The sequence below is a fragment of the Aegilops tauschii genome, chromosome 6 (genome assembly GCF_002575655.3).
Source record: "Aegilops tauschii subsp. strangulata cultivar AL8/78 chromosome 6, Aet v6.0, whole genome shotgun sequence".
Taxonomy (NCBI): Eukaryota; Viridiplantae; Streptophyta; class Magnoliopsida; order Poales; family Poaceae; genus Aegilops; species Aegilops tauschii.
This window is the reverse complement of record NC_053040.3, coordinates 112,137,350-112,209,438: the sequence shown is the minus strand read 5'-3', so window position 1 is coordinate 112,209,438 and position 72,089 is coordinate 112,137,350. Positions and strand designations below refer to the sequence as shown.

General features: G+C 43.7%; 1 protein-coding gene, 1 long non-coding RNA gene and 1 pseudogene across 6 annotated transcripts; 2 read left to right on the top strand and 1 right to left on the bottom strand.

The window, feature by feature from the left end:
* Nucleotides 1–7,610: 7,610 nt before the first annotated feature.
* Nucleotides 7,611–7,815, top strand: LOC120967718 (small nucleolar RNA U3; annotated as a pseudogene).
* Nucleotides 7,816–40,138: 32,323 nt separating this feature from the next.
* Nucleotides 40,139–44,436, bottom strand: LOC109767181 (uncharacterized). Its single transcript, XM_020325949.4, has 6 exons — nt 44,076–44,436; nt 43,397–43,529; nt 43,158–43,261; nt 42,417–42,561; nt 42,191–42,331; nt 40,139–42,102 (listed from the first exon to the last, which is right to left on the bottom strand). The coding sequence occupies exons 1-6, from the start codon at nt 44,114–44,116 to the stop codon at nt 40,519–40,521; spliced, it is 2,148 nt and encodes a 715-aa protein (XP_020181538.1). The 5' UTR covers nt 44,117–44,436; the 3' UTR covers nt 40,139–40,518.
* A 2,984-nt stretch (nt 44,437–47,420) lies between these two features.
* LOC109767182 (uncharacterized) lies at nt 47,421–60,562 on the top strand. 5 transcript variants are annotated; one of them, XR_005759596.3, is made up of 7 exons: nt 47,500–47,856; nt 47,925–48,466; nt 48,564–48,607; nt 48,900–49,126; nt 58,230–58,412; nt 59,260–59,748; nt 60,245–60,562. It is a non-coding gene; the product is annotated as an uncharacterized lncRNA (long non-coding RNA). The 5 variants fall into 5 exon arrangements; XR_006665152.2 differs by lacking the exon at nt 60,245–60,562 and having other exon boundaries at nt 47,421–47,856; nt 48,569–48,607; nt 59,260–59,874; XR_002233815.4 differs by lacking the exon at nt 60,245–60,562 and having other exon boundaries at nt 47,422–47,856; nt 59,260–59,874.
* The last annotated feature ends 11,527 nt before the right edge of the window (nt 60,563–72,089 follow it).

Sequence of the window (72,089 nt, the reverse complement as noted above, 5' to 3'; positions counted from 1 at the left end):
ACTTTATAGTGAAAGAGGTTGAAGACTCTGTAAGTGCGAATCCTTTCCGTAACCAAGCATAAATCCTTCATGTGCTTTTGGTGCAAATTTTGAAGTGTGATGTGGATCCTTGATCCAGCACCTAGCACCAAATACTCTGAAGTAACTGACATTTGGCTTCTTACCAATTAGGAGTTCATAGGATGTCTTCTTCAGAAGCTTGTGAAGATAAACACGGTTGATGACATGGCATGCAGTATCAATGGCTTCGGGCCAGAACTTTCTTGGAGTCTTGTATTCATCAAGCATCATCCGAGCCATCTCAATGAGTGTTCTGTTCTTGCGCTCCACGATGCCATTCTGCTGAGGTGTGTACGGAGCTGAGAACTCATGAGTGATGCCCAATGTGTCCCGGTAAAGGTCGAGGCCGATGTTCTTGAATTCTGTGCCGTTGTCACTTCTGATATGCTTGATCTTGACGCCATAGTTCATCATGGCATGGTTGGCGAAGCGTCTGAAGACATCCTGCACTTCAGTCTTGCAGAGGATTATATGCACCCATGTATATCTTGAATAATCATCAACTATGACGAAGCCATAGAGGCAAGCAGTGGTAGTAAGAGTAGAGTAGTGAGTAGGGCCAAATAAGTCCATGTGTAGCAGCTCGAAGGGTTGAGATGTCGTCATGATTGTCTTCGAGGGATGCTTGGCCCTCGTCATCTTTCCAGCTTCGCAGGCACCACACAGATGATCTTTCTTGAACTTGACGCCCTCGATGCCTACGACGTGTTTCTTCTTTGCGAGAGTGTACAGGTTCCTCATGCCAGCATGCCCTAGCCTTCGATGCCAGAGCCAGCACTCTGAAGCTTTTGCTAGAAGACATATGGCTAGCTGTGGTCCTGCTGAGAAATCTACCATGTACAAATCGTCTTTCCGATACCCTTCAAAGACTAGAGACTTGTCAGATTCCATTAGAACAAGGCAACGATACTTTCCAAATATCACAATCATGTTCAAGTCACAAAGCATTGAGACATACATTAAGTTGAAACCAAGGGATTCAACAAGCGTCACTTTATCCATGTGCTGATCCTTTGAGATTGCAACTCTACCTAGACCCAATACCTTGCTTTTACCAGTGTCAGCAAATGTGATGTGGCTCTTGTCAGATGGATGTAAGGTTGAGTCCATGAGAAGACTTCTATCACCAGTCATGTGATTAGTGCATCCACTATCCATAATCCATTCTGAAGCATGTGGCGTCATACCCTATAGTACAGTTAGGGGAATAGACTTCACCAAGAGTATTGTGAAGCATAAACATTTGACGCACAAGAGGATTATCAAAGCTCAGTTCAAGGTTAGGACTGATAGGATGATTGGCAAGCGATTCAGGAACAAAATACATAGTAAGACCATTTGGGCATTTTATCTTGTGCCCCACAAGATGTTTTAGGTCCCCAGCAATAGCATCAGACGCCTTTGATTTCTGGCTGGAGACCTTTTCCTGCAAAAGAGAGTTAAATTTTCTTAACCACCCACATTTTCAGGGGTGGTTTCAAGCAATGAGTCTAAGTGCAGCATCTGAGAACTTTGGCTTTGGAGCCCAAGCGAATAGCCTTGCAGGAGGAGAATAATACTCATATGAATAAGCAGAAAAGTTCTTAGTTTTATGAACATAGCGGTTTGAAGAAACACGCTCATATTCATACGTCTGAGTATGATTTCCTTGCAAAACATTGGTGTTAGGGTGACTCAGGTGAGTCCTCTGTCTGTATGAAGCCTTTGGTCTGGAGTTTGTCTTCTTCCCTTGTGGTGTCATGATGACATTCACGGGAAGATTCTCAAGACAACTTTTGGGTACCCAGATCTTCTTCATAGGCGGTCCATTCCTGCAGTTAGTACCAATATACCTGGAAAACACTTCACCAGTCTGATTCTTAAACAGTTTATAGTTTGCATCAAAGGATTCATCAATGACAATTGGGTTAGCACAAGTGAAGCCAGACAAGGTGGATGGGTCCACTAAAGGTCCCTTTGTAGCAACCCATGTGGTTTTGGGGTACTGCTCAGGCTTATAGTAAGAGCCATCAACATTCATTTTCCTCTCGAACCCAATACCCTCTTTCCTAGGGTTTCGGTTCAGAATCTGCTTTTTGAGGACATCACATAGTGTCTGATGCCCTTTGAGACTTTTGTACATCCCTGTCTCAAGCAATGTCTTCAACCTAGCATTTTCATCAGCAATAGTAGTGGCATCCTCAGCACAGGGGTTATTTACCACATCAGCAGTTGAAGATATTGCAACAGTAGCAGCAGTAGAACATTCGGCAACAGAAGTAGTGTTATCATGCTCAAGGCATTTTAGACATGGTGGTTCAAATCCTTCCTGAGCGGGACTGATCTGTTGAGCGCGAAGTGACTCATTTTCTTTTTGAAGATCTTCATGAACTGCTCTCAATTTCTCTAGTTCTTGCTTCCTTTGAAGATAATCATAGGAGAGCTTTTCATGAGTTGTTGAGAGCGATTCATGACGACTTTCAATTTCCTCGTACTTAACATGAAGATTTTTTATGTCTTCAATTAAGGACTGAAATCGGGTCATTTCCGCGTCCAACAGATCATCGCTTTTGTCGAACAGTTTTTGAATATGTTCCATAGCCTTCTGTTGTTCAGTTGCAATTTTAGCAAGTGTTTTGTAGCTGGGTTTGGATTCACAATCAGAGTCATCTTCACTTGATGTTTGAAAGTAAGCATCTCATGAGTTTACCTTGGCACCACGTGCCATGAAGCTGTAGGTGGGAGCAGAGTCATCCTTGTCATTAGCATCAGCGTTGGTGACGGAGCCATTGTCTTCAGTGCTGAAGATGGACTTGGCAACGTAGGCTGTGGCTAGAGCCAGACTTTCAACGCCAGAGTCGGACTCCTCCTCAGACTCCACCTCCGCCTCCTCAGAAGCAGGCTCCTCGTCTGAATCCATCTCCTTGCCAACAAAAGCACGAGCCTTAACAGATGAGCTCTTCTTATGTGATGAAGACTTGGAGGAAGACTTGGAAGAAGACTCTGAGGATTTCTTCTTCTTCTTGTCATCAGAATCATATTCCTTGCTCTTCTTCTTCTTGTTGTTCTCATTGTCCCATGTGGACACTCAGAGATGTAGTGACCAGGTTTCTTGCACTTGTGGCATGTTCTCTTTGTGGTCATGAGTGGAAGCTTCATCATTTCTCGAGCTGGATCTTGAAGACTTTCTGAAGCCTTTCTTCTTGGTGAATTTCTGGAACTTCTTCACAAGCATAGCAAGCTCCTTTCCAATGTCTTTAGGATCCCCAGAACTGCAGTCAGATTCTTCTTCGGATGAGGAAACAACCTTTGCCTTCAAAGCGCGAGTTCGGCCATAGTTGGGACCATAGATATCTCTTTTCTCAGATAGCTGAAACTCATATGTGTTGAGCCTCTCAAGTATGTCAGACGGATCGAGTGTCTTGAAGTCAGGGCGTTCTTGAATCATCAGGGCTAGGGTGTCAAACGAGCTGTCAAGTGATCTCAGGAGTGTCTTGATGATTTCATGCTTGGTGATCTCAGTGGCGCCAAGAGCATGGAGCTCATTTGTGATATCAGTCAGGCGATCAAACGTGAGCTGTACATTCTCATTGTCATTTCTCTTGAAGCGGTTGAAGAGGTTGCGAAGGACACTGATCCTTTGATCTCTCTGGGTTGAGACGCCTTCGTTGACCTTGGAGAGCCAGTCCTAGACTAGCTTCGACGATTCCAGAGCACTCACACGGCCATACTGTCCTTTCGTCAGATGACCACAGATGATGTTCTTGGCAGTAGAATCCAGTTGAACAAACTTCTTGACATCAGCAGGGGTGACACCTTCACCAGTCTTGGGAACGCCGTTCTTGACGACATACCATAGATCGACATCAATGGCTTCAAGATGCATGCGCATTTTATTCTTCCAGTAGGGGTAATCAGTGCCATCGAAGACAGGGCACGCAGCGGAGACTTTGATTATCCCTGCAGTCGACATAGCTAAAACTCCAGGTGGTTAAACCGAATCACATAGAACAAGGGAGTACCTTGCTCTGATACCAATTGAAAGTGCTAGTTATCGATTAGAGGGGGGTGAATAGGCGATTTTTATGAAAGTTCTCAAAACATGGGAGTTTCGAAGAAAAACGATAGAAATGAACCTATTGACATGTAGCGGAAGGTAGACTACACTAGACAAGCCATAGTCAAGCAAGTAATGAAGCTAAAGCACGAAGACGATTAGCAACTAGGTAGTATGGATCAAGATGGAAGAGAGTATGAAGCCAAATAGAATAGTCGTCACACAGTGAAGTCAAACAGATAATTCAAGCAGGCAATGACTTCACGAAAACAGACTGTAAGTAAAGAGAGAGAGAAGATAGAACCAGTTGCTTGGTGAGGACAGTGATTTGTTGGACCAGTTCCAGTTGCTGTGACAACTGTACGTCTGGTTAGGGAGGCTGAGATTTAACTCAGAAGACCGCGTCTTCACCTTATTCCCCTTGAGCTAAGGACACCTAGTCCCCGCCCAATCACTCTGGTAAGTCTTCAAGGTAGACTTCCAAACCTTGACAGACTTCGTTCACCGGCAATCCACAATGACTCTTGGATGCTCAGAACGCGACGCCTAACCGGTTGGAGGATTCACAGTCCTCAAGTGTAACAAGTCTTCAGGTCACGCAGACAGAAAGACTTCAGTGACGCCAAACACTCTTTGGGCTCTGGGTGTTTTGGGCTTTGTCCTCGCAAGGATCTCTCTCAAATGCTTTGGAGGTGGGTTGCTCTCAAAATGACAAAAGCCGTGCACAAACTCTGAGCAGCCACCAATTTATGGTGTAGGGGGTGGGCTATTTATAGCCACTCGACAACCCGACCTAATTTGTCCGAAATGACCCTGGGTCACTAAGGAACTGACACGTGTTCCAATGGTCAGATTTTAAACACACGCAGCAGCTTGACTTGGGCTACAAGTAAAGCTGACTTATCCGACTCTAGATAAGATTTGCTCTCATTGTCTTTGCTCGAAGACATAGGATTTGGTTGATCATCACTTCAGTCACTCTGACTTTGTTCACTTGGACCCCACTTCATAGTACGGTGGTTCTTATGACTCAACAAAGAAGAAAAGGAAACTGCGAAACAGCTATGTCTTCGCACTCCATAGTCTTCACGTGAATGTCTTCTTGAGTCATAATCTTCGTTGTGAATATCTTCACATACCACCATTGTCTCCAATGTCTTCACACATTTTTAGGGGTCATCTCCGGTAGGTAAACCGAATCAATGAGGGACTACTACCTGTGTTATCTTGCAATTCTCACAAACACATTAGTCCCTCAACCAGGTTTGTCGTCAATACTCCAAAACCAACTAGGGGTGGCACTAGATGCACTTACAGATGATATTTGGATGTTTTTGCTGAATTTGAGGATTTCATAGCGGTTATATTGTAGTGCCGAGGCCCGAGGCTCACCTATAGCAATTGCGGCACTATCATGAAGATTTAGCAGACAATTTACAATCATGCTTGTAGTACATGATTTGCATAAAAATAACACTCAGCAATTTAAAATGGTCGGTAGTAAAAATGCTTGCCAAAATAGCAAAATGAAGTGTTTAACTAGAAATACTGGTTGATTATATACATAGAAAAATTCAAACTATGGAAACAAAGATGATTGGTAAATTGGAAAATCACCATGATAACCTGAAAAATTACAGTAATCCGGTTCTCAAGTAGATGTGAATCACAATAAAAGTTCGGAATATTACAGTAATCCAATTCTCAAACAGATGGGAACCACTCCTCAAATTTGGATAAGTACCGTATCCTAATTCTCAATTGAAAGACCTTTGAGGTTCAAGACCCTAGCCGAGGTTTGGACCTCAAAAAGATGAGGGGGTTACCTTCCCTTAATATTTTCTCCACCAATCCAGGGAAAAAATAGGCGTGCCGCCATGCGATGATGAGCCATGGGTTCCTATAGGACGAGGACGAGGCCATGAGGATTCGTTGGAGAGGAAGGCGAGAAAGCGGAAGGCAATATGCGCAGATACACACAAAGCGGATCAATCGATCAGATTTTCTTTGGGTCGATCGATCAGATGGGCTGCATATGGGCCATCAGATGGGTTGCGCGAGCGCTCAGTCGCTGGCTTCTCCCGGTGTCCAACAACAAAATTTACCGGTGTCACACGCCTACATGGGCTGTAAATATAACGTAAGCGGAACAATTACCCGGTGTCCTGTGACACCGGTAGCTCCTACGTAGGTCCGCCCCTGAATAGCTGGTGAACGTTGAATAGCTGGTGAACGTTCACTGGAAGGGATTGACATTTGCTACCGTTTTAGATGGCAAGTTTAGTTGTATGGATGACAGTTTCTTCATAAATGCATGTCAACTTATGGTGTAGGCCTCGACAACTAGCACGGGACGTAGCACCATTAACGGGCCACTATGCACCCAATATGGTCTCCACTCCACCACTAAGCAGCAACTCTCTTTAGTGGAGGGGGATTCAGCAGAATGCCATTCTACAATAGTGTCACATCTTTGAGTCGCCTTCATTGACCTTTTTTTTTAATTCGTTGTCAATTTTTTTGAAAATCATCATTTGCAAATAAAGAATGCACATCGCACAAATGTTTTTTTTTGCGGGGTACATCGCGCAAATGATTACTAGGTTATATAATGTGTTACATTTTATTTTTACTTCATGTAAAGTATTTCAAAGTAGCATCTTGAAGATTGTTAATGTAGACATTAGGACTTACATTCTAGATCCATGTGTGGTTGAAACACAATATTTTGATGACAAACGAATTTATTTACCTTTTAAGTAAGACGAAATAGTGATCTAGGTTATCTGGTCATTCCTTTCCGAACTAATGAGGCATCTTAAGTTCACCTTGACACTTTTGCAAACAAGGCTAGTTTTAGGCAACGTTAGATATAAAAATTCAAGTGATGTGTTATTTATCTTTGTATTCACCATACGTTGCACCGATATGTTGATTATTTTGGTAAAAAGGCAATTTTTTGGAACATCATTAAAATTCTCTCATCTAACTTCCGAAGGGCAGATCGGGGTGTTAACATCTGAAATATTTTCCAGATTGAACAACCTGCTCTGTTGAAAAGTCTGGTAAAATGCAATCATCATGTTCTAATTTCAGTCTAAGTTTCTTTTTTGTATGTGCGGTAGAAGTTAGCATTTCGTTCCCCACCAAAAAAAAGAATTTCAGGGATCATGAGACATTTGCTTCTTCTTTTAGATAATGAGACCATTTGATGTTCGAGGACATGGGACAAAACTCCAAGAAAGATCATCATTTAGTCTGTAGGTAACGCTATAAATATAGGTAAGTGGTAAGACATGAAAGAGTAATGCCTAAATAGTTGCGCTCCTGTCCGGCCCAGAGGTGGCCCGGCCCAGTACAAATGCAGCTAAACCAGAGCAAAAAGGCTAGCGAGAGGCGCCACCGGCCACCCAGGCAGCCAGCGCTTAGCAAACAGAACATAGTAGATAGTACCACCTCGGAAGCTTATAGACGGATGCACCAGCTTAAATAGCGCGAAGCAATACACCACAACACGACCTTACTTGACCAGGATCTGCTCTATAGGCTCGTACCGCTGCATCCTTAACTAATAAGGAGGCAAGCACTGAAGCCTGATTGATGAAGTTTGCCCTGTGGGCCAGAGCGTGATTGACGGCTCAGATCATGCTTGCGATAAAATGCTGTAGAGGATCGTTCCTGGTAGCTTCTGGCTTACCAGGGTGGCACACAGGCAGCTAAATCTTTCTTTTTTCCTTTTTTACTAAATTGATCGATCGGAGTTATTTGGCAATGCTTTCTGCGTATTTCAGTAGCTACCAGGTCAATTGCTGTAGTATCCTCTAAGTAGCTAGACAGAGGAAAACCATATGATTAAAGATTCCAACAGAAGATGTAATTTAGCTCATGTAAATTTCTGGCTTAGTGTCGTCAAAAACTCAATTCATACACGAAAAGGAGACCCCAAACACTGGACCAAAATCAACTATCTAAAGTAGTTTTTCGTGGGCCATTTTTCTTCAGAGGCTTTCTAAGTACAGACAATAAGTTTTGGAAAACGAGCAGATCACTTTTTGCCGCTCTTCTTGAGACCGGCGCCTCCGAGCGGGCCCTTCTGCGCAGCCTTGGCCTTGAGCTCCTTGACGGCCTTCTCGTCCTCTTTCTTCTTCTTCAAGTTCTCCAGATCCGTCTGCAGAACAGAGAAAACCCAGGTTCAGATTCCATCAATTTGTCCATGGGTACGAAACAAACTATAGATTGCAGGAAAGTGATTGGCGATCGATTTGCTGGACAACAACTAAAGTGATCGGCGATCATCATCTAGTTAACCTTTGATTTTTGAAAGAAAATAAATAAATAGACAGGGGTGCTGCAACTGCAAACGCTTGTAGATGAGCGGTACATACCTCGTCGTACTCTTTCTTCTGGGCCTTGGGCTTCTTGAGAGGCTTGGGCGGCATTGTTGATGTCTTGGCGGCGACGACTGAAAGACGAAGTTGATCGAAAAGCTCTCGTCGATGTCGACGAAGATGATCTTACGGCGGCAGGCGATGGAACTAGCGGAAAGTGTGTTGGCGTTGCAGGGTTGGGGGCGTAGGACGTGTATATATACTGGTTGCCCTAAGGAGGCGCGAGTCGTGTCGGACACGTACGCGGCACGGTAGGGTACCAAACATGTTTCCTCTCGGTGTCGGAGAGAGAGATAGAGGAGAGGTTTGTTTAGGCTAGGCCGTCGTGGGCTGTTCGATTGGTAACTTACAGGGCCCGTGTTTGCTTTTTTTTTTAGGCTGGCCATGTTTGCTTATCTGTGGGCTCAGCCTTCGGCTAGCTGTACTGGGCCAACTGCTCGATCTGCTTGCAGGGCCCATGTTTGCTTCTCTTCGGCCTATATAAAACCTGTCTCTCATAATCCCCCTCAGCTTGTGAGTGAACTTCTTCTAAAAAAAGAACTTGTGAGTGAACTCACAGTTTAGAATATGGCGACTTGGGATCGAGAGAAGGTGCAACATGTTTCTATTAGTTTTGATGGTGAGGTGATTTTGTCGATTCCGCTGTGTACAAGACAATTGTCTGATTTTTGGTCATGGAACTATGACAAGGGAGTTTTTTTTCTATTAGCTCGGCTTATCGCAAGTTGGTTGCAACCAAACACGGGCTTGAGCCCTAGCTGGAAGGAAATGCTGATTCCTCAAATTCAGAGAGGGACCAGGAAATATGGACAAGAATGTGTCGTTTCAGGTACCTTCATGTTTCTTTTGGAGGTTGGTGCGACATTCTCTGCCGACAACAAGCCTTCTTCAGCACAGGAACATGTCACAAACAAATGCACGTGGTCATTTGTGGAGTTTATCACTTTTGGAGACACTCCCTCCTAGAGTGCAACATGGCTAGGTGTGTGTGGGCACTAGCGGATCCTGATCTGGTTGAAGCCATGATCACCACTGGAAAATCGGATGTGAGGAGATGGAAAGCTTAGCAAATGATCATTTTGTGCTTCTTTTGGTAATGCTTTGGTCCAAATGGCATGCTCGCCAGAAGGCCTTACATGAGCACGAATTCATAGTCCAGGAGCTACGCATGCACTTGTGAGGCACTACATCTTTGATCTAGTGGCACTCCCTCATGCACCAAATCAAAGGTCCCAAGTAATGCTCCCGCCGGTACTTTATGCACGTTATATCCTCCTCCTGTTGGTTTTGCTAAGGTTCGAGTTGATGGAGCCGTCGCGAGAGCTTCCAACAACAATTTTGTTAGCGATGTTTGCATAAGTTCTAATGGTGTATACCTCGGTTCTTCAGCGATCTCCTTCACCGGTATAACAGACCCAGCCTCTCTGGAAGCCTTGGCATGTCGTGAAGCCCTGGCTTTGACTAATGAGTTGATGTTAAGTCAGATTGTCATCGCTTATGATTGCAAAGATGTAACTGATGATATTAGCAATGGCACAAGAGGTATCTACGGGAATGTTGTTCGTGAAATCGAAGTGACTGCCTCTAATTTTCAGGCGTGTTCCTTCACCTTCGAAGGAAGAAAATCAAAATGTCGAGGCGCATGCGCTCGCTAAGCATACTCCAAGCCTTTCTGAAGGGAGCCATTTGTGGCTTACCCAGCCTACGGACCTCAATTATATCCCTATAAACTTCGCTAATCAATAAAGTGGAGTATCTTAAGCCTTAAAAAATTGCTTGATTTGCAATCGTTCAAAAGTCCAGTAGACCACCACCCACCACCACCACCACCAAAAAGGAAAGTCAAGTAGAGACCTCGTTCAAGGAGGCCATTCAAAGATGTACCTACAAAGAAATCGAAAGAGGTAGATGTATCCAACTACTATCGCTCTCTCCTAAAAAACCTTTTTATATAGTAGGAAATAGTGGACGTGAATTCCTCTTTTCAAATCCATGTTTGTATCATTTTAGCAGACACCCTTAAGCTATCAAATCAAGGAAAACAGGTCGAACAGTCACAATATTGTGAAAGAGAAACCTTCCACATCCAAGGAAGCTTGTCATAAAGTGCTTCGTCAAAGCTTTTTATTCGTTCTTTCGGAAAAAAGATAAAGACCGAATCTTCACGCGCATGCACTTTTACATGTGTCCATCGTCTGTGATGCATATGATAAATATGTGATTTATGTGAGTGTTTTTTGCTCTAGATCTAGAATGTTACGGTTTGGAAGCACGCACGTGTATGCTGAATGAAATATGCCCTAGAGGCACTAATAAAGTTGTTATTTATATTTCCTTATATCATGATAAATTTTTATTATTCATGCTAGAATTGTATTAACCGAAAACTTAGTACATGTGTGAATACATAGACAAACACGGTGTCACTAGTATGCCTCTACTTGACTAGCTCGTTGAATCAAAGATGGTTAAGTTTTCCTAGCCATAGACATGAGTTGACATTTGATTAACGGGATCACATCATTAGAGAATGATGTGATTGACTTGACCCGTTCCATTAGCTTAGCACTTGATCGTTTAGTATATTGCTATTGCTTTCTTCATGACTTATACATGTTCCTATGACTATGAGATTATGCAACTCCCGAATACCGGAGGAACACTTTGTGTGCTACCAAACGTCACAACGTAACTGGGTGATTATAACGGTGCTCTACAGGTGTCTCCGATGGTACTTGTTGAGTTGGCATAGATCGAGATTAGGATTTGTCACTCCGATTGTCAGAGAGGTATCTCTGGGCCCTCTCGATAATGCAAATCACTATAAGCCTTGCAAGAAATGTGACTAATGATTTAGTTGCGGGATGATGCATTATGGAACGAGTAAAGAGACTTGCCGGTAACGAGATTGAACTAGGTATTGAGATACCGGCGACCGAATCTCGGGCAAGTAACATACCGATGATAAAGGGAACAATGTATGTTGTTATGCGGTTTGACCGATAAAGATCTTCGTAGAATATGTAGGAGCCAATATGAACATCCAGGTTCCGCTATTGGTTATTGACCGGAGACGTGTCTCGGTCATGTCTACATAGTTCTCGAACCCGTAGGGTCCGCACGCTTAACGTTCGGTGACGATCGGTATTATGAGTTTATGTGTTTTGATGTACCGAAGATAGTTCGGAGTCCCGGATGTGATCACGGACATGACGAGGAGTCTCGAAATGGTCGAGACAAAAAGATTGATATATTGGATGACTATATTCGGACACCGGATGAGTTCCGGGGGTCACCGGATAATTATCGGAGTACCGGGGGGTTATCGGAACCCCCGGGGGAACTATTGGGCCTACATGGGCCATAGGGAAGAGGGGAGGCAGCCCACAAGGGGCAGCCGCACCCCCTCCCTATAGGGAGTCTGAATTGAACTAGGGAGGGGGGCGCCCCCCCCTTTCCTTCTCCTCTCCCTCTCCTTCCTTCCCCCTTCCTCCTCCTAGTTGGACTAGGAAAGGGGGAGTCCTACTCCTACTAGGAGGAGGACTCCTCCCCCTCCTTGGCGCACCCCAAGGGCCGGCCGACCTTCCCCCTTGCTCCTTTATATACGGGGGCAGGGGGCACCCTAGGACACACAAGTTAATCATTGATCTCTTAGCCGTGTGCGGTGCCCCCCTCCACCATAATCCACCTCGGTCATATCGTTGCAGTGCTTAGGCGAAGCCCTGTGCCGGTAGCTTCATCATCACCGTCATCACGTCGTCATGCTGACGAAGCTCTCCCTCGACACTCTGCTGTAGTGTGAGTTCATGGGACGTCACCGAGCCGAACGTGTGCAGATCGCGGAGGTGCCATACTTTCGGTACTAGGATCGGTCGATCGTGAAGACGTACGACTACATCAACCGCGTTGTCATAACGCTTCCGCTTTCGGTCTACGAGGGTACGTGGACAACACTCTTCCCTCTCGTTGCTATGCATCACCATGATCTTGCGTGTGCGTAGGAATTTTTTTGAAATTACTACGTTCCCCAATAGTGGCATCCGAGCCAGGTTTATGCGTAGATGTTATATGCACGAGTAGAACACAAGTGAGTTGTGGGTGATAATAGTCATACTGCTTACCAACATGTCATACTTTGATTTGGCGGTACGTGTACGCTTACGCGAGACTGGTTCTACCGACGTGCTTCGCACGCAGGTGGCTGGCGGGTGTCAGTTTCTCCAAGTTTAGTTGAATCGAGTGTGACTACGCCCGGTCCTTGTTGAAGGTTAAAACAGCACATACTTAACAAAAAATCGTTGTGGTTTTGATGCATAGGTAAGAACAGTTCTTGTTCAGCCCATAGCAGCCACGTAAAACTTGCAACAACAAAGTAGAGGACGTCTAACTTGTTTTTGCAGGGCATGTTGTGATGTGATATGGTCAAGACATGATGCTAAATTTTATTGTATGAGATGATCATGTTTTGTAACAGAGTTATCGGCAACTGGTAGGAGCCATATGGTTGTCGCTTTATTGTATGAAATGCAATCGCCATGTAATTGCTTTACTTTATCACTAAGCGGTAGCAATAGTCGTAGAAGCAATGGTTGGCGAGACGACAACGATGCTACGATGGAGATCAAAGTGTCGCGCCGGTGACGATGGTGATCATGACGGTGCTTTGGAGATGCAGATCAAAGGCACAAGATGATGATGGCCATATCATATCACTTATATTGATTGCATGTGATGTTTATCCTTTATGCATCTTATTTTGCTTAGTTCGACGGTAGCATTATAAGATGATCTCTCACTAAATTCCAAGGTACAAGTGTTCTCCCTGAGTACGTGATGACCCACAAGTATAGGGGATCTATCGTAGTCCTTTCGATAAGTAAGAGTGTCGAACCCAACGAGGAGCAGAAGGAAATGATAAGCGGTTTTCTGCAAGGTATTCTCTGCAAGCACTAAAATTATCGGTAACAGATAGTTTTGTGATAAGGTAATTTGTAACGGGTAACAAGTAACAAGTGTAAATAAAGTGCAGCAAGATGGCTCAATCCTTTTTGTAGCAAAGGACAAGCCTGGACAAACTCTTATATGAAGGAAAACGCTCCCGAGGACACATGGGAATTATCATCAAGCTAGTTTTCATCACGCTCATATGATTCGCGTTCGTTACTTTGATAATTTGGTATGTGGGTGGACCCGTGCTTGGGTGCTGTCCTTACTTGGACAAGCATCCCACTTATGATACCCCTATTGCAAGCATCCGCAACTACAAAAGAAGTATTAAGGTAAACCTAACCATAGCATAAAACATATGGATCCAAATCAGCCCCTTACGAAGAACCTCATAAACTAGGGTTTAAGCTTCTGTCACTCTAGCAACCCATCATCTACTTATTATTTCCCAATGCCTTCCTCTACGCCCAAATAATGGTGAAGTGTCATGTAGTTGACGTTCACATAACACCACTAGAGGAAAGACAACATACATCTAATCAAAATATCGAACGAATACCAAATTCACATGACTACTTATAGCAAGACTTCTCCCATGTCCTCAGGAACAAACGTAACTACTCACAAATCATATCCATGTTCATAATCAGAGGAGTATTAATATGCATAATGGATCTGAACATATGATCCTCCACCAAATAAACCAACTAGCATCAACTACGAGGAGTAATCAACACTACTAGCAACCCACAGGTACCAATCTGAGGCTTTGGGACAAAGATTGGATACAAGAGACGAACTAGGGTTTGAGAGGAGATGGTGCTGGTGAAGATGTTGATGGAGATTGACCCCCTCCTGATGAGAGGATCGTTGGTGATGACGATGGCGATGATTTCCCCCTCCCGGAGGGAAGTTTCCCCGGCAGAACAGCTCTGCTGGAGCCCTAGATTGGTTCCGCCAAGGTTCCGCCTCGTGGCGGCGGAGTTTCTTCCCGAAAGCTTGCTTGTGATTTTTCCTCAGATGAAAGACTTCATATAGCAGAAGATGGGCACCGGAGGCCTGCCGGGGGCCCACGAGGCAGGGGGCGCGCCCCCACCCTCGTGGCTAGGGTGTGGGCCCCCTCTGGTATTTTCTTCGCTCCGTATTTTTATTAATTCCAAAATTGACATCTGTGAAGTTTCAGGACTTTTGGAGCTGTGCAGAATAGGTCTCTAATATTTGCTCCTTTTCCAGCCCAGAATTCCAGCTGCCGGCATTCTCCCTCTTCATGTAAACCTTGTAAAATAAGAGAGAATAGGCATAAGTATTGTAATATAACGTGTAATAACAGCCCATAATGCAATAAATATCAATATAAAAGCATGATGCAAAATGGACGTATCACTATGCACCGTTGTGAAAGTTCGTCGTGCCGAGACACCACGTGATGATCGGGTGTGATAAGCTCTATGTTCACATACAACGGGTGCAAGCCAGTTTTGCACACGCAGAATACTCGGGTTAAACTTGACGAGCCTAGCATATGCAGATATGGCCTCGGAACACTGAGACCGAAAGGTCGAGCGTGAATCATATAGTAGATATGATCAACATAGTGATGTTAACCATTGAAAACTACTCCATCTCACGTGATGATCGGACATGGTTTAGTTCATATGGATCACATGATCACTTAGATGATTAGAGGGATGTCTATCTAAGTGGGATTTCTTTAGTAATATGATTAATTGAACTTTAATTTATCATGAACTTAGTACCTGATAGTATTTTGCATGTCTATGTTGTTGTAGATAGATGGCCCGTGCTATTGTTTCGTTGAATTTTAATGCATTCCTAGAGAAAGCTAAGTTGAAAGATGATGGTAGCAACTACACGGACTGGGTCTGTAACTTGAGGATTATCCTCATTGTTGCACAGAAGAATTACGTCCTAGAAGCACCGCTAGGTGCCAAACCCGCTGGAGGAGCAACGCTAGATGTTATGAACGTCTGGCAGAGCAAAGCTGATGACTACTCGATAGTTCAGTGTGCCATGCTTTACGGCTTAGAACCGGGACTTAAATGATGTTTTGAACGTCATGGAGCATATGAGATGTTCCGGGAATTGAAGTTAATATTTCAAGCAAATGCCCGGATTGAGAGATATGAAGTCTCCAATAAGTTCTACAGCTGCAAGATGGACGAGAATAGTTCTGTCAGTGAGCATATACTCAAAATGTCTGGGTATAACAATCACTTGATTCAACTGGGAGTTAATCTTCCTGATGATAGTGTCATTGACAGAATTCTTCAATCACTGCCACCAAGCTACAAGAGCTTCGTGATGAACTATAACATGCAAGGGATGGATAAGACAATTTCCGAGCTCTTCGCAATGCTAAAGGCTGCGAAGGTAGAAATCAAGAAGGAGCATCAAGTGTTGATGGTCAACAAGACCACCAGTTTCAAGAAAAAGGGTAAAGGGAAGAAGGGGAACTTCAAGAAGAGCGGCAAGCAAGTTGCTGCTCAAGTGAAGAAGCCCAAGTCTGGACCTAAGCCTGAGACTGAGTGCTTCTACTGCAAAGGGACTGGTCACTGGAAGTGGAACTGCCCCAAGTATTTGGCAGATAAGAAGTATGGCAAGGTGAACAAAGGTATATGTGATATACATGTTATTGATGTGTACCTTACTAGTGCTCGCAGTAGCACCTGGGTATTTGATACTGGTTTTGTTGCTAATATTTGCAACTCGAAACAGGGACTATGGATTAAGCGAAGATTGGCTAAGGACTAGGCGACGATGCGCGTGGGAAATGGTTCCAAAGTCGATGTGATCGTGGTCGGCATGCTACCTCTACATCTACCTTCAAGATTAGTTTTAGACCTGAGTAATTGTTATTTGGTGCCAGCGTTAAGCATGAACATTATATCTGGATCTTGTTTGATGCGAGACGGTTATTCATTTAAATCAGAGAATAATGGTTGTTCTATTTATATGAGTAATATCTTTTATGGTCATGCACCCTTGAAGAGTGGTCTATTTTTATTGAATCTCGATAGTAGTGATACACGTATTCATAATATTGAAGCCAAAAGATGCAGAGTTGATAATGATAGTGCAACTTATTTGTGGCACTGCCGTTTGGCTCATATTGGTGTAAAGCGCATGAAGAAACTCGATTCTGATGGAATTTTGGAATCACTTGATTATGAATTACTTGGTACTTGCGAACCATGCCTATTGGGCAAGATGACTAAAACTCACGTTCTCCTGAACAATGGAGCGAGCAACAGATTTGTTGGAAATCATACATACTGATGTATGTGGTCCAATGAATATTGAGGCTTGCAGCGGGTATCGTTATTTTCTCACCTTCACAGATGAAGACGTACGACTACATCAACCGTGTTGTCATAACGCTTCCGCTTTCGGTCTACGAGGGTATGTGGACAACACTCTCCCCTCTCGTTTCTATGCATCTTCATGATCTTGCGTGTGCGTAGGAATTTTTTTGAAATTACTACGTTCCCCAACATATGCGTGGATGTGCTGGTGTGATTGTGGTGTCTATGAGTGTGTGTCCTTATAATTGACAAATTTGTTATGTGCTATGAACTTGATATGTACTTAGGTTCCCCGAGCCATTCTTACATAAATAAAAAGGTCTTACAAAAGCCTCATGTCATCTGGTAGGGAGATATGGTTGGCGTTGGAGGGGTAAAGTAGGAGCAAGCATGAAAGAGTAGAAGGAAGAGGATCATTGACCGGCAACATGATGATGATAAGGTGGTGTACAACGATGGTTAGAAGGTAATGGCTGTGTCCCATGAGCTGAGAGAAGTGCTCTATCGGTGTGCGGTGACACCTTACTCAATGCACGTTGCTGGTTGCAACAACGACATTCCAAGTGAGACGAAGGTGACGATGATAAGTAGGGGACAACTAGCCACGAAGAACGTATAGAGAGAGAGAGAGGTTGGTACGGGTTGGAAGGAGCTGGCATGAAGAAATTTAGGGTCGTCAAGCAAGCATGAAGTTAGAAATATGTCCATAGAAAATTAAGTATTGAATTCATGCTCCAGCCACTTACTTCAAAAATCTGAACTGATGAAGTGAGGTGTGCAAATATTTCAAAACTCCCCTCCCGTCCAAGCTTCATCAAGCCTTAGATGCGAGATCAATGTGTTGGGGAACATAGGAGTTCAAAATTTTCCTACGATCACGCAAGATCTATCTAGGAGAAGCATAGCAACGAGCGGGGAGACTGTGTCCACGTACCCTCGTAGACCGAAAGCGGAAGCGTTAAGTAACGTGGTTGATGTAGTCGAACATCTTCGCGATCCAACCGATCAAGTACCGAACGCACGGCACCTCCGCGATCTGCACACGTACAGCTCGGTGCCGTCCCTCGAACTCTTGATCCAGCTGAGGCCGAGGGAGAGTTTCATCAGCACGACAGCATGGTGACGGTGATGATGAAGTTACCGGCGCAGGGCTTCACCTAAGCACTGCAACGATATGACCGAGGTGTGTTTTTGTGGAGGGGGGCACCGCACACGGCTAAGAGAAACTTTGGTGTCCTTTGGGGTGCCCCCCTCCCACGTATATAAAGGGAGGAGGGAGGAGGAGGCGCGCCATGGGGGGCAATCCTACTCCAAGTAGGATTCGCCCCCCCCCTTTCCTATTCCAACAAGGAGAAGGGGGAAGGAGAGGGAGGAGAGAAGGAAAGGGGGGCCGGCCCCCTAGTCCAATTTGGTTTGGGATAGGGGGGCACATGCCACACCTTGGCCTACCTCCTCTCTTCCACCAATAGGCCCATGAGGCCCAATAACCCCCCGGGGGGTTCCGGTAACCCCCCGGGGGGTTTCGGTAACCCCCCGGTACTCCGAAAAATACCCGATACACCTCGGAGCTATTCTGGTGTCCGAATATAGTCTTCCAATATATCAATCTTTATGTCTCAACCATTTTGAGACTCCTCGTCATGTCCGTGATCTCATCCAGGACTCTGAACTACCTTTAGTACATCAAAACACATAAACTCATAATACTGATCGTCATCGAACGTTAAACGTGCGGATCCTGCGGGTTCGAGAACTATGTAGACATGATCGAGACTCATCTTCGGTCGATAACCAATAGCGGAACCTGGATGCTCATATTGGCTCCCACATATTCTACGAAGATCTTTATCGGTCAAACCACATAACAACATATGTTGTTCCCTTTGTCATTGGTATGTTACTTGCCCGAGATTCGATCGTCGGTATCACTATACCTTGTTCAATCTCATTACCGGCAAGTCTGTTTACTCATTCCGTAATGCATCATCCTACAACTAACTCATTAGTCACATTGCTTGCAAGGCTTATAGTGATGTGCATTACCGAGAGGGCCCAGAGATACCTCTCCGACAATCGGAGTGACAAATCCTAATCTCGATCTATGCCAACTCAACAAACACCACCGGAGACACCTACAGAGCATCTTTATAATCACCCAGTTACATTGTGACGTTTGATAGCACACTAAGTGTTCCTTCAGTATTCGGGAGTTGCATAATCTCATAGTCAGAGGAACATGTATAAGTCATGATGAAAGCAATAGCAACAAACTAAACGATCATAGTGCTAAGCTAATGGATGGGTCTTGTCCATCACATCATTCTCTAATGATGTGATCCCGTTCATCAAATGACAACACATGTCTATGGCTAGGAAACATAACCATCTTTGATAAACAAGATAGTCAAGTAGAGGCATACTAGGGACACTCTGTTTGTCTATGTATTCACACATGTACTAAGTTTCCGATTAATACAATTCTAGCATGAATAATAAACATTTATCATGATATAAAGAAATGTAAATAACAACTTTATTATTGCCTCTAGGGAACATTTCCTTCAGTCTCCCTCTTGCACTAGAGTCAATAATCTAGATTACACAGTAATGATTCTAACACCCATGGAGTCTTAGTGCTGATCATGTTTTGCTCGCGTGAGAGGCTTAGTCTCTACAACATTCAGATCCGTATGTATCTTGCAAATCTCTATGTCCCCTTATAACACTTGATGACGGATGGAATTGAAGCATCTCTTGATGTGCTTGGTCTTCTTGTGAAATCTGGATTCCTTTGCCAAGGCAATTGCACCAATACTGTCACAAAAGATTTTCATTGGACCCGATGCACTAGGTATGACACCTAGATCGGATATGAACTCCTTCATCCAGACTCCTTCATTTGCTGCTTCCGAAGCAGCTATGTACTCCGCTTCACACGTAGATCCCGCCACGATGCTCTGTTTGGAACTGCACCAACTAACAGCTCCACCATTCAATATAAATACGTATCCGGTTTGTGACTTAGAGTCATCCGGATCAGTGTCAAAGCTTGCATCAACGTAACCATTGACAACGAGCTCTTTGTCACCTCCATAAACGAGAAACATATCCTTAGTCCTTTTCAGGTATTTCAGGATGTTCTTGACCACCGTACAATGATCCACTCTTGGATTACTTTGGTACCTCCCTACTATACGTATAGTAAGGCACACATCAGGTCTGGTACACAACATTGCATACATGATAGAACCTATGGCTGAGGCATAGGGAATGACTTTCATTTTCTCTCTATCTTCTGCAGTGGTCGGGCATTGAGTCTCACTCAACTTCACACCTTGTAATACAGGCAAGAACCCTTTCTTTGAATGATCCATTTTGAACTTCTTCAAAATCTTATCAAGGTATGTGCTTTGTGAAAGTCCAATTAAGCGTCTTGATCTATCTCTATAGATCTTGATGCCCAATATGTAAGCAGCTTCACCGAGGTCTTTCATAGAAAAAATCTTATTCAAGTATCCTTTTATGCTATCCAGAAATTCTATATCATTTTCAATCAGCAATATGTCATCCACTTATAATATTAGAAATGCTACAGAGCTCCCACTCACTTTCTTGTATATACAGGCTTCTCCAAAAGTCTGTATAAAACCATATGCTTTGATCACACTATCAAAATGTTTATTTCAACTCCAAGAGGCTTGCACCAGTCCATAAATGGATCGCTGGAGCTTGCACACTTTGTTAGCACCCTTTGGATCGATAAAACCTTCTGATTGCATCATATACAACTCTTCTTCCATAAATCCATTCAGGAATGCAGTTTTGACATCCATTTGCAAAATTTCATAATCATTGATACGTCTCCGTCGTATCTACTTTTCCAAACACTTTTTCCCTTGTTTTGGACTCTAACTTGCATGATTTGAATGGAACTAACCCGGACTGGCGCTGTTTTTAGCAGAATTGCCATGGTGTTATCTTTGTGCAGAAATAAAAGTTCTCGGAATGACCTGAAACTTCACGGAGATTATTTTTGGAAATAATAAAAAATACTGGCAAAAGAATCAAGGCCAGGGGTCCCACACCCTTTCCATGAGGGTGGGGGGGCGCGCCTGCCCCCCTGGGCGCGGCCCCCTGCCTCGTGGCCCCCCTGGAGCTCCACCGACCTCAACTCCAACTCCATATATTCGTGTTCGGGGAGAAAAAAATCAGAGAGAAAGATTCATTGCGTTTTACGATACAGAGCCGCCGCCAAGCCCTAAACTCTCTCGGGAGGGCTGATCTGGAGTCCGTTCGGGGCTCCGGAGAGGGGAATCCGTCGCCGTCGTCATCATCAACCATCCTCCATCACCAATTTCATGATGCTCACCACCGTGTGTGAGTAATTCCATCGTAGGCTTGCTGGACGGTGATGGGTTGGATGAGATTTATCATGTAATCAAGTTAGTTTTGTTAGGGTTCGATCCCTAGTATCCACTAAGTTCTGAGATTGATGTTGCTATGACTTTGCTATGCTTAATGCTTGTCACTAGGGCCCGAGTGCCATGATTTCAGATCTGAACCTATTATGTTTTCATGAATATATGTGAGTTCTTGATCCTATCTTGCAAGTCTATAGTCACCTACTATGTGTTATGATCCGGCAACCCGGAAGTGACAATAATCGGGACCACTCCCGGTGATGACCGTACTTTGAGGAGTTCATGTATTCACTATGTGTTAATACTTTGGTCCAGTACTCTATTAAACGGAGGCCTTAATATCCCTTAGTTTCCATTAGGACCCCGCTACCACGGGAGGGTAGGACAAAAGATGTCATGCAAGTTCTTTTCCATAAGCACGTATGACTATATTCGGAATACATGCCTACATTACATTGATGAATTGGAGCTAGTTCTGTGTCACCCTATGTTATGACTGTTACATGATGAACCGCATCCGGCATAATTCTCCATCACCGATCCAATGCCTACGAGCTTTTCACATATTGTTCTTCGCTTACTTACTTTTCCGTTGCTACTGTTACAATCACTACAAAACCCAAAAATATTACTTTTGCTACCGTTACCGTTACTATCATACTACTTTGCTACTAAATACTTTGCTGCAGATACTAAGTTATCCAGGTGTGGTTGAATTCACAACTCAACTGCTAATACTTGAGAATATTCTTTGGCTCCCCTTGTGTCAAATCAATAAATTTGGGTTGAATACTCTACCCTCGAAAACTGTTGCGATCCCCTATACTTGTGGGTTATCAAGACTATTTTCTGGCACCGTTGCCGGGGAGCATAGCTCTATTCTTTGAGTCACTTGGGATTTATATCTGTTGTTCACTATGAAGAACTTGAAAGACGCGAAAACAAAAATTTATCCCTCAACTACGAGGGGAGGTAAGGAACTGCCATCTAGCTCTACACTTGATTCACCTTCTGTTTTGAGTAAGCTTGTGACACCTAAACCTGCTTCTGCTATTAATTCTGATATGTTGCATGTTATTGATGATGCCACTTCTGCTATGCATGATACTTATGATGAGACTACTTCTATGCTTGATACTACTGTGCCACTTGGTGAATTTCTTGATGAGCAACTTGCTAGGGCTAGAGAAAATGAAATTATTGAAACTGATAATATTGATGAAAGTGATGATGAAGATTCTCCCCCTAGATATGAATTGCCTGTTGTGCCTGAGGGCTATGTTATGGATGAAGAAACTGCTAGAGACTTTCTCGCTTGCAATGATAGAAGTGATCTTAAGAAATTATTAGCTAAGCTGAAACAAAAAACTCTGAATGCTAGAATGAAATATGATCCTGCTTATGCTACTTCCCCTATCTTTGTTACTGATAAGGATTATGAATTCCCTGTCGACCCTGATATAATTACTTTGGTTGAATCTGATCCTTTTTATGGCTATGAATCTGAAACTGTTGTGGCACATCTCACTGAATTAAATGATATAGCCACCCTATTCACTAATGATGAGAAAACTCGCTACTATTATATCCTTAAAATATTTCCGTTCTCATTAAAGGGTGATGCTAAGATATGGTTTAATTCTCTTGATCCTGGTTGTGTGCGTAGTCCCCAGGATATGATTTATTACTTCTCTGCTAAATATTTCCCGGCTCATAAGAAACAAGCTTCTTTAAGGGAAATATATAATTTTATGCAAATTGAAGAAGAGAGTCTCCCACAAGCTTGGGGGAGGCTTCTCCAATTACTTAATGCTTTGACTGATCATCCTCTTAAGAAAAATGAAATACTTGATATCTTTTATAATGGACTAACCGATGCTTCCAGAGACCACCTGGATAGTTGTGATGGTTGTGTTTTCAGGGAAAGAACACCAGATGAAGCTGAAATTTTATTGAATAATATGTTGACCAATGAAAATAATTGGACACTTCCTGAACCAACTCCTAAGCCAACTCCGAAGAAAAGGGGTGTTCTATTTCTCAGTCCTGAAGATATGCAAGAGGCAAAGAAATCTATGAAAGAAAAAGGTATTAAAGCTGAAGATGTTAAGAATTTACCTCCTATTGAAGAAATACATGGTCTTAATTTACCGCCTATTGAAGAAATATATGATCTTAATTCATCACCTATTGAAGAAACACATGGTCTTGATAACCCGACACAGGTAGTAAAGGTAAATTCTCTCTATAGATTTGATGAAGGTGATATTCCTCACTATAAGTCTGCTAGACAATGCTTAGAAGAGTTTGATAATTTTATTGTCAAACAAGAAAACTTCAATGCTTATTTTGGTAGACAATTGAAATACAATGCTTATATGATTGAACACTTGAGTGATCATATGTCTAGAGTTAAAGGTGAACTTAAACTCATTAGTAAACATGCTTCTATGGTTACCACTCAAGTAGAACAAGTACTTAAAGCTCAGAATGATTTGCTCAATGAATTAAATAGTAAGAATAATGATTTTGCTGTTAGAGTGGCTACTAGAACTGGTAAAATGACTCAGGAACCTTTGTATCAAGGCCATCCTAAGAGAATTGAGCAGGATTCTCAGAGAAATAATATTGATGCACCTAGTCGTTCTAAAAAGAAGAAAAAGAAAAATGATAGGACTTTGCATGCTTCTAGTGAACCTGTTGTAGACACACCTGAGAATCCTAATGATATTTCTATTTCTGATGCTGAAACACAATCTGGTAATGAACATGAACCTAGTGATAATGTTAATGATAATGTTCATGTTGATGCTCAACCTAGCAATGATAATGATGTAGAAATTGAACCTGTTGCTGATCTTGATAACCCACAATCAAAGAATCAACATTATGATAAGAGACTTTGTTGCTAGGAAACACGGTAAAGAAAGGGAACCATGGGTTCAGAAACCCATGCCTTTTCCTCCTAAACCATCCAAGAAAAAGGATGATGAGGATTTTGAGCGCTTTGCTGAAATGATTAGACCTATCTTTTTGCGTATGCGTTTAACTGATATGCTCAAAATGAATCCTTATGCTAAGTATATGAAGGATATTGTTACAAATAAAAGAAAGATACCGGAAGCTGAAATTTCCACCATGCTTGCTAATTACACTTTCAAGGGTGGAATACCAAAGAAGTTAGGAGATCCAGGAGTACCCACTATACCATGCTCCATTAAAAGGAATTATGTTAAAACTGCTTTATGTGATCTTGGAGCCGGTGTTAGTGTTATGCCTCTCTCTTTATATCGTAGACTTGATTTGAATAAGTTGACACCTACTAAAATATCTTTGCAAATGGCTGATAAATCAACTGCTATACATGTCGGTATTTGTGAGGATGTGCTTGTTGTGGTTGCAAATGTTACCATTTTAACGGACTTTGTTATTCTTGATATTCCCGAGGACGATAGTATGTCTATCATTCTTGGAAGACCTTTTTGAATACTGCAGGGGCTGTTATTGATTGCAACAAAGGCAATGTCACTTTTCATGTTAATGGAAATGAGCATACAGTACACTTTCCGAGGAAACAACCTCAAGTTCATAGTATCAACTCTATTGGAAAAATTCCATTGATTATTTTTGGAGGTTTTGAGTTTCCTCTACCTACTGTCAAGAAGAAATATGATATTCTTATTATTGGGGATGTGCATATCCCCGTTGAGGTAACATAGTGTTATTCGAAATTTCTCCGGTTCCATGTTATTCGGAATGAGTTTGTTAACAAGACTTGGTCAACCTTGTTGGTGGATTCCTTTTGATGAGCATGGGATGGATGAAGTTAGAAAGCACAACCTTCTGTACCCTCCTGTTACTTTCTATTATTTAGTTGAAATAAAGTAAAAATAGTATTTTCTGTCAGTTTTCTGAATTATCCGTGCAATAAAAAATACCCTGAAAATAGAAGTTCTCCAAATGCCCCGAAATTGAAATATGATTTTTTTCTGGAATATTTGAGAATATCTGGCACTGAGAACACATCAGGGGGAGCAAGCACCTGGCCACGAGGGTCCAGGGCGCGCCCACCCCCCTGGGCGCGCCCCCTGCCTCATGGGCCCACGGTGGCTCCCCTCCACTTATTCTTGCACCCACACACTCCTTCCTCCCAAAAAAATCACCAACCAGCTCAAGCACGAGTTCTAGCTCATTTTGCTGCGATTTTCGATCTCCTTGCTCAAAGCACCTCTCACAAAACTGCTTTGGGGGATTGTTCCTTGGTATGTGACTCCTCCAATGGTCCAAATAGTTTTTGTTCTAGTGCTTTATTCATTGCAAATTTGTGTTGCCTAGGTGACCATGTTCTTGAGCTTATCAAATTTTTATGGTCCCAAGTAGTTCTAATGCATGATATAGTCTCTAGGCACTTGTGGGAGTAGTTGCTATCAATTTTGTTGAGTTTGGTTCACTTTTATTTGAAGTTACTAAAAATTTCAGAAATTTTCAGAAAATGATGAAGAGATTTTTGAGGGGCTCTTCGAGCCGAAGCTCGAAGTATAAGCAAAGTGAAGAAGAAGAGAGGCCCAAATATAATCTGCCTCGCACCGCGGAGGTTCGGCCGTGTGAATGGCCTTGCGATGATTTCTTGAGAGCAGCCGGGATTTATGATGATTTCTATGAGTTGGCTGAGAATGCAGGCCTCACCGACTTCCTCCGCGACCAACGCGAACAATATCTCTTACTCACCAATACCTTTGTGCAAAATTTTCATTTCCATTCTAGGAGGTCACCACCTACGGTGGATTTTTACTTATATGATGAGTATAAGGAGATGACCCTTCGTGAATTCTATGAGGTTTGCAAGTTGCCCTTTTCGGGCATCATAGAGGAACCACATCGTGACAATGTGGATGGGTTTATTGATACCATTGTTGTAGGGGAAATGAGGAAGGTTTCCGACGCACGAATTACTAGCATACACTTTCCTGTTCTACGTTACTTTGCTATATTTGCTAGTAGGTGCTTAATTGGTCGCGGAAACTGTGGAAACCTGAGTGTCCCTGATATTATTATTTTGTGCCATGCCTTGTTTCGTGATGACACATTTAGTATGGGCGCTATTGTTGCAAAGCGGTTAAATCTTAACCGTACTAAGGGCCCTATCTTGGGAGGCATCTTCGCCTCGCGCCTCGCTGCATACTATAACATACCTATTGGGCATTATGAGAAAGAAGAAAATTTGATGCCTCCTGTTTATCTAGATTATAAGAGTATGGTAGCGCATGATTTTATAGTTAAGAATAGGGAAAAGGCGCTTAAGTACAAACTCTTATTTGATAAAAATCACCCTAAGACTATTACCTTGCCTGCTCCTTCCCTGTTTGACTTATCTGCAGGCAATTATCTCGTTCCGCTGGCGGCCATCCACGCCTACCGGAACCCTACATCAGCTACAGAGCCAGAGCTGGAACCATAATTTGATCCTCCACGACAGTCTGATTACCAGTGGGATCCGGAGGTGATTGCCAACCAGTGGCAATCCGAGGCTTCTTCACAGTACGACCCCAACTATAACTTTGGATATCCGCCAAGCCAGCCGTGGCAATAGACCAACTTAGGCCAAAAGCCTAAGCTTGGGGGAGTACGTATCTCTCACCGACATTACATTTATGTTCACACACTCATTGCTAGTTGTTGGTGCTCATACTTTTTCACTGTAATATCCATGCTAGTTTATTTTCCTTTTTATGCTTTCTTCTTGTGTGTTTGAAAAACCTTAAGAAAACCAAAAAAAATAGTAGTAGCTTTTAGCTAGTTTACTTTCTTGATGTAGTAGTAATAATTAAAAGAAAGGGATAATTAGATTTATGCCCCTAGTTGTGTCCCACTCGTCTGTTTTACCCCTAATTCCCAAAAGTCACCGGTTCTATCCAAGTCACTTTGCTCCTCTTATGCTTTTGCCTTTTGACCGTTTGACCGTCAGTTTGAAAACTTCATAACTAATTCATACTGAATCAGAAAAATGCAAATAAGATACCAAAATGTTCAAAAAACATCACCTATATGTCAGTGTCATTTGCATTCATGAAAAAAGTGTTGGAAAGTGCACATCCGAGTTTTAGCTCTTTTGATACCACCATGAATAGTGAACTCTAAAAAAATTCAAAATAAAATCAAAAAAAAAATATGGTGGCGAAGAACAACAAATGCTCTAAGTGCTTACCAAGTTTCATTAGGGAACGACATTCGTGGAAGTCGTGGCAAAAAAATAATCTATTTTGGAGTGCTAATTGTTTTTTTTTGCCGCGGCACCCACGAATGTTATTCCCTGATGAAACTTGGCAGGCACTTAAAACATTTGTCATTCTTTGCCACCAATTTTTTTTGAACTTTTTTTGATTTTACTATTCATGGTGGTAGCATAAGAGCTAAAACTCGGATGGGCACTTTCCAACACTTTTTTCATGAATGCAAATGACACTGACATATAGGTGATGTTTTTCTGAACATTTTGGTATCTTATTTGCATTTTTCTGATTTAGTATGAATTAGTTATGAAGTTTTCAAACTGATGCTCAAACGGTCAAAGGGCAAAAGCATAATAGGAGCAAAGTGACTTGGACAGAACCAGTGACTTTTGGGAATTAGGGGTAAAACGGACGAGTGGGACACAACTAGGGGCATAAATCTAATTATCCCTAAAAGAAAACCCAAAAATATTTCATGTTCTTCTTTTGCTTGTTGGGAGCTTTCCCGTGTAAATAGTTTTATTTCTTTTCTTTCCTTTGGGGGTCGATAGGAGAAGACCATAATAAAATTGTTGAAGTGGCTCTTATATGATTTATTGTTGATTTAACCAAGAGCCCATATTGCCTGCAGATTTCAGCTTAGTCCAATGCATGTGCACTATTATTATTATTCACATCATTCGGTCGTGCAAGTGAAACGCAATTATGACGATATATGATGGACTGATTGAGATGAGAGAAGCTGGTATGAACTCGACCTCTCTTGTTTTTGTAAATATGATTAGTTCATCGTTCCTGATTCAGCTTATTATGAATAAACATGGTTGCAATGACAATTAGAGATTATAGTTGATTATGCCATGCTTAATTAGCTATGAGTTATAATGGTTTACCTTGCGTGCCAACATGCTATTAAAATGGTTGTGATGTGGTATGATAGGGTGGTATCCTCCTTTGAATGATTCTAGTGACTTGACTTGGCACATGTTCACACATGTAGTTGAAACAAAATCAACATAGCCTCATGATATTTATGTTCATGGTGGATTATATCCTACTCATGCTTGCACTCAATGTTTATTAATTTTAATGCATGTTCATGACTGTTGTCGCTCTCTAGTTGGTCGCTTCCCAGTCTTTTGCTAGCCTTCACTTGTACTAAGCGGGAATACTGCTTGTGCATCCAATCCCTTAAACCCCAAAGTTATTCCATATGAGTCCACTATACCTTCCTATATGCGGTATCTACCTGTCGTTCCAAGTAAATTTGTATGTGCCAAACTCCAATCCTTCAAATGAAATTCTGTTTTGTATGCTCGAGTAGCTCATGTATCAACTAGGGTTGTCCGTATCTTTCCATGTTAGGCGGGTTATTCTCAAGAGGAGTGGACTCCGCTCCTCACTCATGAGAAAATGGTTGGTCACCGGGATGCCCAATCCCATGCTTTATGCAAATCAAATCAAAATAATTGCAAACAAAACTCCCCCAGGATTGCTGTTAGTTGGAGGCATCCGTTGTTTCGGACAAGCCATGGATTGATGTTTGTTGGTGGAGGGGGAGTATAAACTTTATCATTCTGTTTGGGAATTGCCTATAATGTGTGTAGCATGGAAGATATCGCCATCTCTTGGTTGTTATGTTGACAATCAAAGTATACCGCTCAAAATATTATTTACCTCTGCTTTAAAACCGAGGTCTGGCACCTCTACAAATCCCTGCTTCCCTCTGCAAAGGGCCTATCTATTTACTTTTATGTTGAGTCATCACCATCTTATTAAAACGCACCAGCTGGAGAGCACTGCTGTCATTTGCATCCATTACTGTTAATTTATATTGGGTATGACCATGACTGGATCTCTTTTACCATGAATTACAATGTTTAGTCAGTCCTTGATCTTTAAAGGTGCTCTGCATTTATGTTTTGCGGTCTCAGAAAGGGCTAGCGAGATACCATCTTGTTATATCATATCATGATTATTTTGAGGAAGTGTTGTCATCCGAGATTTATTATTATTGCTCGCTAGTTGATTATGCCATTGATATGAGTAAACATGAGACCTAAGAGTTATTGTGAATATGGTTAGTCATAACCTTTGCTGAAAACTTGAATGTTGGCTTTACATATTTACAACAACAAGAGCAAACAGAGTTTGTAAAAGTTTTTCTTTATCACTTTCAGTTTATCAACTGAATTGCTTGAAGACAAGCAAAGGTTTAATCTTGGGGGAGTTGATACGTCTCTGTCGTATCTACTTTTCCAAACACTTTTGCCCTTGTTTTGGACTCTAACTTGCATGATTTGAATGGAACTAACCCGGACTAACGCTGTTTTCAGCAGAATTGCCATGGTGTTATCTTTGTGCAGAAACAAAAGTTCTGGGAATGACCTGAAACTTCACGAAGATTATTTTTGGAAATAATAAAAAATACTGGCAAAAGAATCAAGGCCAGGGGGCCCACACCATTTCCACGAGGGTGGGGGGCGCGCCCCCTGCCTCATGGGCCCCCTGGAGCTCCACCAACCTCAACTCCAACTCCATATATTCGTGTTCGGGGAGAAAAAAATTAGAGAGAAAGATTCATCACGTTTTACAATACAGAGCCGCCGCCAAGCCCTAAACTCTCTCGGGAGGGCTGATCTGGAGTCCGTTCGGGGCTCCGAAGAGGGGAATCCGTCGTCGTCGTCATCATCAACCATCCTCCATCACCAATTTCAAGATGCTCACCGCCGTGCGTGAGTAATTCCATCGTAGGCTTGCTGGACGGTGATGGGTTGGATGAGATTTATCATGTAATCGAGTTAGTTTTGTTAGGGTTTGATCCCTACTATCCACTATGTTCTGAGATTGATGTTGCTATGACTTTGCTATGCTTAATGCTTGTCACTAGGGCCCGAGTGCCATGATTTCAGATCTGAACCTATTATGTTTTCATGAATATGTGTGAGTTCTTGATCCTATTTTGCAAGTCTATAGTCACCTACTATGTGTTATGATCCGGCAACCCAGAAGTGACAATAATCGGGACCACTCTCGGTGATGAACGTACTTTGAGGAGTTCATGTATTCACTATGTGTTAATACTTTGGTCCAGTACTCTATTAAAAGGAGGCCTTAATATCCCTTAGTTTCCATTAGGACCCCGCTGCCACGGGAGGGTAGGACAAAAGATGTCATGCAAGTTCTTTTCCATAAGCACGTATGACTATATTCGGAATACATGCCTACATTACATTGATGAATTGGAGCTAGTTCTGTGTCACCCTATGTTATGACTGTTACATGATGAACCACATCCGGCATAATTCTCCATCACCGATCCAATGCCTATGAGCTTTTCACATATTGCTCTTCGCTTACTTACTTTTCCGTTGCTACTGTTACAATCACTACAAAACCCAAAAATATTACTTTTGCTACCGTTACCGTTACTATCATACTACTTTGCTACTAAATACTTTGCTGCAGATACTAAGTTATCCAGGTGTGGTTGAATTCACAACTCAACTACTAATACTTGAGAATATTCTTTGGCTCCCCTTGTGTCGAATCAATAAATTTGGGTTGAATACTCTACCCTCGAAAACTGTTGCGATCCCCTATACTTGTGGGTTATCAATCATAAAATGCGGCAATTGCTAACATGATTCGGACAGACTTAAGCATCGCTACGGGTGAGAAAGTCTCATCGTAGTCAACTCCTTGAACTTGTCGAAAACCTTTCGCAACAAGTCGAGCTTTGTAGACAGTAACATTACCATCAGCGTCAGTCTTCTTCTTGAAGATCCATTTATTCTCTATGGCTTGCCGATCATCGGGCAAGTCAACCAAAGTCCACACTTTGTTCTCATACATGGATCCCATCTCAGATTTCATGGCCTCCAGCCATTTCACGGAATCTGGGCTCATCATTGCTTCCTCATAGTTCGTAGGTTCGTCATGGTCAAGTAACATGACATCCAGAACCGGATTGTCGTACCACTCTGGTGCGGATCTTACTCTGGTTGACCTAACATGTTTGGTAGTAACTTGATCAGAAGTTTCATGATCATCATCATTAGCTTCCTCACTAATTGGTGTAGGAATCACTGGAACTGATTTCTGTGATGAACTACTTTCCAATGAGGGAGCAGGTACAATTACCTCATCAAGTTCTACTTTCCTCCCACTCACTTTCTTCGAGAGAAACTCCTTCTCTAGAAAGGATCCATTCTTAGCAACGAAAATCTTGCCTTCGGATCTGTGATAGAAGGTGTGCCCAACAGTTTCCTTTGGGTATCCTATGAAGACACATTTCTCCGATTTGGGTTCGAGCTTATCAGGTTGAAGCTTTTTTACATAAGCATCGCAGCCCCAAACTTTAAGAAATGACAACTTGGGTTTCTTGCCAAACCATAGTTCATATGGTGTCGTCTCAACGGATTTAGATTGTGCCCTATTTAACATGAATGCAGCCGTCTCTAAAGCATAACCCCAAAACGATAGCGGTAAATCAGTAAGAGACATCTTAGATCGCACCATATCTAATAAAGTGCGGTTACGACGTTCGGACACACCATTACGATGTGGTGTTTCGGGTGGTGTGAGTTGCGAAACTATTCTGCATTGTTTCAAATGAAGACCAAACTCATAACTCAAATATTCACCTCCACGATCAGATCATCGAAACTTTATTTTCTTGTTACGATGATTTTCCACTTCACTCTGAAATTCTTTTAACTTTTCAAATGTTTCAGACTTATGTTTCATCAAGTAGATATACCCATATCTGCTCAAATCATCTGTGAAGGTCAGAAAATAACGATACCCGCCGCGAGCCTCAACACTCATTGGACCGCATACATCAGTATGTATTATTTCCAACAAGTCTATAGCTCGCTCCATTGTTCCGGAGAACGGAGTCTTAGTCATCTTGCCCATGAGGTATGGTTCGCAAGAATCAAGTGATTCATAATCAAGTGATTCCAAAAGCCCATCAGCATGGAGTTTCTTCATGCGCTTTACACCAATATGACCTAAACGGCAGTGCCACAAATAAGTTGCACTATCATTATTAAACTTATATCTTTTGGCTTCAACACTATGAATATGTGTATCACTACTATCGAGATTCAATAAAAATAGACCACTCATCAAGGGTGCATGACCATAAAAGATATTACTCATATAAATAGAACAACCATTATTCTCTAATTTAAATGAATAACTGTCTCGCATCAAACAAGATCCGGGTTCATGCTTAACGCTGGCACCAAATAACAATTATTCAGGTCTAAAACTAATCCCGAAGGTAGATGTAGAGGTAGCGTGCCGACGTCGATCACATCGACTTTGGAACCATTTCCCACGCGCATCGTCACCTCGTCCTTAGCCAATCTTCGCTTAATCCGTAGCCCCTGTTTCGAGTTGCAAATATGAGCAACAGAACCAGTATCAAATACCCAGGTACTACTGCGAGCATTAGTAAGGTACACATCAATAACATGTATATCAAATATACCTTTCACTTTGCCATCCTTCTTATCCGCCAAATACTTGGGGCAGTTCTGCTTCCAGTGACCAATCCCTTTGCAGTAGAAGCACCCAGTCTCAGGCTTAGGTCCAGACTTGGGTTTCTTCACTTGAGCAGCAACTTGCTTGTCGTTCTTCTTTAAGTTCCCCTTCTTTCCTTTACCTTTTTTCTTGAAACTAGTGGTCTTGTTAACCATTGATACGTCTCCAACGTATCTATAATTTTTTATTGTTCCATGCTATTATATATTCTGTTTTGGATGTTTAATGGGCTTTATTATACACATTTATATTATTTATGGGACTAACCTATTAACCCAAGGCCCAGTGCAAATTGCTGGTTTTTTTCCTATTTCAGTGTTTCGCAGAAAAGGAATATCAAACGGAGTCCAAACGGAATGAAACCTTCGGAAGCGTGATTTTTGGAACAAACGTGATCCAGAGGACTTGGAGTGGACGTCAAGAAATCAACGAGGAGGCCACGAGGCAGGGAGGCGCACCTGCCCCCCTGGGCGCGCCCCCACCCTCGTGGGCCCCTCGTGGCTCCACCGACCTACTTCTTCCTCCTATATATACATACGTACCCCGAAACCATCCAGGAGCACCACGAAACCCTATTTCCACCGCCGCAACCTTCTGTACCCGTGAGATCCCATCTTGGGGCCTTTTCCGGCGCTCCGCCGGAGGGAGCATCGATCACGGAGGGCTTCTACATCAACACCATAGCCTCTGCGATGATGTGTGAGTAGTTTACCACAGACCTTCGGGTCCATAGTTATTAGCTAGATGGCTTCTTCTCTCTCTTTGGATCTCAATACAAAGTTCTCCTCGATCTTCTTGGAGATCTATTCGATGTAACTCTTTTTGTGGTGTGTTTGTCGAGATCCGATGAATTGTGGGTTTATGATCAAGATTATCTATGAACAATATTTGAATCTTCTCTAAATTCTTTTATGTATGATTGGTTATCTTTGCAAGTCTCTTCGAATTATCAGTTTGGTTTGGCCTACTAGATTGATCTTTCTTGCAATGGGAGAAGTGCTTAGCTTTGGGTTCAATCTTGCGTTGCTCGATCCCAGTGACAGAAAGGGAAACGACACGTATTGTATTGTTGCCATCGAGGTTAAAAAGATGGGGTTTATATCATGTTGCTTGGGTTTATCCCTGTACATCAAGTCATCTTACCTAATGCGTTACTCTGTTCTTATGAACTTAATACTCTAGATGCATGCTGGATAGTGGTCGATGTGTGGAGTAATAGTAGTAGATGCAGGCAGGAGTCGGTCTACTTGTCACGGACGTGATGCCTATATACATGATCATGCCTAGATATTCTCATAATTATGCACTTTTCTATCAATTGCTCGACAGTAATTTGTTCACCCACCGTAATACTTATGCTATCTTGAGAGAATCCACTAGTGAAACCTATGGCCCCCGGGTCTATTTTCCATCATATAAGTTCCCAATCTATTTTTACTTTGCAATCTTTACTTTCAATCTTTATCATAAAAACACCAAAAATATTATCTTATCATCTCTATCAGATCTCACTTTTGCAAGTGGTCATGAAGGGATTGACAACCCCTTTATCGCGTTGGTTGCAAGGTTCTTATTTGTTTGTGTAGGTACAAGGGACTTACGTGTGGCCTCCTACTGGATTGATACCTTGGTTCTCAAAAACTGAGGGAAATACTTACGCTACTTTGCTGCATCACCCTTTCCTCTTCAAGGGAAAACCATCGCATGCTCAAGAGGTAGCAACCATCAACACTTGATGCTCCTTCTTGATTTCTACCTCCACAGCCTTTAGCATTGCGAAGAGCTCGGGAATTGTCTTATCCATCCCTTGCATATTATAGTTCATCACGAAGCTTCTGTAGCTTGGTGGCAGTGATTGAAGAACTCTGTCGATGACACTATCAACCGGAAGATTAACTCCCAGTTGAGTCAAGTGATTATGATACCCAGACATTTTGAGTATATGTTAACTGACAGAACTATTCTCCTCCATTTTGCAGCTGTAGAACTTATTGGAGACTTCATATCTCTCAATCCGGGCATTTGCTCGAAATATTAACTTCAACTCCTGGAACATCTCATATGCTCCATGACGTTCAAAACATCGTTGAAGTCCCGGTTCTAAGCCGTAAAGCATGGCACACTGAACTATCGAGTAGTCATCAGCTTTGCTCTGCCAGGCATTCACAACGTCCGGCGTTGCTCCTGCAGCGGGTCTTGCACCTAGCGGTGCTTCCAGGACGTAATTCTTCTGTGCAGCAATGAGGATAACCCTCAAGTTACGGACCCAGTCCGTGTAGTTGCTACCATCATCTTTCAACTTAGCTTTCTCTAGGAACGCATTAAAATTCAACGGAACAGTAGCACGGGCCATTTATCTACAACAACATAGACATGCAAAATACTATCAGGTACTAAGTTCATGATAAATTAAAGTTCAATTAATCATATTACTTAAGAACTCCCACTTAGATAGACATCCCCCTAATCATCTAAGTGAACACGTGATCCATATTAACTAAACCATGTCCGATCATCACGTGAGATGGAGTAGTTTTCAATGGTGAACATCACTATGTTGATCATATCTACTATATGATTCACGCTCGACCTTTCGGTCTCAGTGTTCCGAGGCCATATCTGCATATGCTAGGCTCGTCAAGTTACCCGAGTATTCTGCGTGTGCAAAACTGGCTTGCACCTGTTGTATGTGAACGTAGAGCTTATCACACCCGATCATCACGTGGTGTCTCGGCACGACGAACTGTCGCAACGGTGCATACTCAGGGAGAACACTTGTACCTTGAAATTTAGTGAGAGATCATCTTATAATTCTACCGCCGTACTAAGCAAAATAAGATGCATAAAGGATAAACATTGCATGCAATCAATATAAGTGATATGATATGGCCATCATCATCTTGTGCCTTTTATCTCCATCTCCAAAGCACTGTCATGATCACCATCGTCACCGGCTTGACACCTTGATCTCCATCGAAGCATCGTTGTCGTCTCACCAACTATTGCTTCTACGACTATCCCTACCGCTTAGTGATAAAGTAAAGCAATTACATGGCGATTGCATTTCATACGATAAAGTGACAACCATATGGCTCGTGCCAGTTGCCGATAACTGTTACAAAACATGATCATCTCATACAACAAATTATATATCATCACGTCTTGACCATATCACATCACAACAAGCCCTGCAAAAACAAGTTAGACGTCTTGTACTTTGTTGTTGCAAGTTTTACTTGGCTACTACGGGCTTAGCAAGAACCGTTCTTACCAACGCATCAAAACCACAACGGTTTTTTTTCAAGTGTGCTGTTTTAACCTTCAACAAGGACCGGGCGTAGTCACACTTGATTCACCTAAAGTTGGAGAAACAGACACCCACTAGCCACTTGTGTGCGAGGCACGGCGGTAGAACCAGTCTCATGAACGCGGTCATTTAATGTCGGTTTGGGCCGCTTCATCCAACAATACCGCCAAATCAAAGTATGATATGCTGGTAAGTAGTATGACTATTATCGCCCACAACTCTTTGTGTTCTACTCGTGCATATAACATCTACGCATAGACCTGGCTCGAATGCCACTGTTGAGGAACGTAGTATTTCAAAATTTTCTTACCATCACGCAAGATCTATATAGGAGAAGCATAGCAACGAGCGGGGAGAGTGTGTCCACGTACCCTCATAGACCGAAAGCGAAAGCGTTAAGTAACGCGGTTGATGTAGTCAAACGTCTTCGCGATCCAACCGATCAAGTACCGAACGCACGTCACCTCCGCAAACCATCTTTGATAAACAAGCTAGTCAAGTAGAGGCATACTAGGGACACTCTGTTTGTCTATGTATTGACACATGTACTAAGTTTCCAGTTAATACAATTCTAGCATGAATAATAAACATTTATCATGATATAAGGAAATGTAAATAACAAATTTATTATTGCCTCTAGGGCACATTTCCTTCACAATGAAGGCCACAACTATTTTTATATTGACTGGGTCTTCAACTTGAGACCTCTTGATTTTGACACCATATTGAATTCATACTCCAACGAATTACTCCAAAAATCCAAACCGATAAAAAGAAGTGGGCAATATATTTCGGCAGTAAAGAAAATATATTTGGTGTCCGAAAGCAGAGCCAGTAAATATATGTATAAAAACTTCTTTTTGTGAAGAACAAAAAACAGCTCTTCCCAAAAAAAAGAACAACAAAAAACAGCGTGGAAGAACCAAGGAGAGCGGCAGCTAGAGGCGTGCCGAGTTTGCATAGACGGGACTAGCCTAGGGTCCAATGACCGTCGTTGCTGCCATCGCCAGCCCTTACCTAGCGAATCCCGTCGCGTCGAGCCCCACATGGAAACCCCATTTCTTTCAGATTCACGCCGAAACCGTATTTATTATCCAAAATATTCTTCATGTGCTCAACTGTATCCCTATAAACTTCGTTAATCAATAAAGTGGAGTATGTTAAGCCTTAAAAAACTGCTCGATCTGCAATAGCTCAGAAGTCCAATAGACTACCCACCACCACCACCAGCACTACTACCACCAAAAAGAAAAGTCAAGTAGAGACCTCGTTCAAGAAGGCCATTCAAAGATATACCTACAAAGAAATCGAAGGAGATAGATGTATCCAACTACTATCAGTTTCTCCTAAAAAACCTTTTTTTACAAGGGGAAATAGTGAATGTGAATTCCTCTTTTCGAGTCCATGCTTGTATCATTTTAGCGGAAGCTATCAAATCAAGGAAAACATGTCGAATAGTCACAATACCGTGAAAGAGAAACTTTCCACATCTAGGGAAGCTTATCAAAAAGTGCTTCTTCAAAGGTTTTTATTCGTTCTTTCGGCAAAAGATAAAGACCGAATCTTCACGTGCATGCCCTTTTACATATGTCCATCGTCTTTGATGCATATGATAAATATGTGATTTATCCAAGTGTTTTTTGCTCCAGATCTAGAATGTTACGGTTTGGAAGCACACACGTGTATGCGTCAGTGGCGATTCTACTGGGCATGCTTCAACAGGCTCAAGCCTGCCCTCTGAAATTGTAAAACAAAAATATACTACTAGTTCCTAGCCCATCTCAGCGCATTGTCAAGTGTCTAGCCTATTGTTTACCCGTTCCAACCCTTGTACTGAGAAGTTGAGCCTGCCCTTCATTTTCATCCAAGATTCGCCACTGGTATGCGTGGATGTGCTGGTGTGATTGTGGTGTGTGTGAGTGTGTGAGTATGGGTGTCATTATAATTGACAATTTTGTTATGTGTTGTGAACTTGATATGACTTAGGTTCTCCGAGCCATTCTTACATAAATAAAAAGGTCCTACAAAAGCATCATGTCATCCGGTAGGGATATATGGGTGGCGCTAGAGGGGTCACGTAGGAGGAAGCATGAAAGAGTAGAAGAAAGAGGATCATTGACCGGCAAGATGATGATGATAAAGTGGTGTACAACGATGGTCAGAAGGTAATGGGTGTCCCATGAGCTGAGAGAAGGTGCTCTTTCGGTGTTAGGCAACACCCTTACTCAATGCATGTTGCCGGTTGCAACATCGACATTCCAAGCGAGATGAAGGTGACGGTGAAGTAGGGGACAACGAGCCACGGAGGACGTGCATCGAGAAAGGGAAGGAGAGAGAGGGGGGTTGGTACGGGTTGGAAAGGGGTGGCATGTGGAAATTTAGGGTCGTCAAGCGAGCATGGAATAAGAAATGTCCATAAAAAACTAAGTATTAAATTTATGCTCCAGCCAGTTACTCAAAAGTCCAAATAGATAAAAAGAGACGTGCAAAATAATCAATACTCCCCTCCCGTCCAGGCTCCGTTAGGACATAGACGGGAGATCGTTGAAGGCACAACTATTTTTCTATTGACTGGGTCTTCAACTTAAGACCTTTTGAATTTGGTACCATATTGAATTCATGCTCCAACGAATTACTCGAAAAATCCAAACCGATAACAAGAAGTGGACAATACGATTTCAGCACTAAAGAAAATATATTTGATGTCCCAAAGCAGAACCAGTTATATATGTAAAAAAACTTGTTTTTGTGAATGAAGAACCAAAGGCAGGGTGGAGGAACCAAGAGAGCCGCAGCTAGAGGCGTGCCAAGTTTACATAGACCGGACTAGCCTAGGTGCAACGACCGTCCGTTTGCTGCCATCGCCAACCGCTGCCTAGCGAATCCCGTCGCGTCGAGCCCCACATGGAAACCCCGTTTCTTTCAGATTCACGCCGAAACCGTATTTATTATCCAAAATATTCTTCCGTCCCAAGAAAAAAAAATCAGCTCTGATGTATCCCAAGAAATTCTTGCGTCGCAAGCAGAGCCTGGCAGTTAGTTACTTATCTTGGAGTGCCCGCGTATAAAAGGGATAGCTTCAAATCGGCCCCAGGAAGGAGAAGTGCAGAAAAGGTATATCTACCTGCCGATCGCGGGAAGCGCCCGCCGAAGGTAACCGGAAGGCCATGCGATGGTGAGCGCTCTGTGTTCCACGAACATTTGGATCCATTTTTACTGTGCTCTGTTTCTGTTCGTTGGGTATAGTTTGCTGATTTCTTCTTGGGTTTGCGCAGGGTCTCCTGCCGCTGTTCCTCCGGGCGGTGGCGAGGCTGGCGGCGTGCGTCGCGAGCAGGCCGCCGGCGGCGGTTGCGGCGACCGTGCTGTACCACGGCGGGGCGCTGCCGAGGGACCCCCGGCTGGAGCGGCTGGTCTGCGACGGCATGCTCGACGGCGGCGGCGGCGACAGCCGCATCCTGCATTTCGTCGTCGGCGTCATGAGGTCCCTGGGCTAGCTGCGAGACGTGCCTAGCATGCTTTCTTCCGTCAGGAGAATCCACGGAGTTCGCCGGCATCAGATTCCTATATGGTAGCAGTAGTTTAGCTCGGTACTGACCCAGCTAATTTGAAGGTCTCTCAAGAGAACGTGCGTACGTAGATTATTATTAGGCCAGGAAGTCGGTCGGCGTCGGCGTCGGCGTCGGCGCCGTTTATTGCGCCGACGGCCACATGCTCGCTCGGTCTTTCCTGCGAGAAACAACCAAAAAATGCTTCAACTCAACGTGGCCAGTCTGACTACTAGTAATGTTGTCATGGGTCAGAAATTCAAGGTTGAAATGTCAAACGCATACAAACTTAAAACTCACATGCACACAGCACCAACAGAAACAAGAATGAAGAAATCATCACTTCAGTATAGCCTCATCATCAACGGCATCTATACATACACTGACAATTGAGCACATGAGCACATCAAACAACCGCACCCGACACAACATGGAGTATATAGTATGGTATTCCTATCAAATTGCGAACTTGAATTCTCCGACCAATGCTCTCTACCTAGATATCACACCCAGGGAGCAATGCAATGCAATGCAAGTATACCACCAAAGAAAGATTGAAACAAGGCCACCGAGGTCCGAGGAAGCATGCGACAACCTCAGGAGATGCTCTGATTCATGCGAATATGCGATCGCCGTCATGAGATGCTGTTGCTGCGGTAGAACACACGGCGTGCTGAAAGCCTGAAAACAGGTCTGGTGACAGGCAACTCATGCCCTCTTCAGAGCGCTGATCCGCGCAGCAAGTTCGTCAAAATCAGGCATCTTTGGGTGCACGTTCCCCCTGGACGTGTCCTGCTGCAGCGAGATGGACCGAGCAGGAGCCGGAGCCTTCGGCCTCGCCACCGGGGAGCCAGATTCTGCAGGCAGAGATACAGTTCTCTCTGGATGACTGGGCGCACCCTCTCTGTTGTTGCCGTCAGCAGGTTGATCGGGTCGAGGCCGAGGGGTCCTGGACTTCGACCTCGTCTTGTGCTCCTCCTCCCTCTCCATCCCCTTCTTGCTGTAGTGCCTCAGAAGCTTATCCATCATCCTCTCCTCGTCGTCGTGCCCTCCTCCTTCGCGGGGATGAGCGCTCCTGCTCCGGTGCTTACGAGGCGCTCGGGGCAACAGATTGCCAAAGTCAATCGCAGTGTCAGTCTCATCCTCCTCTGTCTGGTAGTCACTGCCGCTCGTCGACCCGTTACGCCTGCTCGAGTGCTTTCGTCGCTCATGGTCGTCCTGGGAGCCATTCCTGCTGCTTGGACGCCTTGTTCGGCCGCCAGGGGTTTGGCTTGTCACCTTTTCATCATTGGTCACCTCATCGTACAAAGAACCGTGTGTTGGTGGCCTTGAACTTTTCCTTCTCACGGAAACGGGCCGAGGTGCACCATCATCGTCGACCAGACCGTCTCTCCGGTGACCCGTTGGTTCCGAGCCGCTGAGCTTGTAGCCATTAGCAGCAGCTTGATCTGTTGGATTTTCATGTGCGGGCTTCGTGCTAGAGTTTGGCTTCACATAGGGAGGCCGCATGTTGACTAGCTTCTCTGGCATTTGCTGCCTATCTTGCACCGGCTGTCCAAACTCTCCCATATGCCGTGCTCGGTTATACAAACCATTATTATCTTCTTCAGCAGACTTCTCGCTCGTTGCTTTGTACGGCTTAGAATAAGGAGGAACCTTGTTTACTGTTTTGCCATTGCCATTCAAGGTGCCAGCTGATTCAGTTTCTTGCTTTTCCAGGCCCAGGGTTTTAAGCCCCAAGTCAGCATGTCCCCAGTTATGATCAGTGCCAGCAGCCATGTGGGTTCGATGGTAGCCTTTGCCATTAGCCTTTTCGGCGCCGTCTTTCTTCTCAGTTTCCTTTAGGTCTGTGTATGGAGGAACTATTTTCTTCATTTCTCTTTGAACAGGTTTTGCCACGGCAACCTCCTGCTTCTTTGAGCCATTGAGATCCAGCTCCTCTGCATTCATCAGTTCCCTCCAAGACTGACCGCCCTTTTTCTCGTCCTTGTTGACCTCCTTTTGATGACCGTTCCTTCGCTTCATGTTCACAGGAGGCACATCACTATCCAAATGTTTCTTCTCAACAGGTTTATCTGAATAGTTCTTTCTGCTTTTCTCACCAACTTGACCAATGTAATCAGGAACGACATGAATATCTTTTGGTTTTATCTGAAATTCCTGCTTCCATTCACGCCCATCAGGTATAGATTTAGATTTCCTGTCAAGCACAGCATGCTTATCTACCCTGTGTCCATTGCGCCCTGATGCTTCAACCTCTACGCCGTTGAATGAACCCTTCTTCAGAAGTTCCTGATAAAAAAGATCAGAAGTGAATGAGCAGTCGAGTTGTTAATAAAAAGGATCGGCGGTATAAACCAGCAAGTTCCCTAAAACATACCTTTTTATTTGGAGGTACACCAGATATCTGTCGTTCAAATGTCTTGGTATTAAACGGGATAGCAAATTCTTCAGCAACATCTTCAATCACTTGCAACTTCTCCTCCTTAGTAAATGATTTGTTCTGAAGCTTCTGAACAAACTGTCCACATAAGGGTTAAGTTAATCAGCATAGGTGCAACAAAAGAGAGCAACTCAAAACACAAAAATCACAGCATTGTATGCACCTCAGAGCTAACAAAAGGTTCAATGGAAGCCCCATATTTCTCTGTAAATACATGTCTGAGTTCACACAGTTCAGGTAAATCAGGATATCTAGCAGCAGCGAAAATCAGAGTTGACACAGCTTCCAAGGCTTCATGAGGGCATTCACTGTAAATAGAGCACCACATATTAGTGATCAACTATAGAAGGAAGTTGCGTAATCATAACTGAATGCAACCAGAAGTATTCCTAACTTCTGTAAGAGGTGCACATGCTTGACTGATATAGCAAAACACGAACAATACTCATCTAGTATGGAAGTTGGGTATATACCCACTGATACTGAACAATTCTGCAAAAAGCTACTATATGCTTATTTGCAGTTTCAAGATCCTCTAAAACTTTGTAAACACCATGCAAATAGTTAAAGAACATAGCTAATACATACTAAGTTGGTTGATTAGCTAAATTGACAGGAATTGTGTCACTTTAGGTTTTCAATCAAAACTGGGGTATGACATGCATTATGCAGAAACTGATTCAGAGACTCAAGCTATTGCTGTCAACAAAGCAACAATTTTGAAACATCGCATACAGAAGGAAATCACGAAGATCTCATACACCAGAAAATTTAGTGAACACATCTGCGTTGCAGTAATAGAATGAAACATATGGCATCAATTGATCCTAAACTTAACTACTAGGGATTGCAAAATTGATCGACATATTCTCTGTTAAAATCCCAGCATAAACATCGGCGATACCTCTGTTTCTGCAGGTTGTTGAGCTGCTTCCCTATGTAGTCACAATACTGCTCGATCATGTCATAGCAGGACGCTTGGTTCATCTCCACAATCAGCCCTTCCATCTGCATTCCATCCAAGGAGGAAACATTTACAAAAGAAAAGAAAATGCAGCTGTTTGCACCAAGTTAAAGTGTACACTGCTGGTAATAATCATTACTAGACAGTGCAAGTCGGTGAGTTGAGTGTGCAGGATGTACCCGTCCGAAGGCGTGCGATTCAAGGTTGTTTGTGAGGAGGTCGGCGACGTCCTTCCTCAGGAACTTCACCATGGCCTGCTTTTTCTTGCGCACCAGATCCAGCCGGGTCCGGGTGCATTTGATTGCGTGCTTGCTGCATCAGACAGCAGTAGCAAATCCAGCAATCAGATCAAGAAAAAGCAAGCAATAACAAATGCGATCCATCCAAATCGAGTCACGAATGGCAGATTCCCAGGCCATCAGAGAGCAAGCAACAGAGTCCCCCCGAAAGACAGATTCCCAGACCATCAGAGAGCAAGCAAAGCTGGACGAACACATGTGAGCAACAGCGACTCGAATCACGAATCGGGCCTGGTAATCTCCGGCCAAACAAGAGGGAAAAAGGCAGGCGAGACAGAGAAACAGCCCTTGAATTAAAGGCGAAGCAACTTTTAGCTCGGAAACTGAAAAATCCGGACCTCTGATGAACCGCGGCCGCAGCAATCGAGAAATCAAACAAATGCCGGCCGCCGGCACCGGAGAGCTCGACGAGCAAAAGTCATCGCCGAAAATCCTCAAGCGCTCGATTTCGGGCTGGCTCGACCAGCGAAAGCAAGAGCTGGAGCTCTCACGGACCAGCAAAAGTAAAAGCAAGAGCCGGATGGACGGACAGGGAGGAGGGAGGGATCCAGGGGCGTACCATTTGTTGTGGAACTTGGAGTTGAGCAAGCTGTCAAACATCTCCAATGGCCGCCGCCGCCGCCGCCTCCTTCCCCTGCGCCGCTTTCTGTTCTCTCTCTTCGCCTACGCTTCGAGTGGTGGGCAGCGGAGGAGCGGGAGCGGGAGCCGCCAATGGTGGCGAGAAAGGGAGGAGAAAAGGGGAGAAATCGGGAGGACGGACAGCGGGAGGGATGGAGATGGTGGGGTGGGGGGAGGTGGAGGTGGAGGTAGTGGAGAAGGAACACCAACAAATCAATGTTAATGTTAGCTGGTGCTGAACAGGGGCCAGGTGGCTGGGAGGAAGACTTGCTTCGTCCTGCTGTGCACAGAGGAAATTGGTTGGGTTTTCTTGGAGGAAAAAATGGGGAGAAGAACAGCAGCTTCTAGAGAGAGAGAGAGAGAGAGAGAGAGAGGGGGGGGAGTAACTGACCTTGGAAATTTATGCACATCCGTCCAGTTAATTGTCCATTTGTGGCGCAGTTACCATGTGGATGGGCTCCCACCATTTCAACTTCAGGCGGGTGTGACGGGCAAATTTGACAATTTTGACCTGTAGATAAAACCATATCACAAAATGAACTGCTCTTAAAAAAATTCACTCAGCTGACCTTTTTGAGTTGCGCCCGACACAAAGGCGCCACACTACACTATACAACGCCTGACTGACAGGCGCTGCACGTCTGGCAGCGTCGCACTGCGGACTACATAAAAATTACTAAGTCAATATGCAGCGCCTAGCATCTAGGCGTTGCACTAGTGGTTGCGTGCAACGCCTAGATGCTAGGCGCTGCACATTGACTTAGTAATTTTCGAATCACACGGGTAGGCGTGCAACGCCTGTCAGTCAGGCGCTGCGCAGTGCAGGATGGCGCCTTCGTGTCGGACGCCACTCAAAAAGTCAGCTAAGTAAAAAAAATTAGGGAGGGTTCATTTTGTGAAATGATTTCATGCACAGGTCGAAATTGTCAAATTTGCCGGTGTGATGTGAAAGTAAATTCTATTTCTGTGCAATGCCAAAGTGTTTCTGCATCCATGATTCATGGCCAAAAACTAGGGGTTTCCCCTCTAGAATTTAGGGATCGCTTTTCGGTGCTGCTGCATTCCTTTTGGGCAGCTAGCTTTCCTCTCCGTTTGCCTGTGATTTTTATAAACGGTAAAAAGAACTCAAAATAGATATACAGTATACATGGAAATAAGATGCATTTAATCATAGGCTCCATGTCCTGCACTTTGTACTACAGCACTCACCAGCAGTGGACCCCACGGATTTAAATTAAAGTGACGCCAAGAGAGCTGTTTGTTTGTGCGTCGCCACCAATGTGTGTCCGCTTTGAAGACTTCACATGTAATCCGTGACAGGTAGAGAATCCTAATCACAACGATCACTCTTAATTAAGGCTGTCAGTGACTCAGTGGTGCTAGATTACACAATCTTATTTCCACTGGGTACACCGACCAGACAAAATGCTGACTAGTCCTGCAAGACTGCCCCAGTGAGCCGGTTCATGGAAACATGTCACTGATTAGTACTACTCTTGCCTGTTTTGTGCGTCGATGCTTCTAGTTCCAGGTTCAGGATGACCACTTTTTCAACAACAAAGAAAATAGATCAGGATAAACAGCGAGTGAAAATGGCTAGGATATGTGCGTCTTGTGTGCGCATTAATGATTTAGTAATGCGGGTGCATACTTAAGTAGGTAGTACGACTTGTTAAGTTTTTTTCGCAATGGAGGCAAAAGATTTGCCTCATCAATTAGATAAGGAGAGAAGTATGACTTGTTAAGTACTATAAGTATAGACATTTTGTGATGATGCAGATCCTCTTCCATTTATATATCTTGCATAAATATACAAGCAACAATTTTTTTTGCGAATATATACTGGAAGGAACTAATAATCTCTCTCCTTTTAGTGACCAACACGACGTTTCATGTATTTACACGGTTATATATACCGGTCAATTTCAGCTAAACATTTGAACAAGTCAAACTATGTTGTCCTCACCTCACTCTCACACACAACAAAGACTAAAATTCACAGTGCAACTAATTTAGTCACCTGGCACGGCCGGATCGATGGTTGTCGGCGATCAAGTCGGGGTCGCTTTCCCAAAAAAAATGTACCATCTATGTAAAGAAATATAAAAGCGTTTAGACATCTCTTGATGAGTTTTTCTTCTCGGTGGTCTATGTGAGATATCTTGTGTGTACTGCTTAGGAGTTGTGATGGTTTTTGTTCGTTAATTAACCGAGGAATTCTCTTTGGTAAAATGCTCACCTTCATTTCGAAAATCTACCAATTTAAGCCTAGTGCAAATTTTGATAGTAATGGTGATTTATGACACTTTCAGACAAATCCATACACATCATGAGGGACGAGCAACAGATGAGTGGCTGGTAGACGCGTGACATCGAATCCACGGACAGGCTGAAAAGCTGAGGCTTCCACGAGACTCCGCCCAACCCCGATCGAGCCAGTGCCCATTCCACTAATCGGGCGTGTACAGCACCACGATTTGTTGGCAGAGGTGCGGGATTTATGAGCCTCTCTCTCCGGCAGCAAAGTGCACAGTACTGTAGGAACTGATTAATTATGTTCGCCTCGACTGGCTAACCGAACCTTGCTCAGGACAGGCGCGGCGTGACAGGCAGGCAGACAAGGGCGTCAGGAGCCTCGCCTGCTCCCACATGCTTTGCTACCGCCGACCAACCCACCCATGCCAATGCATCCAAGCTCACGAGTTCCGGTGATGCTTCCTTTGCAGGAAAGGAAGCCACACGAGAGCTTTCTTTGTTTTGGAAAGATATATGATTTAGATTTGTATGATTGTAAACTTTTCAGTATATTCACCAGCCTGCTTCTTAGAGCACCCACAGACGGATTTCACAAATTCGACCCTTCAAACGCCCGCGAAGCACTCGGCCTCGTCTTCGGACAATGACCGATCACGTCTCAAATATTTAATTCTACAACCTAGAAACTTCAAATCCTGGTATAAGTATCTAGGGAGAACATGAGGCTTCTCAGAGCTTAGCGACTCTCGGCCGTCGGATCGATTTTTTGATGCGTTGTGGACCGTTCGATCTCGCTTCGGAGCAACCTCGGCCGTAGGATCAAACCGAAACACTGCTACAATGAATAGTGTGCTCTCCAACGTGCCACCACCTGTTATTTCTATGCCCCACCAAGGGCAATTTCGCCATTTCGCACATAGGCGTATAAAAGGTTGTGGCTCCTGTTGAAGAAGACCTAGCCGCCGCTCCCCTCCCACTCATGCCGCCCTCTCTCCTTTTCCTCCCGCCCCGCCTCTCTCTCTGCCTCCAAACCCTAACCCGCGCCCACCTCCCTACCCCATCGTCGTCCAGATCCAACCCCACGCTGCCGTCATCTCCTTCGCCCAGTCGGCTGCCGCCGCACCGCACGAGGTGGGATGCCATGCCCCAGCCGTCTCCTCGGTCTGCTTCACCGTCGAGCTCGCTCGTCATGTCGTCGGGAGGGAAGGAAGATGGTGTTGCTCTTCTCGAGGTGCACCGCCGTGATGTCAACGGGAGGAGGCCAAGCGAAGCGGGACATCCACTCATCCACATCCCATCCTCTCTTCCTCACCCCATCCTATCTCCCTCCCAGATCCACCACGCAGCTCTGTAGCTCGCTCGGGCGCTCGGACGCCGACGCCATGGAGGACGCCGCTCCACCCCTGCTCCTGTCCGTGCCCCCGACGCCATGGAGGACGCCCCTCCACCCCTGCTCCAGCCTGAAGGTACTCCACCCCTACTCCATCTCAGTTTTGGTCAAAACTGACTGCTGAATGCTCCTGCTGCTCTGTAGCTCGCTCAGGCGCCCGGACGCCGACGCCATGGAGGACGCCGCTCCACCCCTGCTCCGATCCGTGCCCCCACGCCATGGAGGACGCCCCTCCACCCCTGCTCCAGCCTAAAGGTACTCCACCCCTGCTCCATCTCAGTTTTGGTCAAAACTGAATGTTGAATGCTCCTGCTGCATCAAGCTGCTGTTTCACAATTTAAAACTGAGTTTTTTTAAATTCCGTTCTGTACTATGGTCTATGTTTTGTCAATCTATTGTAATCATTTATGTTGTGGAGTAAGTTTTAAAAAAATTCAGTAGAGTTCTGAACCATTGCATCAGTAAGTTCTAAACAAATTCAGTTGAGTTGTAAACAAATTACTAGATCATTAAGTTCTGAACCATTGCAAATTCTGAATTTTTTCATCGACGGCGACGGCTCCTCCTCTTCCAAGTCTACCCATCGATGACGCGTCGTCTCCTGCAAGCCCCTCGCCTCCTCCTCGACTGGCGGCAGAGCCGACCCCGATGAGGAGCCCATCTTGCCCCTCCTCCAGGAACTAGCAGTAAGCCATTGATTCTCCTCTGGCTCATCGTATCTACATTCAGTTAAAAATTTGATGAAGATTCGAAGAGGTTCTAATTGCGTTGTTCTGTTGCTAGGATAGCTTGGTGCTCCCGCAAGCAATTTGGGATTCTGTCTTGATGTAAGCAGTCACTATCCCCTTCTCAGCTTCGATTGAAACTCACCTGGTTGCTAAGATTATTTGGGTTGTCATCAGAATAAAAACTGTTACCTTTAACAATAGTAGTAAAGGAAAACATAAATGGTTAATGTAGACACTTGTGTACGTAGATTTGCTTCAAACAGAATAGGCAAGCAACATTGTGATGACCCCAAAAGGATAGTTAAGTAATGTGTGAGTTTCCTTTGCCTTTACTGTCCTAACACCCATGAAATTCACTTTATGAAGTGTAACCAAGCTTTATGATTTTCAGCACAAGAATCCATCAGAATTCAATACCCGACAGTCATGCTGACATGATGGATCTGGATGAACCATTTGATCCCATATTTAGCTGACCTATGGGCAACCCATTTGGTATTTTGGACCCAAATTTTGTTGAGAGAGCCGCTGCTGGTTTCTTTGGTCAGGGACCTCAGGTTACACATCGCAGGGTTGTGCGGTAGATACCTATCACACTAATAATCCTCAAACTGGAAGGTCTGGTTAATGGAGGGTATTATCACCTCATGCCACTGTCCATTGCACTTTTAGTTCAGCTTCCACTTCTATACTCTATTTTTTGTATGCATGGACTGCTTATTGTGTTGTCTTTGATTATAATTTTCTGTAATAGAAATACTTGAAGGAAATATGCCCTAGAGGCAATAATAAAGTTATTATTTATTTCCTTATATCATGATAAATGTTTATTATTCATGCTACAATTGTATTAACCGGAAACCTGATACATGTGTGAATACATAGACAAACAGAGTGCCACTAGTATGCCTCTACTTGACTAGCTCGTTGATCAAAGATGGTTATGTTTCCTAGCCATAGACATGAGTTGTCATTTGATTAACGGGATCATATCATTAGGAGAATGACGTGATTGACTTGACCCATTCCGTTAGCTTAGCACACGATCGTTTAGTATTCTGCTATTGTTTTCTTCATGACTTATACATGTTCCTATGACTATGAGATTATGCAACTCCCGTTTACCGGAGGAACACTTTGTGTGCTACCGAACGTCACAACGTAACAGGGTGATTATAAAGGTGCTCTACAGGTGTCTTCGAAGGTACTTGTTGGGTTGGCGTATTTCGAGATTAGGATTTGTCACTCCGATTGTCGGAGAGGTATCTCTGGGCCCTCTCGGTAATGCACATCACTTAAGCCTTGCAAGCATTGCAACTAAAGAGTTAGTTGTGGGATGATGTATTACGGAACAAGTAAAGAGACATGCCGGTAACGAGATTGAACTAGGTACTGAGATACCGACGATCGAATCTCGGGCAAGTAACATACCGATAACAAAGGGAACAACGTATGTTGTTATGCGGTCTGACCGATAAAGATCTTCGTAGAATATGTGGGAGCCAATATGAGCATCCAGGTTCCGCTATTGGTTATTGACCGGAGACGTGTCTCGGTCATGTCTACATAGTTCTCGAACCCGTAGGGTCCGCACGCTTAAAGTTCGATGACGGTTATATTATGAGTTTATGTGTTTTGATGTACTGAAGGTAGTTCGGAGTCCCAGATGAGATCGGGGACATGACGAGGAGTCTCAAAATGGACGAGGCGTAAAGATCGATATATTGGACGACTATATTCGGACTTCGGAAAGGTTCCGAGTGATTCGGGTATTTATCGGAGTACCGGAGAGTTACGGGAATTCGCCGGGGAGAAGTATTGAGCCTTATTGGGCCATACGGGAATAGAGGAGAGAGGACAAAATGAAGGAGGCGTGCACCCCCCCTCTGGTCCGAATTGGACAAGGGGTGCAGCCCCCTTTTCCTTCTCCCTCTCCCCCTCTTTCCTTCTCTCCTACTCCAACAAGGAAAGGAGGAGTCCTACTCCCGGTGGGAGTAGGACTCCCCCCTTTGCGCGCCCTCCTCCTTGGCCGGCCGCCTCCCCCCTGCTCCTTTATATACGGGGGCAGGGGGCACCCCATAGACACAACAATTGATCATTAATCTCTTAGCCGTGTGCGGTGTCCCCCTCCACCATATTACACCTCGATAATATCGTAGCGGTGCTTAGGCGAAGCCCTGCGTCGGTAGAACATCATCATCGTCACCACGCCGTCGTGCTGACGGAACTCTCCCTCAAAGCTCGGCTGGATCGGAGTTCGAGGGACGTCATCGAGCTGAACATGTGCTGAACTCGGAGGTGCCGTGTGTTCGGTACTTGATCGGTCGGATCGTGAAGACATACGACTACATCAACCGCGTTGTGCTAACGCTTCCGCTTTCGGTCTACGAGGGTACGTGGACAACACTCTCCCCTCTCGTTGCTATGCATCACCATGATCTTGCGTGTGCGTAGGAAATTTTTGAAATTACTACATTCACCAACAGTGGCATCCGAGCCAGGTTTTATGCGTTGATGTTATATGCACGAGTAGAACACAAGTGAGTTGTGGGCGATATAAGTCATACTGCTACCAGCATGTCATACTTTGGTTCGGCGGTATTGTTGGATGAAGCGGCCCGGACCGACATACGCGTACGCTTACGCGAGACTGGTTCTTCCGACGTGCTTTGCACAGAGGTGGCTGGCGGGTGTCAGTTTCTCCAACTTTAGTTGAACCGAGTGTGGCTACGCCCGGTCCTTGCGAAGGTTAAAACAGCACCAACTTGACAAACTATCGTTGTGGTTTTTGATGCGTAGGTAAGAACGGTTCTTGCTCAGCCCGTAGCAGCCACGTAAAACTTGCAACAACAAAGTAGAGGACGTCTAACTTGTTTTTGCAGGGCATGTTGTGATGTGATATGGTCAAGGCATGATGCTATATTTTATTGTATGAGATGATCATGTTTTGTAACCGAGTTATCGGCAACTGGCAGGAGCCATATGGTTGTCGCTTTATTGTATGCAATGCAATCGCCATGTAATTGCTTTACTTTATCACTAAGCGGTAGCGATAGTCGTAGAAGCAATAGTTGGCGGGACGACAACGATGCTACGATGGAGATCAAGGTGTCGCGCCGGTGACGATGGGGATCATGACGGTGCTTCGGAGATGGAGATCACAAGCACAAGATGATGATGGCCATATCATATCACTTATATTGATTGCATGTGATGTTTATCTTTTATGCATCTTATCTTGCTTTGATTGACGGTAGCATTATAAGATGATCTCTCACTAAATTTCAAGATAAAAGTGTTCTCCCTGAGTATGCACCGTTGCCAAAGTTTGTCGTGCCCAGACACCACGTGATGAGCGGGTGTGATAAGCTCTACGTCCATCTACAACAGGTGCAAGCCAGTTTTGCACACGCAGAATACTCAGGTTAAACTTGACGAGCCTAGCATATGCAGATATGGCCTCGGAACACTGAGACTGAAAGGTCGAGCGTGAATCATATAATAGATATGATCAACATAGTGATGTTCACCATTGAAAACTACTCCATTTCACGTGATGATCGGTTATGGTTTAGTTGATTTGGATCACGTGATCACTTAGATGATTAGAGGGATGTCTATCTAAGTGAGAGTTCTTAAGTAATATGATTAATTGAACTTAAATTTATCATGAACTTAGTCCTGATAGTATTTTGCAAATTATGTTGTAGATCAATAGCTCGCGTTGTTGCTTCCTTGTGTTTATTTTTGATATGTTCCTAGAGAAAAATTATGTTGAAAGATGTTAGTAGCAAAGATGCGGATTGGATCCGTGATCTGAGGATTATCCTCATTGCTGCACAGAAGAATTATGTCCTTGATGCACCGCTAGGTGACAGACCTATTGCAGGAGCAGATGCAGACGTTATGAACGTTTGGCTAGCTCAATATGATGACTACTTGATAGTTTAGTGCACCATGCTTAACGGCTTAGAATCGGGACTTCAAAGACGTTTTGAACGTCATGGACCATATGAGATGTTCCAGGAGTTGAAGTTAATATTTCAAGCAAATACCCGAGTTGAGAGATATGAAGTCTCCAACAAGTTCTATAGCTAAAAGATGGAGGAGAATAGCTCAGGCAGTGAGCATGTGCTCAGATTGTTTGGGTACTACAATCGCTTGAATCAAGTGGGAGTTAATCTTCCAGATAAAATAGTGATTGACAGAATTCTCTAGTCACCATCACCAAGTTAGTAGAACTTCGTGATGAACTATAGTATGCAAGGGATGACGAAAGTAATTCCCGAGCTCTTCGCGATGCTGAAATCGACGAAGGTAGAAATCAAGAAAGAGCATCAAGTGTTGATGGTTAAGAAGACCACTAGTTTCAAGAAAAGGGCAAAGGGATAGAAGGGGAACTTCAAGAAGAACGGCAAGCAAGTTGCTGCTCAAGTGAAGAAGCCCAAGTCTGGACCTAAGCCTGAGACTAAGTGCTTCTACTGCAAAGGGACTAGTCACTGGAAGCGGAACTGCCCCAAATATTTGGTGGATAAGAAGGATGGCAAAGTGAACAAAGGTATATTTGATATACAGATTATTGATGTGTATTTTACTAGTGTTCGTAGCAACCCCTCGGTATTTGATACTGGTTCAGTTGCTAAGAGTAGTAACTCGAAACGGGAATTGCAGAATGAACAGAAACTAGTTAAGGGCGAGGTGACGATGTGTGTTGGAAGTAGTTCCAAGATTGATATGATCATCATCGCACACTCCCTGTACTTTCGAGATTAGTGTTGAACCTAAATAAGTGTTATTTGGTGTTTGCATTGAGCATGAATATGATTTGATCATGTTTATTGCAACACGGTTATTCATTTAAGTTAGAGAATAATTGTTGTTCTGTTTACATGAATAAAACCTTCTATGGTCATACACCCAGTGAAATTGATTTGTTGGATCTCGATCGTAGTGATACACATATTCATAATATTGAAGCCAAAAGATGCAAAGTTAATAATGATAGTACAACTTATTTGTGGCACCGCCGTTTAAGTCATATTGGAGTAAAGCACATGAAGAAACTCCATGCTGATGGGATTTTGGAATCACTTGATGCTTGCGAACCATGCCTTATGGGCAAGATGACTAAGACTCCGTTCTCCGGAACAATGGAGCGAGCAACTGACTTATTGGAAATAATACATACTGATGTATGCAATCCGATGAGTGTTGAGGCTCGCGGTGGGTATCATTATTTTCTGACCTTCACAGATGATTTGATCAGATATGAGTATATCTACTTGATGAAACATAAGTCTGAAACATTTGAAAAGTTCATATAATTTCAGAGTGAAGTAGAAAATCATCGTAACAAGAAAATAAAGTTTCTACGATCTGATCGTGGAGGAAAATATTTGAGTCACGAGTTTGGTCTTCAATTAAAACAATGTAGAATAGTTTCACAAACTCATGCCACCTGGAACCACAACATAATGGTGTGTCCGGACGTCATAACCGTACTTTATTAGATATGGTGCGGTCTATGATGTTTCTTACCAATCTACCACTATCGTTTTGGGGTTATGCATTAGAGACAGCTGCATTCACGTTAAAAAGGGCACCATCTAAATCCGTTGAGATGACACCTTATGAACTGTGGTTTGACAAGAAACCAAAGTTGTCGTTTCGTAAAGTTTGGGGTTGCGATGCTTATGTGAAAAAGTTTCAACATGATAAGCTTGAACCCAAATCGGAGAAATGCGTCTTTATAGGATACCCAAAGGTGACTATTGGGTATATCTTCTATCACAGATCCGAAGGCAAATTCGTTGCCAAGAATGGATCCTTTCTAGAGAAGGAGTTTCTCTCGAAAGAAGTGAGTGGGAGGAAAGTAGAACTTGATGAGGTTACTGTACCTTCTCCCAAATTGGAAAGTAGTTCATCACTGAAATCAATTCCAGTGATGCTTACACCAATTAGTGAGGAAGTTAATGATGATGATCATGAAGCTTCGGATCAAGTTACTACCGAACCTCGTAGGTCAACCAGAGTGAGATCCGCACCAGAGTGGTACGGTAATCCTGTTCTGGAGGTCATGTTACTTGACCATGAAGAACCTACGAACTATGAGGAAGCGATAGTGAGCCCAGATTCCGCAAAATGGCTTGAGGCCATGAAATCTGAGATGGATCCATGTATGAGAACAAAGTGTGGACTTTGGTTGACTTGCCCGATGATCGGCAAGCCATAGAAAATAAATGGATCTTCAAGAGGAAAACGGACGCTGATAGTAGTGTTACTATCTACAAAGCTAGACTTGTAGAAAAAGGTTTTTGACAAAGTTCAAGGTGTTGACTACGATGAGATTTTCTCACTCGCAGCGATGCTTAAGTCTATCCGAATCATGTTAGCAATTGCCGCATTTTATGAAATCTGGCAAATGGATAAACAAAACTGCATTCCTTAATGGATTTATTAAAGAAGAGTTGTATATGATGCAACCAGAAGGTTTTGTCAATCCTAAAGGTGCTAACAAAATATGCAAGCTCCAGCGATCCATCTATGGACTGGTGCAAGCATCTCGGAGCTGGAATATACGCTTTGATAAGTTGATCAAAGCATATAGTTTTATACAGACTTGCGGTGAAGCCTGTATTTACAAGAAAGTGAGTGGGAGCAGTACAACATTTCTGATAAGTATATGTGAATGACATATTGTTGATCGGAAATAATGTAGAATTATTCTGCAAAGCATAAAGGATTGTTTGAAAGGAGTTTTTCAAAGAAAGACCTCGGTGAAGCTGCTTACATATTGAGCATCAAGATCTATAGAGATAGATCAAGACGCTTGATAAGTTTTTTCAATGAGTACATACCTTGACAAGATTTTGAAGTAGTTCAAAATGGAACAGTCAAAGAAAGATTCTTGCCTGTGTTACAAGGTGTGAAATTGAGTAAGACTCAAAACCTGACCACGGCAGAAGATAGAAAGAGAATGAAAGTCATTCCCTATGCCTCAGCCATAGGTTCTATAAAGTATGCCATGCTGTGTACCAGATCATTGTATACCCTACACTGATTTTGGCAAGGGAGTACAATAGTGATCTAGAGTAGATCACTGGACAGCGGTCAAAATTATCCTTAATGGAATAAGGATATGTTTCTTGATTATGGGGGTGACAAAAAGTTTCGTCGTAAAGGGTTACGTCGATGCAAGTTTTGACACAAATCTAGATGACTCTAAGTCTCGGTCTAGATACATATTGAAAGTGGGAGCAATTAGCTAGAGTAGCTCCGTGCAGAGCATTGTAGACATAAAATTTGCAAAATACTTACGGATCTGAATGTGACAGACCCGTTGACTAAAATTATCTCACAAGAAAAACATGATCACACCTTAGTACTCTTTGGGTGTTAATCACATAGCGATGTGAACTAGATTATTGACTCTAGTAAGCCCTTTGGGTGTTGGTCACATGACGATGTGAACTATGGGTGTTAATCACATGGTGATGTGAACTATTGATGTTAAATCACATGGCGATGTGAACTAGATTATTGACTCTAGTGCAAGTGGGAGACTGAAGGAAATATGCCCTAGAGGCAATAATAAAGTTATTATTTATTTCCTTATATCATGATAAATGTTTATTATTCATGCTAGAATTATATTAACCGGAAACCTGATACATGTGTGAATACATAGACAAACAGAGTGTCACTAGTATGCCTCTACTTGACTAGCTCGTTGATCAAAGATGGTTATGTTTCCTAGCCATAGACATGAGTTGTCATTTGATTAACGGGATCATATCATTAGGAGAATGATGTGATTGACTTGACCCATTCCGTTAGCTTAGCACACGATCGTTTAGTATTCTGCTATTGGTTTCTTCATGACTTATACATGTTCCTATGACTATGAGATTATGCAACTCCCGTTTACCGGAGGAACACTTTGTGTGCTACCGAACGTCACAACGTAACAGGGTGATTATAAAGGTGCTCTACAGGTGTCTCCGAAGGTACTTGTTGGATTGGCGTATTTCGAGATTAGGATTTGTCACTCCGATTGTCGGAGAGGTATCTCTGGGCCCTCTCGGTAATGCACATCACTTAAGCCTTGCAAGCATTGCAACTAAAGAGTTAGTTGTGGGATGATGTATTATGGAACGAGTAAAGAGACTTGTCGGTAACAAGATTGAACTAGGTACTGAGATACCGACGATCGAATCTCGTGCAAGTAACATACCGATGACAAAGGGAACAACATATGTTGTTATGCGGTCTGACCGATAAAGATCTTCGTAGAATATGTGGGAGCCAATATGAGCATCCAGGTTCCGCTATTGGTTATTGACCGGAGACGTGTCTCGGTCATGTCTACATAGTTCTCGAACCCGTAGGGTCCGCACGCTTAAAGTTCGATGACGGTTATATTATGAGTTTATGTGTTTTGATGTACGGAAGGTAGTTCGGAGTCCCGGATGAGATCGGGGACATGACGAGGAGTCTCGAAATGGCCGAGACGTAAAGATCGATATATTGGATGACTATATTCGGACTTCGGAAAGGTTCCGAGTGATTCGGGTATTTATCGGAGTACCGGAGAGTTACGGGAATTCGCCGGGGAGAAGTATTGGGCCTTATTGGGCCATACGGGAATAGAGGAGAGAGGCCAAAAGGAAGGAGGCGTGCACCCCCTCTGGTCCGAATTGGACAAGGGGTGCAACCCCCTTTTCCTTCTCCCTCTCCCCCTCTTTCCTTCTCTCCTACTCCAACAAGGAAAGGAGGAGTCCTACTCCCGGTGGGAGTAGGACTCCCCCCTTGGCGCGCCCTCCTCCTTGGCCGGCCGCCTTCCCCCTTGCTCCTTTATATACGGGGGCAGGGGGCACCCCATAGACACAACAATTGATCATTGATCTCTTAGCCGTGTGCGGTGCCCCCCTCCACCATATTACACCTCGATAATATCGTAGCGGTGCCTAGGCGAAGTCCTGCGTCGGTAGAACATCATCATCGTCACCATGCCGTCGTGCTGACAGAACTCTCCCTCAAAGCTCGGCTGGATCGGAGTTCGAGGGACGTCATCGAGCTGAACGTGTGCTGAACTCGGAGGTGCCGTGTGTTCGGTACTTGATCGGTCGGATCGTGAAGACATACGACTACATCAACCGCGTTGTGCTAACGCTTCCGCTTTCGGTCTACGAGGGTACGTGGACAACACTCTCCCCTCTCATTGCTATGCATCACCATGATCTTGCGTGTGCGTAGGAAATTTTTGAAATTACTACGTTCCCCAACAATACTCGCCACAAATGATAATGTACATCTGCTCTTTTCTAAGAATGAAGTCTGTAACCCTCATTTGGATAAATGTCTATGAACAAGTCAGTTTTATATACCGACCTGTCCCCATGATACAAGTCAGTTGGTAGCTGTTTCTTCAATGCCATATTATGCTGACAATTTTGAGGTAGCTTGTGCAACCCTGCTGTTGTAGCTGTTTTTCTTATACATTGTCTTATAGCACCCGTTTTGTACTCTAATCATGTGAATTACTCCTATTCATGAACAAGAGAGTATCTGCTCATAATAGAGATCTGCCTCCCCATGATGAGGAGTTCATTATTTAAATAGTTGTGCATGCCATTTTCAATAAGCAGAAGCATTACATAAATATTCATATTGACCATAGGGCAAAAACAGAGGAAATTGATTATATTTCCGTTTTTCTTAGGACCAGGAGCAGCTGCAGGCTATCACGGAACCAGTTCTCTCATTTGTTCTGCAATGCAGTAGGCACACTCCACAATCTCAGTTCCTAATCTTTGTTATGCGCTGAGAGGAGGGAAGAAGGATAATGTGGTCGCAGCCCTATCGGCACCCTTCTCACCTGATTCATCCGCAACACGCCATGCAGGTGATCTTCTCTATTGATATATTAAGAACATTGACTGCATTTCTTCTCTATGTTTCCGAACATTGTATATATTGTGTGCCGATGATGAAGTTTTTTCACTTCTATCTCCTGTAGCAATAGTCTATTTTGTTCTTGCAAAAATAGGCAACTGTGTATATGATTGGGCATAATCTTTATACTGAGCACATCGTGTGACCCTTAATTATCTGATGATCATGTATCACACACACACACACACACACACACACAATATTACAGTTTAATACTCAGGTTAACTTTCTCAACATTACTGATTTGAATTGGTTTATGAAGTAAATTCATTGTTCCTCTACCTCCGCCACTTGGTTTTGCATTCACGGGAAAACTTCATATGGGTTCTGGCTACAGTAAGTTATATTTCTATGGGTACTGAGTAACATTGGTTGATGGTCACAAAATGAAAATGTATGCACAAGTGTCCCTCCTCCTCCAAGTCTGTAGTGTGATACAGTAGAAGTCTGCAAGTGCTCTGCAATTCTGTTTTTATACCCTGTATATATGGTGCCTAAGTTACAGTAAGTTAGTGGTTAATTGAGCTACTGAAGATTGTACTGAAGATGCATGAGTAACAGTAATATATTGTTGTTTTGGAGGTGTTGATTGTCATTGTGCAATTTGATTCCGTTTTAAAATGATGCACATCTTGGTTTGGTTCAGTTTGAATGCGTGTGCAATCAAATTGATTTGAAGTAGAGCTGGATCCATGGTGAGAAATGGATTTAAAATAGAGCTGGATCCATTGTTGTGAGTTTCTTATGCAGTAGAGTTGGATCTTTAGACTCACAACATTTCTTTTGCTCTGATTCAGGTTCGTTTTTGTGTATTGTTCTTTACTGTCAAGTCTGAAGTTAGTGGTTCTTGAGTGAGCTGCGGAAGCTACTACCGTCTGTTATCTGCTCCATCTGTGCGCCGACGAACAAGTTAATTAGGTGGCTTGGTGTGTGCTTTTCGACCGCCATGGCCGACGACTCATCGTCCCCGATATCTTACATCCAACTGGTACATTCACACAGTATAATGCTCTGCTCCACTGTCTTTCTTGCGTTGCATTTCTGCATGCATGCAGAGGAAGGGAGAAACTGTATTCCGAGATTGTATCTTCAGATACTGGCTAGCTAGCTTTGATCCAAAAAAGAAATGGTTGTCATGGCGGCAGCAACATCTATACTCTGAATATGTGTTCCTCTGTAGATGTGTGTTGTCACTGTAAATAAATTCAGTGTACGTAGCCTGCCACTTGTGTAATTCATTAACATCCGACCACATGAGAGTTTGTAGCTGGTGACAGCACCAAGTGGTAAGCATGTTTTCTTGAGAATTCAACATCAGCCTAGGATCATGCTCCCTCTATTTATGTGTGACTATTGAATCATCTAAAATTCGATGAGTAAATTGAATGTACACAGGAGCATCTTACTCTAAATTGGATCATCATTTACAGATCATTTACACATGATTGAGTTAGTGGCTCCAAGTTCATTTACACAGATCATTTACACAAACCATGACGTGATCATTCATAGGCTCAGTGGGTTCTGAAAACCACAGATGAACCTATATTTTTTGCTTTAGGAGGAAGTGGGTCAGAACTCAGTGAGAGTGCGCCAACATCTCTATATTGTGAAGATTAGTTAATTTGAATTTGAATTTCATTTCACTTTCTGTAAATGATAAATTTGGATTACACCACGTTTTGATTTGATAAATACCGTGGATTGATCCCTGCACTTTTGACAAATTTATGTTCATGACATCTCCGGTTTACTCATGTTCTCATTCTTTGTGCTTCTCAGATCCGGCGGCTCCATTGATACGTCGAACCCGTCATCACTCTGTCGGACTAAGTGTGGAGTTACTTGTGCAAGTTACACCATCAGCAAACACATAAAGACCTGAATGCTATCATCGCAAGTAGAGCATGCATTTACATGCTCTAAGTCAATCTGTTTGGGAGAAAACAAAGGCTTTGTGCCTATTAGTTACTTTTTGTCTTATCATATCCGTGGGTACCATCACTAATACAAGGGGAAGACTCCCAATCTGTAACATGTGACCTGTCCAACTGCAAAAATGTTAAGCAATAAAAACTATGTGTAACACATGTTCTTATACACTCTGCCTATGCTTAGTATAGAAACTATCCATAGATGGTACTCCCTTTTTGTGGCCCTGTGTAATATATATTGCAAATAAATTATTGTGAGCTGCTCAACCTTTGCGCGTTTGCTCTAACATACCGAACCTTTACGCTATTGCCTTTCATCTTATAAACGTATGAAATACAAAACGTATTATACAGGTTGGATATGGCTGGGACGGGTGGGGTGCGGCAAGCCGCACTTCCTATCTAGTCCATATTATTACATGTAACATAAACCGATCTTTAAGCAGAGCTCGGCCGGTTTCGTCGTGCCCATGTTCGGTGGCCGGCTGCGCTGCTCAAAGTGTTGGTTCTATCGCCGGCAAGGTAGAGTAGGGCATGGGACACGAGCCGACTCACGAGACTCAAGGCGCCGCCGTCACCCATGCCCCACTCTTTCTCGTGTTGGAAATATGCCCTAAAGGCAATAATAAAATGGTTATTATTGTATTTCCTTGTTCATGATAATTGTCTATTGTTCATGCTATAATTGTATTAGCTCGAAACCGTAATACATGTGTGAATACATAGACCACAACATGTCCCTAGTAAGCCTCTAGTTGACTAGCTCGTTGATCAATAGATGGTTATGGTTTCCTGACCATGGACATTGGATTTCATTGATAACGGGATCACATCATTAGGAGAATGATGTGATGGACAAGACCCAATCCTAAGCATAGCACAAGATCGTGTAGTTCGTTTGCTAAGAGCTTTTCTAATGTAAAGTATCATTTCCTTAGACCATGAGATTGTGCAACTCCCGGATACCGTAGGAGTGCTTTGGGTGTATCAAACGTCACAACGTAACTGGGTGACTATAAAGGTGCACTACAGGTATCTCCGAAAGTGTCTGTTGGGTTGGCACGAATCGAGACTGGGATTTGTCACTCCGTATAACGGAGAGGTATCTCTTGGCCCACTCAGTAATGCATCATCAGAATGAGCTCAACGTGACTAAGGAGTTAGTCACGGGATCATGCGTCACGGAACGAGTAAAGAGACTTGCCGGTAACGAGATTGAACGAGGTATTGGGATACCGACGATCGAATCTCGGGCAAGTAACATACCGCTGGACAAAGGGAATTGTATACGGGATTGATTGAATCCCCGACATCGTGGTTCATCCGATGAGATCACGTGGAACATGTGGGAGCCAACATGGGTATCCAGATCCCGCTGTTGGTTATTGGCCGGAGAACGTCTCGGTCATGTCTGCATGGTTCCCGAACCCGTAGGGTCTACACACTTAAGGTTCGGTGACGCTAGAGTTGTTATGGGAAATAGTATGTGGTTACCGAAGGTTGTTCGGAGTCCCGGATGAGATCCCGGACGTCACGAGGAGTTCCGGAATGGTCCGGAGACGAAGATTTATATATGGGAAGTCCTTATTCGGTCGCCGGAAGTGTTCGGGGGTCTATCGGTATTGTACCGGGACCACCGAAAGGGTTCCGGGGGTCCACCGGGGGGGTCCACCTGCCCCGGAGGGCCCTATGGGCTTAATATAGAGGGGAACCATCCCCTAGGTGGGTTGGGCGCCAAACCCCCCTAGGGCCCATGCGCCTAGGGTTTGGGGGAAACCCTAAAGGGGGCGCCCCCCTTGGCTTGGGGGGCAAGCCTCCCCCCCTGGCCGCCGCCTGTAACACTCCAAAAAAAAATATTTGGCTTTTTATTTATTTGATTTAAAGGAGGTTATTTGAATTTTTCTAAAAGAGAGACTCTCCTTCTCAATTTTTCCTTATGACAAATATTTTCTTTAAAAGGGTCCCTCTCAATATTGATTTGTGGTCTTGAGGGTTTTACATCTTGTGTTGACTCAACACAAATTTTTGTTGGGAAGTTTTTGAAATCCTTCCTTTTAGAAATAACCCCATGACTTATGGATTGATTCTTCCTCATTCAAATTTCTTTTCTTGCCATGACCTAGGTTGAAAAAAAATTTCTTCCTAAACCCCTCCCTCCACTTTGGGTCAAGCCAAGCATCCTATTCCAGCAAGTCTCAAACTCTTTTAAATTTTATTCCTATTTATTTTATCCTCAAAACAATTTCTGTCTTTTATTTTGAACCTTGGTGATTTACAAAGGAACCACCAGATCCCTTTTGAGTTTTGGTTCCAAACAAACTCCTCTGACTAGTCCTTGGTACCCTCAACCTAGATCCATCAAGATCCACTAGTCCACAGTTCAAAATTTTCAAATTCTGCTTGCTGCAAGTTTGGACCAGATTTGCCATTTTTGGTGAAATTCATTATCTTTCTTCCCCAAAAATTCTGAGAAAAATCAGGCAGCCTCCAGATGCATCAAGAGACCTCTCCACCAAAGATCAACTCCAGAAAAAATTTCCACGTGCTTGAAACATATCGTCAAACACCTGGCATGCACTGTTTCTGTCAAAATTCAGAGTTCAGTGCTTCAGTTTAGTCGTCAGTGTCGTTTTCGTCAGTCGGCAGCGTCAATCTCGCCAGTGCCCTCATTGGCTCGTTGCTCACTTCTCCTCCTTCTTATCCACTGCGACGCACGGTCACCTGGACGGTTGCGAGTGTCGGCGGTGAGCTGGCAGAGGTGCATCGCCCCCGTGAGCGGCGGCAGCAGCACTTGCTGCGGCTGCCAGAGAGGCGCAGCGAGGGACGGCGCCGTCCAGCACCGCCCACACCACCAGAAGCCTACGCGTGGCCGTCTTCTTCCCCGTGCGTGCTGCAGAGCCGTCGTCATGGCCTGGAAAGCACAGAGCACGCTCCCTGCCTCCGACGTGCCCGTAAGGCCGTTCCGTCGAGAGCTTGGAGTATCACCCAAGCCATACCAAATTTAGCCCTTGAACAGTACCAGTGGACCATCACGATGATGCCCAATCACCTAAACCTCCAGCCCGACCACTGCCTCGCCGTAATCGCCCGCCGGAGTTATCCCGTTTTCGGCAACCGCCTCGGGCCGGCTATAAATAGCGACCCCGAGCTCGCCTTCGATCCAGCACCACCCCTACACCTCACCAGAGCCGCGCCCAGCCACTAGGAGGACCTCGAGGAGGCCTTCTTCCCCGACTCCGGCCGCCCCGATCCGCTTCGGGCTCCGGCACGATTCTCTCCGGTGAGGGCACCCCCGCCTCCCAAACCTTGCCAGTAGCCTCCTAGTGCTCCCACTCTTCTGACCCTAGCTTCAATTTGGCGTCTGCAGCCCTCCTCGGCGAGATCCATCACCGCCCGAACCACCGTCCGCCGGAGTGGAGGCCGCCGTCGACGTGGTGCTCGCCGACGACCAACTCCACCACCCACAGACGCGGAAGGACACCGTGAATCCGTAGGTACCCTCCGATTCCCCTAACTCGCCGTGGATCGACGCCGGCGACCACCGCGAGCCTCGGCGCCGGCGAGCTCTGTTTCAAAGTTTGAACCTGACGGGTGGGACCCCCTCGTCAGCCTCTCTCTCTTATTCGAACCGTTTTCTGAAAGCGCCTTCGGGCAAAGTGTGTTTTCCTTCTGGGCTGGCGTATTTCCAACCGAAACGTTTTCTGCTTTTTCAAACTAAACCCTAGGTCTTTTCTGTTTCATCACAGATTAGTCCCTAGACTAAAACCTTTATAACTTTTAAACAAAAGATGATTTTGAGTTGATTCTTTTTCTGTCATCTTTGTTTTTCTGTCTAGTTTTTTATCATATTTATTTGTAAAATATTTGGAACAACTTTTATGCACACTCGGTATTTACGTTAGTATGCGATTTCTTTATACCGTAGATACCGGAAGAGGTGACGGAACCGCGAACTTCGCCGAGCTAGACTCCGACTACTCCGAACCAGGCAAGCATGTTTGAACCTATGATATGATGAGTGTTTTGCATGTTTGCTTGAATAATTAGTGCATGGCATGTTTATATGAGCATCAGTGAGTGTTATATTGCATGCAAGGCAACTACCAGTATGCTTCGAGAACTTGATGAGATCATTTGATGGGAGATAACATGATCATGTAGTGACATGAAAGGTGGTAAGATGGTATTGTTGAAGCATGCCAGTCTTATGTCAACCGTTAAACTCCAGTGTTAACGTGGATCAAGCCACGTTACCGTCCGTCCCCTTTTCGTGCTGCCACATGTTTTCTGCAAAGAATACGGTTTAGTAAGTTGCAAACCTCTTTCCTCGTACACACCAAATAGAGGGACCGTGATGAGGGTCCCATGGCCCTGGATTAAAGCCCGTCATCCGGTCAGGGGGCATGGGTGTTTCCGGTTGGGACCGAGAGGGGGGCACCCCTTAGAGCGCGCGATATAAATTTGATCCCATGCTACGCGAGGTTGTAGCCTCCCCGTCTTAAGGTTTTTCTTGAACGTTGCCTAGGGTGATTCCTGGCAGCGGAATGTGGAATGGGTGTGTACTGGTTAGATGTGTAAACGGAACTAGTCCTTCGTGACTACTGAAATCCGTTGGCTGTGGTTAAAAAATACAAACTCTGCAGAGTCAAAACCCATCCGAGTAACCGTGTCCATGGTCAAGGATCTTGGGCAACATACCCATAACAGTATCAGTATCAGTCCCAACGTCCATCTCAGCGTCAGTCTCTGTGTCAGTCTCAGTGAAAATCCCCGGTGAACAAACATGAGTGGTAAACCAGGTTGAATGTTATTCCTGTGGATGGACTAACCCGTTTATTATTACATACATGAGTATTTCCTTGAGATGATTTAAATTCATGAGCTACTTGAATTCGAGTAATGAAATATAAGCCCTTTATGTGATGTTGCTCAGATGTCCGACTGTGGCACTCTTGTTATTTACTTTTGATATAAGCCCTTTATGTGATGTCGCTCAGACGACCGACTGTGGCACTCTTGTTATTTACTTTTGATATAAGCCCTTTATGTGATGTCGCTCAGACGTCCGACGGTGGCACTCTTGTTATTTACTTTTGATATAAGCCCTTTATGTGATGTCGCTCAGACGTCCGACTGTGGCACTCTTGTTATTTACTTTTGATATAAGCCCTTTATGTGATGTCGCTCAGACGTCCGGCTGTGGCACTCTTGTTATTTACTTTTGATATAAGCCCTTTATGTGATGTCGCTCAGACGTCCGACTGTGGCACTCTTGTTATTTACTTTTGATATAAGCCCTTTATGTGATGTCGCTCAGACGTCCGACTGTGGCACGCACTGTCGTTTATATATTCCAATATGAGCCCTTTATGTGGTGTCGCCCTGACGCCCGACTGCGGCATTGTTAATTTATTTTTACCTTTCGAGGCGTCGTTTCAGACACCCGATCGGTCTTCAGTTATTTCATTGGGATTTCGGGAGGACTACCGCCTGACTTCCTTTTTATTTCTCATGCAGTGCAATTTTATTATCTGAGTGCGCATTACTAATCTGCTCATGTGCATCATGTTTGCATTTGTTATATCTTATGTCCAAACTGTCTTGCGAGTACTTTCAAAGTACTCACCTGGCTTGTTGATTTGGCCAGATGTTGACGAAGGCGATCTTATGGATGAAGAGTTCGATAGCGAGTCCGACGCCTAGAGGAGTCCCAGTCAGTCCCGTGCGATCCTGGAATTGGTCACTTGTATTATATACGCTTCCGCTACCCAGAATAAAAGTCATCGAGCCTCACTCCGGCGCTCGATGAGTTGTAAGATTTAGCAGTCATGTCACCCACTTCACTGTGACGTATCCACCACCACTTTTATTACGAGTCAGTAGTTATGCCACCATACCCCTTTGTGTCATATCCGCCTTTATGTATAATATCGGCGTGCTTGTAATAAATTGTTGAGCAGCCTCAGCTCAACCCTGTATAATATTTAGCACTTCTGGATTTCTGTATAAAGGATTTGTCTACCGGTAAGAAGGATTCTTCTATACTGGTCCGATAAAAGGGTCGGTTTCTCAATAAATGTTTTATTGGAAAACCGGTCCTGACACCGCCCCCTCTAGATCCATCTGGAGGGGGCCGACCCCCTCTCCCTTGCCCCTATAAATAGAGGGGGGGTGGGAGGGCAGCCGGACACATCCCTGGCGCAGCCCTCTCCTCCTCCAACTCCTCCTCCTCCTCCGTAGTGCTTAGCAAAGCTCTGCCGGAGAACCACGAGCTCCATCGCCACCACGCCGTCGTGCTGTTGGAGTTCTCCCTCAACTTCTCCTCTCCCCTTGCTGGATCAATAAGGAGGAGACGTCCCCGGGTTGTACGTGTGTTGAACGCGGAGGCGTCGTCCGTTCGGCGCTAGATCGGATCTTCCGCGATTTGAATCGCCGCGAGTATGACTCCATCAACCGCGTTCTTGTAACGCTTCTGCTTAGAGATCTTCAAGGGTATGAAGATGCACTCCCTCTCTCTCGTTGCTAGCATCTCCTAGATTGATCTTGGTGACACGTAGGAAAATTTTGAATTATTGCTACGTTCCCCAACAGTGGCATCATGAGCTAGGTCTATGCGTAGATTCTATGCACGAGTAGAACACAAAGAAGTTGTGGGCGATGATTTGTTCAATTTGCTTACCGTTACTAGTCTTATCTTGATTCGGCGGCATTGTGGGATGAAGCGGCCCGGACCGACCTTACACGTACTCTTACGTGAGACAGGTTCCACCGACTGACATGCACTTGATGCATAAGGTGGCTAGCGGGTGTCTGTCTCTCCCACTTTAGTCGGACCGGATTCGATGAAGAGGGTCCTTATGAAGGGTAAATAGAAATTGGCATATCACCATTGTGGCTTTTGCGTAGGTAAGAAACGTTCTTGCTAGAAATCCATAGCAGCCACGTAAAACATGCAACAACAATTAGAGGACGTCTAACTTGTTTTTGCAGGGTTGCTATGTGATGTGATATGGCCAAAAGGATGTGATGAATTATATATATGTGATGTATGAGACTGGCCATGTTCTTGTAATAGGAATCACGACTTGCATGTCGATGAGTATGACAACCGGCAGGAGCCATAGGAGTTGTCTTAATTTATTGTATGACCTGCGTGTCAATGAAAAACGCCATGTAATTACTTTACTTTATTGCTAACCGTTAGCCATAGTAGTAGAAGTAATAGTTGGCGAGACAACTTCATGAAGACACGATGATGGAGATCATGGTGTCATGCCGGTGACGAAGGTGATCATGCCGCGCCTCGAAGATGGAGATCAAAGGCGCAAGATGATATTGGCCATATTATGTCACTTTATGATTTGCATGTGATGTTTGTCATGTTTACATCTTATTTTCTTAGAACGACAGTAGCATAAATAAGATGATCCCTCACTAAAATTTCAAGAGATGTGTTCCCCTTAACTGTGCACCGTTGCGAAGGTTCGTTCTTTCGAAGCACCACGTGATGATCGGGTGTGATAGATTCTAACGTTCGCATACCACGGGTGTAAGCCAGATTTACACATGCGAAACACTTAGGTTGACTTGACGAGCCTAGCATGTACAGACATGGTCTCAGAACACAAGAGACCGAAAGGTCGAACATGAGTCGTATAGTAGATACGATCAACATGGAGATGTTCACCGTTGATGACTAGTCCGTCTCACGTGATGATCGGACATGGTCTAGTCGATTCGGATCATGTATCACTTAGATGACTAGAGGGATGTCTATCTAAGTGGGAGTTCATTAAATAATCAGATGAACTTAATTATCATGAACATAGTCAAAAGGTCTTTGCAAATTATGGCATAGCTTACGCTTTGGTTCTACTGTTTAAGATATGTTCCTAGAGAAAATTTAGTTGAAAGTTGATAGTAGAAATTATGCGGACTGGGTCCGTAAACTGAGGATTATCCTCATTGCTGCGCAGAAGGCTTATGTCCTTAATGCACCGCTCGGTGTGCTGAACCTCGAGCGTCGTCTGTGGATGTTGCGAACATCTGACATACACGTTTTGATGACTACGTGATAGTTCAGTGCGTAATGCTAACGGTTTAGAATTGAGGCGCCAAAGACGTTTTTTGAAACGTCGCAGAACATATGAGATGTTCCAAAGACTGAAATTGGTATTTCAGACTAGTGCCCGCGTCAAGAGGTATGAGACCTCTGACAAGTTTCTTAAGCCTGCAAACTAAGGGAGAAAAGCTCAATCGTTGAGCATCTGCTCAGATTGTCCGAGTACTACAATCGCTTGAATCGAGTGGGAGTTAATCTTCCAGATGAGATAGTGATGGTTCTCCATAGTCACTGCCACCGAGCTATTAGAGCTTCGTGATGAACTATAACATATCAGGGATAGACATGATGATCCTTGAGCAACTCGCGATGTTGGACACCGCGAAAGTAGAAATCAAGTAGGAGCATCAATTGTTGATGGTTAGTAAAACCACTAGTTTCAAGAAGGGCAAGGGAAAGAAGGGATACTTCATGAAACGGCAAATCAGTTGCTGCTCTAGTGAAGAAACCCAAGGTTGAACCCAAACCCGAGACTAAGTGCTTCTGTAATGAGGGGAACGGTCACTGAAGCAGAACTACCCTAGATACTTGGTAGATGAGAAGGCAGGCAAGGTCGACAGAAGTATATTGGATATACATTATATTAATGTGTACTTTACTAGTACTCCTAGTAGCACCAGGGTATTAGATACCGGTTCGGTTGCTAAGTGTTGGTAACTCGAAATAAAAGGCTACGGAATAAACGGAGACTAGCTAAAGGTGAGATGACGATATGTGTTGGAAGTGTTTCCAAGGTTGATATAATCAAACATCGTACGCTCCCTCTACCATCGGGATTGGTATTAAACCTAAATAATTGTTATTTGGTGTTTGCGTTGAGCATAGACATGATTGGATTATGTTTATCGCAATACGGTTGTTCATTTAAGGAGAATAATGGTTACTCTGTTTATTTGAATAATACCTTCAATGGTCTTGCACCTAAAATGAATGGTTTATTGAATCTCGGTCGTAGTGATACTCATGTTCATGCCAAAAGATATAAAATAGAATGATAGTACCACATACTTGTGGCACTGCCATTTGAGTCATATTGGTATAAAACGCATGAAGAAGCTCCATGTTGATGGATCTTTGGACTCACTCGTTTTTGAAAAGATTGAGACATGCGAACCATGTCTACTGGTAGATATGCATGAAGAAACTCCATACAGATGGATCGTTTGGACTCACTTGATTTTGAATCACTTGGGACATGCAAATCATACCACATGGGCAAGATGACTGAAAGGCCTCGTTTTCAGTAAGATGGAACAAGAAAGCAACTTGTTGGAAGTAATACATTTTGGTGTGTGCAGTCCAATGAGTGCTGAGGCACGCAGTGGATATCGTCATGTTCTTACTTCACAGATGATTTGAGTAGATGCTGAGTATATTTACTTGATGAAACACAAGTCTGAATTATTGAAAGGTTTAAGTAATTTCAGAGTGAAGTTGAAGATCGTCGTGACAAGAGGATAAAATGTCTATGATATGATCATAGAGATGAATATCTGAGTTACGAGTTTGGCACACAATTAAGACATTGTGGAAATTGTTTCACAACTAATACCGCCTGGAACACCATAGTGTGATGGTGTGTCCGAACATCATAACTGCACCCTATTGGATATGGTGCATACCATGATGTCTCTTATCGAATTACCACTATCGTTTATGGGTTAGGCATTAGAGACAACCGCATTCACTTTAAATAGGGCACCACGCAATTTTGTTGAGACGACACCGTATGAACTATGGTTTAGAGAAACCTAAGTCGTCGTTTCTTAAAAGTTTGGGGCTGCGATGCTTATGCGAAAAAGTTTCAGGCTGATAAGCTCGAACCCAAAGCGGATAAATGCATCTTCATAGAATACCCAAAATAGTTGGGTATACCTCCTATTTCAGATCCGGAAGCAAAAGTGATTGTTTCTGGAAACGGGTCCTTTCTCGAGGAAAAGTTTCTCTCGAAAGAATTGAATGGAGACTTGATGAGGTTATTGAACCGTCACTTCAACTAGTGTGTAGCAGGGCACATGAAGTTGTTCCTGTGGCACCTACACCAATTGAAGTGGAAGCTTATGATAGTGATCATGAAACTTCGGATCAAGTCACTACCAAACCTCGTAGGTCGACAAGGATGCGTACTACTTCAGAGTGGTACGTAATCCTGTCTTGGAAGTCATGTTGCTAGACAACAATGAACCTACGAGCTATGGAGAAGCGATGGTGGGCCCAGATTCCGACGAATGGCTCGAGGCCATAAAATCCGAGAGAGGATCCATGTATAAAAACAAAGTATAGACTTTGGAAGAACTACTTGATGGTCGTAAGGCTGTTGGGTGCAGATGGATTTTAAATGGAAGACGGACAATGATGGTAAGTGTCACCATTAAGAAAGCTCGACTTGTCGTTAAGATGTTTTCCGACAAGTTCAAGGAGTTGACTACGATGAGACTTTATCACTCGTAGCGATGCTAGGAGTCTGTTGGAATTATATTAGCAGTTACTGCATTATTTATGAAATCTTGCAGATAGGATGTCAAAAAAACATTGTTTCCTCGACGATTTTCTTGAGGAAAGGTTGTATGTGATACAACCAGAAGGTTTTGTCAATCCTGAAAGATGCTAACAAGTATGCAAAGCTCCAACAATCCTTCTAAGGACTGGAGTAAGCATCTCGGAGTTGGAATGTATGCTTTGATGAGATGATCAAAGATTTTGGGTTTTTACAAAGTTTATGAGAAACTTGTATTTCCAAAGAAGTGAGTGGGAGCACTATAGAATTTTTGATGAGTATATGTTGTTAACATATTGTTGATCCGAAATGATGTAGAATTTCTGGAAAGCATACAGGGTTATTTGAAAAGTGTTTTTCAATGGAAAACCTGGATTGAGCTACTTGAACATTGAGCATCAAGATCTATAAAGATAGATAAAAAACGCTTAATAGTACTTTCAAATGAATACATACCGTGACAAGATTTTGAAGGAGTTCAAAATAGACCAGCAAAGAAGGAATTCTTGGCTGTGTTACAAGGTGTGAGTATTGAGTAAGACTCAAGACCTGACCACGGCAGAAGAGAGATAAAGGACGAAGGTCGCCCCCTATGCTTTACACGTAGGCTCTACAGTATGCTATGCTGTGTACCGCACCTGGAGTGTTCCTTGCCATGAGTCAGTCAAGGAGTACAAGAGTGATCTAGGAATGGATCACATGACAGCGGTCGAACTTATCCTTAGTAACTAGTGGACTAAGGAATTTTCTCGATTATGGAGGTGGTAAAAGAGTTTGTCGTAAAGTGTTACGTCGATGCAAAATTTGACACTAATCCAGATGACTCTGAGTAGTAAACCGGATTCGTATAGTAGAGCAGTTATTTGGAATAGCTCCAAGTAGCGCGTGGTAGCTGCATCTACAAGATGACATAGAGATTTGTAAAGCACACACGGATCTGAAAGGTTCAGACCCGTTGACTAATAACCTCTCTCACAAGCGAGATATGAACAAACCCCATGGGTGTTGGATTCATTACAATCACATAGTGATGTGAACTAGATTATTGACTCTAGTGCAAGTGGGAGACTGTTG

What these genes read in the sequence shown, in the direction of transcription:
- LOC109767181 (XM_020325949.4), bottom strand. Translation starts at nt 44,116, where the DNA reads ATGTTTGACAGCTTGCTCAACTCCAAGTTCCACAACAAATG. An exon ending in AACAACCTGCAGAAACAGAG is followed by an intron (nt 42,562 to 43,157) that starts GTATCGCCGATG and finishes CTCTATTTACAG; the next exon opens with TGAATGCCCTCATGAAGCCT. An exon ending in AACCTTTTGTTAGCTCTGAG is followed by an intron (nt 42,332 to 42,416) that starts GTGCATACAATG and finishes TTATGTGGACAG; the next exon opens with TTTGTTCAGAAGCTTCAGAA.